At 33.8% G+C, this 71,318-nt stretch overlaps 5 protein-coding genes, 1 long non-coding RNA gene and 1 other non-coding gene across 7 annotated transcripts; 4 read left to right on the forward strand and 3 right to left on the reverse strand.

The window, feature by feature from the left end:
* The first annotated feature begins 9,606 nt into the window (after window positions 1-9,606).
* Window positions 9,607-32,361, forward strand: LOC142610019 (DNA damage-binding protein 1). The gene is made up of 19 exons (XM_075781736.1): window positions 9,607-9,837; window positions 10,243-10,291; window positions 12,010-12,069; window positions 12,164-12,255; window positions 12,772-12,823; window positions 14,551-14,613; window positions 14,753-14,802; window positions 15,911-15,986; window positions 17,193-17,402; window positions 17,534-17,640; window positions 17,791-17,899; window positions 19,848-20,048; window positions 20,145-20,360; window positions 20,660-20,770; window positions 21,451-21,726; window positions 25,178-25,452; window positions 29,612-29,963; window positions 30,079-30,363; window positions 30,944-32,361. Exons 1-19 carry the CDS (start codon window positions 9,734-9,736, stop codon window positions 31,523-31,525), a joined length of 3,270 nt encoding a protein of 1,089 aa, XP_075637851.1. The 5' UTR covers window positions 9,607-9,733; the 3' UTR covers window positions 31,526-32,361.
* On the reverse strand, window positions 26,796-27,707 carry LOC142610020 (cytochrome c oxidase subunit 3). Its single transcript, XM_075781737.1, has one exon. The coding sequence runs from the start codon at window positions 27,635-27,637 to the stop codon at window positions 26,843-26,845; it is 795 nt and encodes a 264-aa protein (XP_075637852.1). The 5' UTR covers window positions 27,638-27,707; the 3' UTR covers window positions 26,796-26,842.
* A 1,691-nt stretch (window positions 32,362-34,052) lies between the features above and the next one.
* LOC142611466 (U1 spliceosomal RNA) lies at window positions 34,053-34,213 on the forward strand. Its single transcript, XR_012840049.1, has one exon. It is a non-coding gene; the product is annotated as a U1 spliceosomal RNA (small nuclear RNA).
* Window positions 34,214-35,093: 880 nt separating this feature from the next.
* Window positions 35,094-35,539, reverse strand: LOC142610213 (uncharacterized). Its single transcript, XR_012839789.1, has 2 exons — window positions 35,319-35,539; window positions 35,094-35,273 (listed from the first exon to the last, which is right to left on the reverse strand). It is a non-coding gene; the product is annotated as an uncharacterized LOC142610213 (long non-coding RNA).
* On the forward strand, window positions 35,313-43,933 carry LOC142610212 (putative catabolite repression protein creC). Its single transcript, XM_075781968.1, has 11 exons — window positions 35,313-35,787; window positions 36,290-36,604; window positions 36,687-36,795; window positions 36,881-36,974; window positions 39,403-39,490; window positions 39,579-39,662; window positions 41,244-41,340; window positions 41,442-41,529; window positions 41,715-41,820; window positions 41,909-42,001; window positions 43,006-43,933. Exons 1-11 carry the CDS (start codon window positions 35,602-35,604, stop codon window positions 43,399-43,401), a joined length of 1,656 nt encoding a protein of 551 aa, XP_075638083.1. The 5' UTR covers window positions 35,313-35,601; the 3' UTR covers window positions 43,402-43,933.
* Window positions 43,934-45,205: 1,272 nt separating this feature from the next.
* On the reverse strand, window positions 45,206-50,796 carry LOC142609436 (uncharacterized). The gene is made up of 8 exons (XM_075781019.1): window positions 50,464-50,796; window positions 49,007-49,504; window positions 47,608-47,776; window positions 46,686-46,980; window positions 46,211-46,283; window positions 46,052-46,142; window positions 45,889-45,968; window positions 45,206-45,711 (listed from the first exon to the last, which is right to left on the reverse strand). Exons 1-8 carry the CDS (start codon window positions 50,545-50,547, stop codon window positions 45,448-45,450), a joined length of 1,554 nt encoding a protein of 517 aa, XP_075637134.1. The 5' UTR covers window positions 50,548-50,796; the 3' UTR covers window positions 45,206-45,447.
* Window positions 50,797-65,343: 14,547 nt separating this feature from the next.
* Window positions 65,344-67,547, forward strand: LOC142610426 (uncharacterized). The gene is made up of 2 exons (XM_075782240.1): window positions 65,344-65,686; window positions 65,914-67,547. The coding sequence occupies exons 1-2, from the start codon at window positions 65,562-65,564 to the stop codon at window positions 67,271-67,273; spliced, it is 1,485 nt and encodes a 494-aa protein (XP_075638355.1). The 5' UTR covers window positions 65,344-65,561; the 3' UTR covers window positions 67,274-67,547.
* Window positions 67,548-71,318: the final 3,771 nt, after the last annotated feature.

A 71,318-nucleotide genomic window follows, 5' to 3' on the forward strand; every position in this document is an offset into this window, starting at 1 on the left:
CATGCCAGGGTTGGTGTGCGTTCAAAGTAGGCAGAGAACACCATCCATGACCTTCATATGAATTCATGTTGTTCGGGTTAAAAAAAGTGGTATTGAACTTACATAGATCTTAAGGCAAATTATAATTTATTTACCTACGCTTTGGCTGAAATTTAAGTTACCCACTTATAGCTTTTCGGTTAAAAATTAACTTTTAGTATCAAAATATAACATAAAACATATCGGTTTGAAAATTTTGCATTCTGATTACCAAAAAAAGAAAGTAATTTTTTGTATCCTGAATAGAAAGATTGACAAGCTAAATAATGTGTCATCTCGGTCCTGTGTAATCAGATTCTAATATTCTGTTCATCCTCGGAGGGATTCTAAAAGTGATTTTGGGTTGTTGACCATAATAAAAGAGAAACAAAAATGAAAGGAGATGCACTTTTGGACGCAGACACAGACACATTTACCTTGAGATATTTCAATGTTGTTTATATTTAAGTTACCAATGAGGTAATGCCATCTGATAATGGTGCCTCTATAAAGTTGAATTTACCTGGCTTGCAGAGTCTAGAAAAAATTTGTAGTGTTTCTTTGATTGGAATCAAGAGAATGGGAGAGCTTGACTCTAAACCACTCTATAGTGCAGCAAGAGAAGGTATCTTCAAACCTTAGCTTTTTGATCTATTTTATAAAGTGTCAAATTTCAAACCATAAATAAGTAATTTAATTTTTGGTTAAAGTACAAGTGGATAAATTATAATTTGTCCTCTTATAATATAGAATTGATAATACTTCTATGCATTCAACAGGACTTAATGCATTTCGTGGTCTAAAGTGAAAACTGAAATTGAGATCTTTTATATATTTAAATATAACTTTTTAAAAAATAAAATATTACTTAAATTCTATTATCTTGTTTTAAATGCAAAATTACTGCGTATTAATTAATACGAACTGATGATGCCGAAGAAATCACCAGTAAGCTGCGAGCACTCTCCAGATCGAAGCAACACCTGCAAAGAGAAAATAGATGATCGAACAGGGAGCACCGGTGTGGTGCCGGCCAAAAACCCTCCGACGATCAAGTTAGAGTCTTTTAAACAACCTTAGAGTGCCAGAGTTGAGGTAACTGTGCGTACCTTGGCTTATGAGGGTTTTGGGGTATATATAGTGGCATGGATCCGAAATAAGCGCCTTGGTGAAGAAGTACTTTCCTTCTAGGAGAGTAATTTGTGAGTTTCGCATATCATCTAGAGCCCTTTTCCTTATAGGAATCTTTCTGACTAAGGCCGAGCGTTTAGCGCAAGAACTTTCCTTATATGCACGTATGTAGAGGGCGAAACAAGTCAAGAAAGAAGATTGGGTCATTCCTTCAGCTTTTATCTACTAAGGCCGTCAGCCCACGTATGTCTCTAGCAAGGTCGTCAGCCCACGTATGTCTACAGCCAGGTCGTCAGCCCACGTATGTCTACAGCCAGGTCGTCCGCCCACATATGTCTCCAGCTAGGTCGTCAGCTTAGGACCTTCAGCCTTGACTCCGTCAGCTGATACTTCAGTCCTAACACTGTCACGTATGGTGTGTGACTTCGAACGTCAAAAGGAGATGTCCTAATGACTATAGCTGATGGGTTCTATATTCCTGTCGCTAAGGTCGTATTAACAATCTGTGAAAAACATCACTATCACGAACCAAGTAATTTTTTTAAAGAAAGTTTATAGACAAAAAATTTGACAAAACCTTTTACACTTGTTGATACGGCAAGTTGATAATAGTATAAAAAAGTGATGTTAATAGTAGACTTAGATTAAAATTAGTAAAAGTTTGTCAATTCAACTTTTGAAAAATGTTTTGAATTTTTTTGTGTATTGTTCTTTTTTTTTATTAAGAAGTGTTACATTCACAATATTTTCACAACAAATCCTAGGGGTTAAGTTGTTTCTAGTTCTAATTTGAAATCACCACTGAAATTAATTTTTGGCCATCAATAATTGTCTGTAACAACCTGTTACTTAGGATTTATCGTGAGAGTGTTATGAAAATGTTTTGGACTAGCATATCTCTCTCTCTCTCTCTCTCTCTCTCTCTCTCTCTCTCTCTCTCTCTCTCTCTCTCTCTCTCTCTCTCTCTCTCTCTCTCTCTCTCTCTCTCTCTTCTTCTTCTTCTTCTTCTTCTTCTTGTTTTTCACTTGATAAAAAATATTATTTTATTTATTGGCAAATATTTAGGCTTAATTAATACTATTACATTAAAAGAAATAACTCTATTGGTTAAAATTTTATGGCCTTTTTCTACTTGGGACCTTACGCAACCACCTCATTTGTTTCTACTATAGAGTCGGCACTGGCATTCAATTAAGTGAAAGTGGTAATTAGAATGTAATGTACAAATTTTATTTTTAGAACAACTAAGACATCGAGCGACCACCTCATTTGCTTCTACTATAGAGTCAGCACTGACATTCAATTAAGTGAAAGTGGTCATTAGAATGTAATGTACAAATTTTATTTTCACAACAATTAAAACATTGATCTTTGAGGGTGACCACCTCATTTGCTTCTACTGTAGAGTCGGCACTGGCATTCAATTAAGTGAAAGTGATAATTAGAATGTAATTTACAAATTTTATTTTCACAACAATTAAAACATTGATCTTTGTGAGTTTAATTGCATGTTTAGAGAGAGAGATAGAGAGAGAGAGTTGCTAAAACTACAAGTAAAATCGCTAAGGAGAGTAAATTGTTGCAACTGCAAAACTAAAAATAGCATAACTGTTGTTATTGTCAAGGATAACACACAACCATAGTATTTTTCTTGGTACCCTTTTTAAAAGGAAAATGAAATTAGAGATTATATTTATTGAATGGTTCGAACAAGTTACAAATTTTCAATTATTTAAGAATTTTAATCTTTTTTAAATAAGTTTTTTGTTGAATAATTTGTTCACTTGTTGTTGCTTGGTCTTCTCTTGTTTTTGTTCAATTTATTTTGTTGTTATTTGGGCTAATATTTATTGTTGTTATTTAAGCCATTTTTTTAAGGGATTAAATATTATGTTTGGGGGCTCAAAATTAATTTTGGAGTAATACTACGTCAACAACATTTTTACAATAAATCTTATGTAAAAAAACTGTTATCGGTGGGTAGAAAAATAATGTCAATATTGGGCCCAAATTAAAATCAATAACAACTTACCACTTAAGATTTGTTGTTAAATATTGTGAATGTAGCATTACTCTTTTTGTTATTGAACCCAAATTTTTGGAATTTTCAAATCAGGGTGTTCAACTTTTTATTAGGGTGGTCATTGGTTACAATAGGTTAGTTTAGTATATAATTTTTTTTTTTTTTTTTGCAAGTGTATATGTACATTTTTTTGCATGTCAGGGTGGTCCTGTGACCACCCTAACCTGCATGTGGAGCAGTCAATGCTTTGTTTCCTTATCCCCTATTTTCCTCCATTCAAACATGTTCTAAATGTAACTATTATTAACTTACAAAAAATATCTCATTACTATTCATTGTCACGTGCATGGTTATGATGAGTGAATACACTATAATATAGTGCACCATTACATACATTATTATCCTCACTTGTAGATAATATTGCTTCACTAATGTATTAGTAAAGACTTAATTTATATTTTAATAATTAAGTTCATACCGAATAGTAATGAGATAAGAAAAGAGTGTTTACATTATATCGGAAAGTTTGTACGTTACATGGGAACGTGTGTTATTTTGTGGGAAAGTGTATACATTTTGTAAAAAAAAGTTGTGCATATGGATATGCTTATACATTTTTATTGAAAAATCTAAATGTTATGCAAAAAAAAATGTGTATGTTCTTTTTTGTAAAGCTTGTACATTTTTTTTTTTGAAAATTTTCTACATTACGTGATAAGTATGTACAAGCAAGTTGTATATATTATATGAGAAAGTATATACATTATTGTGAGAAAGTATGTGCATTTTGCTGAAAAGTTTGTTATATGGTAAAATTTTTACATCATGTGGGAAGATTTGTACATCATGTGGGAAAGTTTGTACATTATGTGTGAAAGTGTGTACATTTTGTTGGATATTCTGTACATACGTGAGAAAGTTTGTACATTAAGTGAGAAAATGTGTACATTTGGTGGAAAATTTAGTGCTACATGGTAAGTTCTATATATTTTTTTATTTATAAAATTTGTACATTTTTTTGGAAAAGTGTATACATTATGTGGGAAAATGTGTTCATTTTTTTCTAGAGAGTGTAAATTTTGTGAAAAAGTGTGTACATTTGGTTGAACGTCTATAATTTTGGTGGTGAGCAGGAAAGTTTGTACATTTTGTGGAGATCGGAAAACTCGGTATATATTGTAAGAAAATTTGTATATTTTTTGAAGTATCTTTACAATTTTGTAGGAAATTGTGTATTAGCAGTAAAGTCAATCTTTTTTTTGGGAGAATGATAATGAATGTGCATTATATGGAAATATTTATAAATTTGTTGCAAAGTCAGAAAATTACGTGAGAAAGTCCATACATTATGTGGGGAAATTTTTACGTTACATGGAAAAATCATTCCAATTTGTTGGAAAGTCTACGTTATGAGAAAGTTTGATAATTCTGACAGTTATTACAATCCTCATCGTTTACTATTTAGATTGTTGATTTTGACAACCTGGTTTTTGTCAAACTCTCGGTATCTTGTTTCATGCTCAATTAATTAGGTGCCTAGTGTTAGTGAGGTCTATAGGGCCGCCTATAAATTGGGTAAATGGGGTGCCTAGGGAGGCCCAATAAAATCTCCCATGAATTGGGCTAATTGGCCCAAAAAAGTAGAATTTCTCTGGCCCATCCATTATGGACTTTTGGCCTATAATTCTTTCAATGAAAAAAAAAAAAACAAAATTCATAAAGCTAAAGGGTATATAGTAATTAGTATTTAGAGTGTGGACTATATAGTGATTTATCTTTTTTTTTTTTCTTCTTCTATTTGCATAGTACTTTATTTTTAAGAAATCAAGTACTGAGTAATTTTTTTACTTTTTTTTTTGTAAATTTTATATTATTAAGTAGATTATAAATATTTAAGATAATAATTAGTATTTAGAATGTGAACGGGGAAGTGGTTTATCTTTTTTTTTTAATCTTTTTTTTGTTTGTATGGTACTTTATTTTCAAGAAATCAAATACTAGGATTTTTTTTTTTTTTACTTTTATTTCTTTTGTAAATTTTATATTATTAAATAGATTATAAATATTTAAGAAAGTAATTAGTATTTAAAGTGTGGACTGCGGAGTGATTTATCTTTCTTTCTTTTTTCTTTTTGTATGGTACTTTATTTTCAATAAATCAAATACTAGGTAATTTTTTTTCACTTTTTTCTTTTGTAAATTTAATATTATTAAGTGGATTATAAATATTTAAGATAGTAATTAGTATTTAGATTGTGGATTGTAAAGTGATTTATCTTTATCTTTATTTTTTTTATTTTTTTTGTATGGTACTTTACTTTTAAGAAATCAAATACTCAGTAAAAAAAATTTCACTTTATTTTTTGTAAATTTTATATTATTAAGTGGATTATAAATATTTAAGATAATAATTAGTACTTAGAATCTGGAATGTGAAGTGATTTATCTTTATCATTTTTTTTTTTTTTCTTTTTGTATGATACTTTACTTTCCAGAAATCAAGTACTGGGTAAATTTTTGTTTTTCACTTTTTTTGTAAATTTTATATTATTAAGTGGATTATAAATATTTAAGACGGTAATAAGTATTTAGATTACGGACTGTGGAGTGATTTATCTTTATTTTTTTTTGTATGGTACTTTATTTTCAAGAAATCAAGTACTAGATAATTTTTTTTTCACTTTTTTTTTCTTTTGTAAATTTTATATTATTAAGTGGATTATAAATATTGAAGATAATAATTAGTATTTAGATTGTGGACTGTGGAGTGATTTATCTTTTTTTTTTGTATGGTACTTTACTAGCAAGAAATCAAGTACTGGATAAAAAAAATTTTCATTTTTTTTTTCTTTTGTAAATTTTATAGTATCAAGTGGATTATAAATATTTAAGTCATTTTGTAGGTCCTAAGGGTATTTCAGTCACTTTATAGGTTATGAGGTTATTTTAGTCATTTTTTTTGGTTTCAAGGTCATTTTGGTCAATTTCTTAGTTTCAAGGTCACGTGGTCATTTTTTTGTCTTAGGGATATTTTGGTCATTTTTTAGATTTTATTGTTATTTTGGTCATTTTTTTAGTTTCATCATTATTTCGATCATTTTTTAGGTTTTATGGTAATTTTGGTCTTTTTTTAATTTTTTAAAGTTTTAGGGTCATTTGGCCTTCTTTTTTTTTAGGGTATTTTGGTTATTTTTTAAGTTTCATGGTTATTTTGATCATTTTTTTTTGGGTTCTATAGTAATTTTGGTTTTTTTTTTTTTTTTGAGTTTTAGGGCGATTCTATCATTTTTTAGATTCTAAAGGTATTTTAGTCATTTTTTAAGTTTCGGGGGTATTATGGTAATTGTTGAGAAAAAAAAGAGAACCATCGAATGTGATAAAAGTACCATCGAGTGTAAGAAATGTATGGTCTAATGTGATGTTGGTATTGTTTAATGTGACAATGTAACCATCAAATGTGATAAAGAAATAAGGGAAACAAAAATGTGACAAAAGTACAGTCACATGTGATGTTGGTATTGCATGAAGTGAGGACGGCATTGTCAAATGTGAGAACAAAATTAAAGTACAACCAAATGTGAGTATGGTCAAATGCGATGCTAGTACTGCCTAATGTGACAATAGAACCATTATTTGCGAGAAAAAAAAATTGAACCACCAAACGTGACAAAAGTACAGTTACATTTGATTTTGGTACTGCACAATTTGAATATGGTACCATCAAATGTTAGAAAAAATACGAGTACAACCAAACGTGGCAAAAGTATTGTCATATGTGATGTTGGTACTGCTTAATGTGATAATAAAACCATCAAATGTGAGAAAAAGAAGAAGGGAACTATCAAATGTGACAAAATACGGTTATACGTGATGTTGGTACTGCCCAAATCTCAATGTGACGATGGAATTATCAAATGTGAGTAAAAATTAAAGTACCACTGAATGTGAGAAAAATACGGTCAAATAAGATGTTAGTACTGCTCAATGCGACAATGGAACATCAAATGTAAGAAGAAAAAAAAAAGAACCACCAAATGCTGTAAAAGTACAATCACATGTGATGATGGTACTGCCCAATTTGAGAATGGTACTACTAAATGTGAGAATAAAATACGAGTACAACCAAATGTGGCAAAAGTACAATCAAATGTGATATTAGTACTGCCCAATGCGACAATAAAACCATTAAATGTGAGAAAAAATAAGGGAACTATTGAATGTGACAAAAGTATAATCACATGTGATGTTGGTATTGCCCAATGTGATAATGAAACTGTCAAATGTGAAGAAAAAATTAAAGTACCACCGAATGTGAGATAAGTATGATCAAATGTAATGTTGGTACTGCCTAATGTGACAATAGAACCATCAAATATGAGAAAAAAAAACCATAGAATGTGACAAAAGTATAGTCACATGTAATGTTGATATTGCACAATGTGAGGATGGTATAATCAAATGTGAGAAAAAAAAAAGATTTATCGAATGTGACAAAAATATAGTCACATGTGATGTTGGTATTGCACAATATGAGGATAATATCATCAAATGTGAGAAAAAAAAAAGAGAACCGCCGAATATGACAAAAATACAATCACGTGTGATGTTAGTATTACACAGTGTGACGATGGTACCATCAAGTGTGATGTTTTGGTAACCTGATATAGAAGATTACCTACTAGTGGCTACCGTATCCCCAAAAAAAAGGGGGTTACGGCAGAATTATCCCTAATGTATCAGTAAAGGCTTAATTATATAATAATAATTAAGTTCATACCGAATAGTAATGAGATAAGTAAAGAGTGTTTGCATTTTTTTTGGAAAGTTTGTGCATTACATGCAAATGTGTGTTATTTAGTGGGAAAGTGTAAACATTTTGTAAAAAAATGTGTACATTCTTTTTTGTAAAGTTTGTACATTTTTTTGTTGAAAAATTTGTACATTACGTGAGAAAGTGTATACATTTTATGATAAAGTATGTATGAGCAAATGTGTATATTATATGAAAAAGTATATACATTATTGTGAGAAAGTATGTGCATTTTGTTGGAAAGTTTGTTATATGGGAAAATTTTTACATCATGTAGGAAGATTTGTACATTATGTGGGAAAGTTTGTACATTATGTGTGAAAGTGTTTACATTTTGTTAGATATTCTGTACATACGTAAGAAAGTTTATACATTAAGTGAGAAAATGTGTACATTTGGTGGGAAATCTAATACATTGCGTGGGAAAGTGTGTACTTTTTTTGGGAAGGTTTGTATATTATGTGGTTAACTCTATACTTTAAATTTTATTTTATTTATAAAGTTTGTACATTTTGTTGGAAAAGTGTGTATATTATGTTGGAAAATGAGTACATTTTTTTTTTGGAGAGTATAAATTATGCGAGAAAGTGTTTACATTTGGTTGAACTTCTTTACTTTTGGTGGTGAGCGGGAAAGTTGGTACATTTTATGAGAGATTGGGAAACTCAATACATATTGTAAGAAATTTTGTAAATTTTATTAGAAAATTTGTATATTTTTTCTAAATATCTTTACATTTTGTAGGAAATTATGTATAGTATGTAGGAAAGTCTGTACTTTTTTTTGGGAGAATGGTAACATATGTGCCTTATGTAAAAATTTCTATAAATTTTGTTGGAAAGTCAGAAAATTACGGTAAAAAGCCTGTACATTACATGAGAAATTGTGTATATTTTGTGGGAAATTTTTTACGTTGCATGGAAAAGTCATTACAATTTGTTGGAAAGTCTCCATTATGAGAAAGTTTAATAATTATGGCAGTTATTACAATCGTTGTCGTTTACTATTTATGGTCTATTTGGATATTGTTTATTTACTGAAAATATTGTAACAAAATATTTTTTAAAAGACAAAATATTGTTCATGCATTTTTGTGCTTTGGCTGGTCCATGAACAGTGCCATGGGAGCAGCCAAAAAAACGTAAACGCAGCTTTCAACGCAGACACAATGCTAAACAAACACACACTTAGGATGAGTTTGGATAGTGGCAGACCCAGCGTTTTGCGTGTGTATGTTTTTTTGGCTGGTTCTCACGTTCACGAGACCCGTCAGTACTTTTTTCAGCAAAAACAATTTTTAAACTAGATTTCATGATACTATTCACATATTTAAAAATGATTTTATTACAGTATTTTCAGTTTTCAGTGACAAACATATCCAAACATAGATTGTTGATTTTGACAACCTGCTTTTTGTCAAACTCTAGATATTTTGGTTTTTGAGGTCAATAACAGGGCCGCCTATAAATTAGGTAAATGGGGTGCCGAGGGAGCCCCAATAGAACAGCCCATGAATTGGGCTAATGGGCCCAAAAAAGTAGAATTTTTCTGGCCCATCCATTATGGACCATCGCTTTTATACAGTATACACGTGTGCCCGCGTTGCCTGAGATTTATCTATCTCTGGAAGCCGACACCACCACTTGCAAGAGAGTGGAGCTTGAAAAAACACCACTGACTGAGAGAGCGAGCGAGCTAGGGCTCGACACAGAGAGAGAAAGAAGAAGAAGAAGAAGAAGAAGAAGAAGAAGATGAGCATCTGGAACTATGTGGTTACCGCTCACAAGCCCACCAACGTGAACCACTCCTGCGTCGGCAATTTCACTAGCCCTCAAGAGCTCAACCTAATCATAGCGTAACTTTTCTTCATTTCTCTCATTCTCTCTCTCTCTCTCAATTCTAACTGCTTCTCTCTGATTTTTTTTTTTTGTTTTTGATTTCTATATATGAATTTGGGTTTTCTCTTTCTGCTTTAGGGTTTTATTTTTATTTTTTTGTGACCACGATTGAATTTATTTATGGTTTCGAGTTTCTATTTTGCTTTGCTATTAGTTAATCCATGCGTGTTTCCTTGAATGCCGATTACGTTCGCTAATTGTATTCAAATACTTGCTTGTTTTGAATGCCCATTTTGTAAATTATATATATAAACCTTTTGGCTTATTAGTAAACCATGAAATGAGAGGGTATTGCCAATCTATTGGGATTGTAAAAATGTTTGTTTTTCTTGATAAGTAATAAGATTCAAAATATTTTTCAGGAAATGCACCCGAATCGAAATTCATTTACTTACTCCTCAGGGCTTGCAGGTACATTAATTCCCTCTTTATATTATTTTGTTTTGTTTATTTATATATTTAATTTTACATTTCTTTCTAGCTGCTGTTAAGTACAATTAGTTGTATGTAATGGGAATTTTTACTCTGCCCACCCAGAATCTGTTTTAGTAGTTGTTAGAAACAAGCCTTTTTTTTTAATCGGGTAAAAGTGGGGTAAAAGTTTATAATATAAGGGTGACTAATTCTGTAGAAATTCCATGTAATAAGACCTGGTAAAGACAATGTTATATTATATTGGATTTGAAGCGTTTCCTTTTGCATTATGGCGAGTTATAGTTTGCTGATACTTGTCAAAAAAAGAAAAAAAGAAGTTATAGTTTGCTGATATATCTTTCTTCTGTTTTGTGTTGATGTATGTTGATTTTTGGTGGTAACTGGTCTATAAAAATTGTATCCCCGTAAGTAGTTGTAGTTAAGAGAGACATGAAATGGAAAACTCTGGTCTTCAAATGGCAAAGCTCTGCCGGTGGACAGATGAGATAAGTTCCTTAATGAAACAAAAATAATAATCTTTTTATGTTTTCAAGTTTTTGGGTTTTCTAGGTCGTTTTTTTTTTTTAGTCGTTCATAAAGTGGAGAGGGCTTGTTCTGTGGCTATGGCTGAATAAATTTTGGTTATTATTATTATTTTTTACTTGATTTATATTGCTTTCTTTTTAGGAAAAGTATACATAATAATAACTTTTAAGGTTTTCTAATAGAAAAAGAAAAATTCATTTTTTCATGGATAGAGATTGAAGAGGATGATGGTCTATATCATGTTGTAAAATTGATTAGTGATATCATGGGTTTAAACATCATGTGCATTAGTTTAAGCACCGTGTACATTTTATGTTATTGGTTTAGACCTCATGTGCACCTTACATATGTGGGAGCTTCACACTTTAATTTTGACTTTTAGGGAATGTTAATGTTACAAATTGAACTACAATGTGTACTTATATAAAAAAAAGGATCTACTATGTAGGTCTGTGTTTATGGCCTAACCATGGGGTAAAGTTTAATTTTCCCAAAAAATGCATTAAAAAAAAGGGTGTGGGGGGAGGACGAAGAATTAGCCATGGGCAAATAAACAGAGAGAGGGAAAAAATTTTATTGATTGGCAGTCAAGGAAAATTATGAGGATAATTAGATGTGTACACCTATTTAAGTTGTACCATTTGAGTCTTGCATCCTTATACTTATTACGGGAAAGATTATGCACTAAAGTTGTCACTCTTTTTTATTGGCAATTTACACATGCACACAATACATCTTGAACCCGTAATATCAACCTCATACCGTGACTTTGAAGCCTTAAGCTTGCCCTAGGCAGCTTGTGACTTTATCATTGCACCAGACAATGACCCCTTAGTTATTTGTGGTATACCTCTTCATAAAAGGTAGAATCTTAAGGTTTCTAAATCGATCTTGAACACCTAATCAAAGATTCTTGGTTTTGATGACTTTGAGTTTGAGGGATCAAACATCTTCCAAAAACCTTTATAAACTAAAGTGAAAAGCGTCTTAAGATATTCTAATTATATTCTATAAGATACACAAGGAAGGAAAATTTTCATGTCCAACTTCTTTGTGATTTGATCTTCTTTCAGTTTTCAGTCTTTGTGTCTACTATCTTTTTTTCCCCATGGGTCAGCTAGAACTTAGATCTAATACCAGGAACTTCATCTAAATTTTTTCCTGTGCAGCCTATGTTGGACGTGCCAATATATGGGAGAATTGCAACACTTGAACTTTTTCGTCCTCATGTGAGCGTTACTATAAGCTTTTTCTTCAAAACCCACAAAGATATGTTATGGTTTACTTATTTTTTCCATCATTCATATCACTTTTTTTGAACAGGGTGAGGCACAAGATTTTCTATTTATTGCAACAGAAAGATACAAATTCTGTGTGCTTCAGTGGGATGCTGAGACATCTGAGCTTATCACAAGGTTTAATCTTGAATATATAAATTATAATTTCTAAGTTATCCTGTTAATTGATGTTTGACATTGTTGGAGTTCTGATGCAGCCATGTAAGATTGATTTGCTCTTATTTTGCAAATTCGTTTATTCAAGAATTATTTTTGTATGACTCACCCTACCCCTCTTAAAAAAAACAAAAGAAATAGGAAAATTATGTTTTAAAAAACTATTTTTAGTGCTTCCCCCCCCCCCCCCTCCCACCCCCTTTGTGTGTGTGTGTGTGTGTGTGTGTAAGAGAAGGATTTTTTTCCTTTAACATCTTTTTAATTGTAATTGATAATTGCTTCCATCTGTTTTCTGGAACTTACTTCCATTACTTAATAAATTTTTGGTGCCAGATAATAACTTTTGGTCAGGAATATATGCATCATCTTGTTTTCTTTTCTTTGATATGTGAGAAACCTTCATTACTCTATGAAACCATTGTAATTTATGGATGGATTTGAATAAATTTATGCACTGACAAATTTATATCTGTTTAGAGCAATGGGGGATGTTTCGGATCGTATTGGTCGTCCTACAGACAACGGTCAGGTATTTATCTGATTCTAGGTTCACTAATCACTTCATTCATTTTTCGCTGGGTTATAAGTATTTATTGAAGCAGTTGTCCCCCCCCCCCCTCCCCTCTTCTATAAGTAAATATTCATTTAAAAGTGCAAATGGTTAGCAACTCAAGTACATAGGAAGTACACAATAGGTACACCAACAATTCAGCCACAAAAATTGCATTTATCAAGCACCAAGTAAATTCAAAGAGTAATACTGTCCTGAAGCCTCCTATGCATCATAGTTTTGATCCTTTTTAGTACACTACCTGTGTATCCTCTTGGGTTTTTGACTTTTTGTACATCATTTTGTTTTAACAAAGCACTATTTCAAAAAAAAAAAAAAAAAAAAAATTTTCCTGAAGCTTCCTTCAAAACTTGACACGAGTTCCCTCACCCTCCTCAAAGCTAATAAGATGAGAAAAATTATCCCAAGCTCTTTATATTTTTCCATAGACCAACGCCACAAGGCTCATTGACTGTATTGGCACACCATACTCCCCACCTGCTATTGTACTTCTTCTCCACAGGCCTCCTCCAGAAAGCTTCTTTGGTTGGAGCATGTTGCCATGACCATTTCCCCAAAGTGCCTGATTAAACAAGATCAAGTTCCTGATGGCAAAACCTCCCATTGGAGTGGTTCAGATATTTTGTTCCATTAACTAAATGAAACTTAATCTCACCTATCTCTTCCTGTAAAAATTCTTGCTGCAATTTTTCAATACAGTGAGCTTTACTTACTGGAAGAGGAAATAGAGATAGGAGGTGAGTAGGTAAGATTGATAAGGTGCTTTTGATCAAGGTAATTCTACCTTCCTTGGAAAGGAAATTTTTTTTTTCCCCAGCCTGCCAGATCTCTTTCCATCTTTTCCAAGATGGTATTTTAAATTGTTTTCAATTTGAAAGTAGAGCCCAATGGAAGGCTCAGATACATCATTGGTAAGTTTGACACTTTGCAACCAAGAATATCCGCCAACTCTTCTTACACACTCTGCACATTTCAACTGGAACCAATTCTAACTTCCCCAAACTAATGTTTGACTCTCAAGGGCCAAATTTGATTTGAATCATTTCCATAAAATATGAAAGAATAATCTTTTTATTTTTTTGATAAGTAAAATTACAGCAGTTAAGAATATCCCATTATGCACCAGCTGGGAAAATCCCGGGAAATATGAAAGAATAATCAACAAAAAGCAAATGAGAAATCATTAACAAGTTATTGTCTGAACTGCCAGCTGTAAAGTCTGAGTTAGTAACCCCCTCGCATTGCCTTTTCCATCATTCTACTCAAAGCTGCTATTGCAATAACAAATAATAAAAAGGGTAAAGGGTCTCTTTGTCGTAGCACTTGAGAACTATTTTAAAAAATCACTAGGGCTACCATTAATTAAGATAGAAAAGCAAACCTTGGAGATACAAAAATAAATCCACTTTCTCTAATTTTTGCTGAAACCACACCTATTCAACATATTAATGAGAAAATTCCAATTAACATGGTCCTAAGCTTTCTCCAAATCTAGTTTGCATAAGACCCCCATAACTCCTGATTTTAGTAAACTGTCTAAGCATTCCTTAAAACCTGATCTAAAATATGCCTCTTTAACAAGTTGCTTTTCCTTAAGGTGGACATCTATAACAATATAGTTTTTACTACAAATTCATCAAAGTTCATAGCAAGTATTTTTCTCTTATTTCATTTCTTTTTTGCAGATTGGCATAATTGATCCAGATTGCAGACTAATTGGACTCCATTTATATGATGGATTGTTCAAGGTATATAGTTTGATACAATTAATTGTGATGTATACACTTAATTTTTGGTATTTTGCATGCTATTATGAGCAGAAATTCCAATCTTCACTATTGAAATTAATATTTTTGGTGTAATCATCATAGTTTGTTGTTTTGTCAGGTCATTCCTTTTGATAATAAAGGGCAGCTTAAAGAAGCATTTAACATTAGGTATGCTTTTATTATTCTTTTGGCCTTCTAATGCTTAAAGGATATTATAGATGGTTATGCTAGTGAAAAATTTAGTTTTGACATGGATGCAGAATTTTGGTCATTTTCAATACCTTAGGTGAATATATCTGTCTAATGCTGCTTTGGGGTTCGATTTTAGTTTTACTAGCAGAGTTATATTTTCAGTAGGCCAAAAACATGTTTTGCATTGTTTATTAATTTTATGTTGATGAATCTGGCATACGTGTACCTTTATGTAGTATATTTAATAATATACTACATAAAGAAAAAAAAAGTGTGTAGGTGGTGAGAAAGCAGGAGGAGGTGTGAAAGAAAGTTCTAGAATAATTGGGAGTGACTAAGAAGTAGAGTGAAAATAAGTGAGAAAGTGGTGAGATAGATGGATCAGAGGGGGAGGGACAGCAAGCATGTGAAACTTAACAATAAAAAAATAGATCTTCTCCCACTTTACACAAAGGATGCAGCCAAGTTTCACTCTTTCTCAAACACAAATTACAGCCAGAAAAGATAACTTGACTCTTAGTATAAATCAAAGAACGAAATCATGGGCTCCCCATACGAAATAAAGTGGAAAGTTTACCTAACCAAACTATCATGGAAGTATGAATATCTATTGACTTGTATGTTGTTGATAAATACATTTAAAATACAATCTCTTAACTGTTAACATAGGATAGGTATTTTTGGGTTTGGTTGCCATGCATTCTGGCCCTGGGCAACCCATAGCTTTCAATGCCCACCAAAATCTGTGCAAAATCCAGTTTCATCTGCTGTTTGATCTCATTCTACCATTCTGAGTGCAACCTCATTTGACATTTGTCCAAGTAATGTCTTGACAAGTAATGGAAGAGCGCTTGGTGTCCTCTTTGTAATGTCCTATCTGGATTTTGATAGCAAGCGTGTGAAAGAGTATTGAAGATAGCCACTGACAGTAGACACAAATTTGAAATGCTGATGAACATTTAATTTGTCCTTATAACATTGATTTCTATAGATGATATAATAGTTCCTGCTTTCTATGTTTCTAGCGTTCATTTAGTTTATCAGAATAATCACACTGATTGCATCTTTTGACTGAATATTTCAGGCTTGAGGAACTTCAAGTTTTGGATATCAAGTTCCTGTATGGTTGTTCAAAACCAACAATTGTGGTTCTTTACCAGGTCTCTCTCCCCCCCCCCCCCCCCCCAATGTTTCTTTTTTGCATCCATATGTTTATCAACAGCTATGTGTTTTAACTATGTTGCACAAATTCAACATATAAGGATGTTTGCACTGGCTGTTTGGTTCCTTCTTTGCCACCTTTCTTTTGGGGGAGGGTGGGTGTTGTGTTTGGAGGGTAGGTTTCCATGGGGCCACTAAGGTCTATTGGATTCACAGTGGGAGGTAGACCTCATTAATTCTTTTAAACTCCCACTAAAAGAATTCCATGCTCTTTGGTCTGCTGAAAGCCACCTGGGTGTATGGCCTACACGAGGGGAGTTGACCCCTCAATTTTTATCATCACTGCTCTGCAAGAAAAATATACCAAATAGTCTAGGTAGCACCATTGGCATGGCAAAATTCTTGTTAAAAAACATTTCCAAGTAAGTGCTTTTGTTCATGCATGTAGGGCCACTAAGGTCTACTGGATAGACAGCAGGAGGTTGACCTCATTAATCCTGTTCACCTCACTTGCCCCACTCTCTTTGGTATGCTGAAAGCCATGTGAGCTTATTGGCCACAAAAGGGGAGTTGACCTCTCTATTTCTATCATCATCCCTTCCGATGAAAATTTACCAACTAGTCTAGGTAGCACCTTTGACATGGAAATATTCTTCTTACAACATCATTTCCAAGTATGTGCTTTTTTCCATGCATGTATGCACATGTATGCGCTTATAAATGTGTCATATTATAACAAAAAGTTTGGATCCAAAGTGTACTTGATAGTTCTTGTGCCTGTGACTCTGTAACCAAGTGTTACCGGAGTGCCTGCATTACAAAAAAATGACGATAAAATTGTAGGTGTCTTTGGCTAATGAGCTCTTGCTCAAATGATACCTTCTCCCCTTGTAAGAGCAAGGTGGCGGGTAAGGTCATGGGTTTATGTCTTTTGAGTGTGTTTAGCCCATATTGAGGGAGTTTTGGAAGCCTTGACATCAACATGTAAATGACTTTTTTTTTTTTTTTTTTATAGAAATCTAGACATAGGGACATATGTGCTGCTCTGTAATTTTTTTATTTTTATTTTTAAGTTCCTTATTGTTTATCTGTGGATTACAAATGGATATTTAATAGCCTTGATGTAGTTTATTTAGATGTGGCTGTGCCAGTGCATTTAGAATAATAAATAAGATGGCCTCGTTTTTATGTTCTCATTGTTGCAGGATAACAAAGATGCTCGCCATGTTAAAACGTATGAAGTTGCTCTTAAGGATAAAGATTTTGTTGAGGGTCCCTGGTCCCAGAACAATCTTGACAATGGGGCTAATTTGCTAATACCGGTACCTCCACCTCTTTGTGGCGTCATTATTATTGGAGAAGAAACAATTGTCTACTGCAGTGCCAATGCATTTAAAGCAATCCCAATCAGACCGGTAGGATACATAGTGCTGCTGCTAATTTTATGTTTTTTAGTACTTAGTTTTCCAAAGAATGGTAGTTAAAATTGCTCATTGATGTACCGTGTTTTCTTGTTCTTTTTCATTATATTGGTGTGCAATTCAAGTCCATCACAAGAGCCTATGGAAGAGTTGATGCTGATGGTTCTAGGTATTTACTTGGTGATCATACTGGGCTGCTTCACCTACTTGTTATAACCCATGAGAAAGAAAGGTGAGTTCTTCTGACTTCTGTTTATGATTAAACAACATACTTTGGGAAAAAAATCTGCTTAATTACAAACTGAAGGAAAACATTGTTTCTAATTGTAAATTTAGTGCCTTGCGGGAATTTTCTAAATCTGTCATCTACATTCCCTTGTAGGGTTACTGGACTCAAAATTGAGCTCTTGGGTGAAACTTCCATTGCATCTACCATTTCATATCTCGATAATGCATTTGTGTATATTGGCTCAAGCTATGGAGATTCACAGGTTTGTTGGTGCATTTATTCTTCATATGTTTTTGAGATTTTTTTTTTTGATAAGTAACAATACTTTATTAAATAAAAAAGAGAACCCGACCGTACAAGATGTATGCTAAGGGCATACAATCAAAGCTCTTAGAATGCGTTTGGATAGGAGGGCTGCGTCCACGTCTGGCCAATTTTTTTTTTTTCCACGCGCATGTGTCACTGTTCATTGGCCATGAACAGTGATTTTAGGCCAATGAACAGTACTTTTTGGGATGAACAGTAATTTTTACACGTTAAAAAATTATTTTTGTACAGTATTTTCAGTTTTCAGTTTTCAGTTTTCAGCAATAAGTTCTATCCAAACAGACTCTTAGTGTACAATGATCCATCATATCTAAAAAAGAGAAAAGAAACCCGAAGCTAGCAACCATTCTAACAAGATTCAAAAAAAAAAATCTTATGATCAAGAATAGTCTGTTCATATCCCTCGAAGCTTCTAGCTTTCATTCCTGCCAAATGCTTAACATTAGACAATGTGGCACAACTTTCTAAACAGCAATGCTCCGATGACAACCAAACCAACTTTGCCATGAAGCTAATGTATCCAAAACTGTCTAGCTCTCTGTGGCATAACCCACTGAACTCCAAACAGACCAAACACCATATTCCACAGTTCAAAAGCTACAGGGCAATAAAGTAGTAAATGGTCAACACTCAACAGACTCCCCATTATACTTGCACATATAACATCAACCTAGCACAATAATAGGTCTTCTCTGCAGATTGCCAACAGTCAGAATTTTCCATAACACAGCAGTTCACTAAAATAAAGCAACTCCAAGAGGTACCTTTGATCACCAAATAATTCTCCATGTAAAAGACATGGCAGAATTGGACATTAAAGAGCAGTAGTATCCTCTAACTTCAAAGCTTGGCCCTTAGCTGGCTTCCAACATAGTTTGTCTTCTTCAATACCTTGCACTGAATTGGAATAAATAAGATCCATGAAGGCCAACAATGGTTCCAATTCCTAGTCCCACACAGCTAGTGAGAAATTCAAATCCCAGTGAATAACCCCAATGTTGTCCAGCTCATTAAGGTCATGCCACAATTAATTTCTCTTAAGCTCCGCATTCCCAAATTCTTCCTCATTCCATTTACAAAGCTTTCAGTTTATTTGCCAATCTGAAACTTGGAGAACCTTGAAACTGGTAGGACTCCCACCACCTTCTGAGAAATTGGATCTGATATTACATTTTTTTTTCCTAGTCTTAAGTGATCTGGACTCTCCCAAATGTTATTTCAACCTTAAATCTGAGCCTATAGCCTTTGTTAGAGATTGACATAATGAAAATATGGTAATGTGTACTATCCATAGAAGATATCTGGAACCCCTAGGTTGACACTTACGGAACATATTCTACAATTGTAGAGAGTGCTCCCCTGTTCCTAGTTGCAAGCTCAAGTAGTTTAACATGGTATTAGAGCAGGAGACTTTGAGTTCTATCCTTGTCTCCTCCATTTTACCTCCCAATTTAAGATCCCACGTGTTGGGCCTTACCTATTAAAAGGAAGTTTGAGCCCACATTTGTTGGGGAGTGTTAGAAGTATGTGGTTAAATGATTAAATTTACTATTTCCCAATAGCTTAAACTTTTGGGACAATTAGTAATTTAATGTGGCAAAAGAATTTGACTTACTCCTCTTTTTCCCCCTAAAGAAGTTTGCAATGACTAGCAGGTTTTTATGTGAGGATATGGTTGCAACCTCTTGCTACATTTTTGTGTATCTGCTTTGCTTTATTGCAATGTTAAGCAAAAGGCATTTCTAATTCCTTCAGTATATGGTTTAGTTAGGGATTTTGAATATGTTGTATAATCTCAATATGACTCATGGATTTTATTTGTTTTTTGTTTTAAGGTTACTTGCAATATCAGATATTAACACTTCATAATGGTGTGTACTCAGCTTGTAAAGTTAAATCTTCAGCCTGATGCAAAAGGCTCATATGTGGAAGTACTGGAACGATATGTCAATTTGGGGCCAATTGTTGACTTCTGTGTTGTGGACCTTGAGAGGCAAGGCCAAGGTCAGGTTGTAACTTGTTCTGGAGCTTATAAAGATGGTTCTCTTCGCATAGTTCGAAATGGAATAGGAATTAATGAACAGGTATGTTTTAATTAGCAGTTTACTTTTCCCTCAAACCCTGTGAGCACTTATATAATAGTAATATGTTGATGTATGTATGTAAATAAAATGGTGTAGGCTTCAGTGGAACTTCAAGGTATTAAGGGAATGTGGTCACTAAGATCTTCCACTGATGATCCATTTGACACGTTCCTGGTTGTAAGTTTTATCAGTGAGACACGAATTTTGGCTATGAATATTGAGGATGAGTTGGAAGAAACTGAGATAGAGGGCTTCTGCTCTCAAGTGCAGACTCTATTTTGCCATGATGCTGTTTTCAACCAACTTGTACAAGTAGGTTTTCTAACTGTTTTGCTTATCAATCTACTGATAAAAATATTTTTGGATGATTTGAATCCAAAACTAGATGAATGTTTTCTATTAATTTCATTTTCTTGAGACATTGTTTAGACCTATTTAATTTGATTGTGTCATGGAAGAAATGGAGATAAACAATTCCTTTAGCTACAATTTTATTTACTTGCATTATATGGGTGCAATATTATTATTTGTGCATGAGGATTAGAGTTTCAGCTTAAAAAGTAAATGGAATGAATTGAATGCTCCATTTGGCTAATCAAATGCCTTTACAGGTAACTTCAAGCTCTGTGAGATTGGTCAGTTCTACATCTAGAGAGCTACGGAATGAATGGAATGCTCGACCTGGCTATTCAATTAATGTTGCCACTGCTAATGCCACCCAGGTTAGTTTACCCAATTCTGTACTGTAATGATCTGATCTTTCCATTATCTTTTAATTTTTGTTATTCTCCCAAAACAAAAAAGTCAATAATGCAAAAAAAGTCAATAATGCATTTCAATAACATTTTTTTATTTATAAATTTTATTAGTTAATTATTCTTGTAAGTCCAACAATTATTTTTTCAACACTTCCCCCATAAATTACTTTGTTCTTTGTTTATAAAATCTGGTTCATCATAAATTTGTTTTTTTTACCCCTGCCCATGATGCCTCAGCGGTAAAGGTGAGAGCCTGAGCTGTAAACCCAGACAGGTTCAATCCCTATCTGTTGCATCTGAGTTCCAATATGTGCCAGCTTAAGGGGGGACTCACATCCTGAGTTTGCTCTGGCCACCACGAGACCGAAGGGTGTGTGTTGGTCAGGTCCTGGTTATCACAAAAAATTTTGTTTTTTGTTCTCTTTTCTTCCATGCTCCACCCCCACCCCCCATGAGTTGGTGCACTTCTTTGGGGGGGCATGGATTGAGATTTGAGAATGTACCTCCTACAACATTGCAAATAAGCGGAGAACATAATTGCTGTTTATTGGCACTCTCTTACCTTTTTCAGATTGTATTTGTAAAACTTTTGTGTTGTCTTTGTAAAATAAATAAACAATTGATGCATTGCACTTCTATGACAGGTTTTATTGGCAACTGGTGGTGGCCATTTGGTTTATTTAGAAATTGGAGATGGGGTCTTGACGGAAGTAAAACATGCACAGTTGGAGTATGAGATCTCATGCCTTGACATAAACCCCATTGGGGAGAATCCCAACTATAGTCAGCTAGCTGCTGTTGGTATGTGGACAGATATTAGTGTGCGGATATTTTCGCTTCCTGACCTGAATCTTATCACTAAGGAGCCTTTGGGGGGAGAAATTATACCTCGCTCTGTTCTTCTTTGCATATTTGAAGGGGTATGCTTGTTCTTGAGCTTTATTTTATTTTACTCTTGCCTCAATTCATTTAAGGCATTTTCTTTTTAATGAGTAACATTCTTATTGATTTAAAAAAAGAGCCAAAGTACACCAGGGGTATGCAGGGGAACAAGGAAATCAAGTAAATTAAGCTCTAAAAGTACAAAGATCAAGCATATCCAGGAAAGATCAAATAGAGAAAGAGCCTAAAGCTAACATTAAATCAAAAAAACTTTGAAAAGAAAAGGCTTAAGCTCAGGAAAGTCCATTCACAGTCCTCAAAACTTTGAGCATTACGCTCCTTCCAAATGCACCACATCTAGCAATGTGGAATGACTTTCCAAATAGGTATATTCTGATGATACCCAAACCGGCCTTGCCAAGAAGCTAGTAACTCCACAACAATTTTTGGCATAACCTGGTAAACTCCAAACAGCCAGAGCACCATAGACCATAACTCTGTGGCAGTGGGACAGTGAAGGAGTAAATGGTCCATAGTCTCTCCAGCACATTTACACATATAACACCAATCTATCACAATCAATCCTCTCCTTCTCAGGTTATCTATCATCAATATTTTGCCCAAAGCCACAGTCCACATGAACAAAGCAACTTTGGGTGGCACCTTTGACCTCCAAATGCTTCTCCAGGGAGAAGATATATCAATAATACAAATCAAAGACTGATAATACCTGTCGATCTCAAACCCCCATCTTTTAGCTGGCCTCCATCAAAACTTATCCTGCCCATTCCTTTTTTTTTGATAGGTAATAAAGATATATATTCAAGAACACTACCTTATGTAGAAAAACATAAGGTAGAGAGAAAAATATAAAGGGAAGAGCGAGAGTAAAAAGAACAAGAAAGAAAAAGAAACTAAGTACACAGGAGAGAATCACTAGAGGTGAGTCCCCAAGCCCTAGACCAGTCAAACAAAGTGCCACTGAAAGAGGCAAAAGCTGGTCATCCGAACTTTCCATGTCCTTGAACATCCTCCTATTTCGCTCCCTCCTGCCCATTCCTTCTCACATGAATAAAGTAGATTGAATCCATAAAACCCCCAACTGCTCCAACTCCTGATCCTGCATAGCTCTCACAAAATTTAAATCCTACTGTAGGGCACCATTGCAGAACTTTGTAAGATCTGTCACTAAAGCCTCTCTATCCTGACTAGGCCAAATAACACTTGAAAATCTTCTTTAGGTTTCGTTTAGGATTTCATAAGAGAACGGAATGGAATGAAATGTAATGATCATAAGGAAATGCAAAAGAATAGAATGTATTTAAGTAAGGGAAAGGAATAGAATGGAATGAAATTAAGTAACTTTGATTGGATGTTTTGAAATAAAGGAATGAAAAAGAATGAAAAGTAAGTAGTCTTGTTTGGGAGTAACATAGAGGGAATGGATTGTAATCATTTTATGACAATATTACTGTTAGACCCCTATTTTAAAATAAAGGGTTGAATATATGGGGGTATTTTGGGAGTTAGTAAAAAATTCATTAAATCTAATTCTATTCTCTCCCATTCCTCTCAATTTCGGGGGATGAAAATTTGAGGTTTTAAAGGAATAGAGAGGAATAAGTATTCCGTCTTACCTATTCCATTCCCTCCCACTTAAACTCCTAAATAAGGGAATGAACTTTCCATTCTCTCCATTAAAACTCCCAAACAAGAGAAGGGAAGAGTATTCTAAAATTTTTTTTTAATTTTTTTTATTCCATTCCATTCCCTCCTCCTAAACGAGGCCTTAAGGAAGGTTTTTTATTTTTAAAAAAAATCATAATTATAATTTTTTATCTAAAACACAGACAGTCTGTGTTCATGTTAAACAGAATTCCATTTTCTTATATCTTTTCAACTTTAAGCTTACTGTGTCTCAAATGTATCCAGAAGATTTCCTAAATTTAATACACACACAAATGCAGTTGGGTCCCATGCAAGACGGGACCTGGTTTAATTCTAAGAGGAGGGAGTTAATGAGGTTGTAGTGACCATGGTGGCAGAGATCATGGGAGCGTTCTCAATGCGCTCAAGGCATAGGTCAAGGCAGTAGAGTTCAGAGGAGTGGACTTTGTACATGATGTCGGGATGAGGCCATCAATCCTGGAGCTTTGGTGGTGGAGGAGGCTGAGCTACCTCTGCTTCTCTCTCTTGTTTTCTTTGTGTTGTGAGATTATTGTGGAAGGGGTGTTTTTCTTTTTCTTTTTTGTTCTTAAGCTAGTAAAGTGAGTAGAAATCATAACCTTGTAGAGGATTAAGAGTTTTCTGAGAAAAAAAGGTTAGCGCCATAGGATACTGGGCCTCTTTTATTTTTGAATAGGGATGGCAATTTTTCTCTGCCTCGCTTAACCCGCCTCTCCCCGCTTCGCCCCGTGCGGGTTTTCCTGGCCCCGCAAAAGTGGTGGGGCGGGGATGGGGCAAGATTTTATTCTCGTACCACGGGGCGGGGCGGGGCGGGGATGGGTTTAGACTTTTTAGACCCACCCCGCCCCGCCCCTCCCTGTCCCCACTCCGCCCCGCGTTGCTAAGTGTTATAATTGTAAATTTTTTATACTCTAAAACCCTACTATATTAAACAAACATATCAATATTAGCTTATTTTATTCTACCCAATGTGGTTCTCTGCCTTAATTTTGTTATGTGTTATACTATGAGATTTTTTATTTATTTATTTATGATTGTCTTGTTATACAATTGGATATATTATTCAATTTTTTCTAAAAATTGATTTGATTTGATGGGATAAATTTAGTTGTAATTTCAACTATATTTTTATTAATGAAATAAGTTTTATTAAAAATAATTATATTAGTTGTAGGGAAAATTAACAAAAATTAGAGTTTTACGGGGTGGGGCGGGGCTTCGCGGGGATGGGGCAAGACAAAACCTTGCGGGGCGAGGACGAAGACCCCATCCTTCGGCCCCGCCCCGCCCCATTGCCATCCCTATTTTTGAACAATGTGGCATTCCTTATAAAATAAAATGGCGATTCAATCCTAACATTAAAGAGAAATTATATTTGCTAAAAGAATTTATGAATTCATAAATAAATATTAACACAAAATTTATTGCATTTAAACCTAAAATTGCGTGTGCACACACACACACACGCACGTGTATATATTGTTTTGTTGTCGTGTTAGTGTCAACGGCAGTGCTTCTTAGGTTCTTATTGCACCTCAATGGGAGACCATGCCTTGTGAGGCAGATGTCACTAGTTTAAATCTCCCCTCCCCCTCCTGCTCAAATAAAATAAATTCTTATTGTAGACTTCTAGAGGAATTTCAATGGTAATCTTGACATCTATTTGAACATTAAAAAAAAAGGAGGGGGGGGGGGTGACATCCAATTAAGTTAATGAACATTCTTCTTCATTTCATTAATTTATATGTTTCCCTGTTTTTTGCACCTCTCAAGTTTTAATGGTTTTTTTTTGGTTTCTTGCAGATATCTTACTTGTTATGTGCCCTTGGAGATGGGCATTTATTAAATTTTCTATTGAACACAAGTACTGGTGAACTAGCAGATAGGAAAAAGGTCTCTCTAGGGACCCAGCCTATTACTCTTCGTACTTTCTCTTCCAAGAATACTACACATGTATTTGCCGCATCAGATAGGCCAACTGTTATCTATAGTAGCAACAAGAAGCTACTTTACAGCAATGTTAATTTGAAAGAAGTTAGCCATATGTGCCCTTTTAACTCTGCAGCTTTTCCAGACAGGTACTTTCTCTTCACCCCTCCCTTCTAAGTTGGCCAGTACCCAGTCAATATAGGATAGAGTTGGTTAATATTTCTAAATATATCCTCTTATCTCCAATTTACTTTTGATCTGGTATATCTTGATTTTATCCTGGAATGCAACGCATTTCTGTTCATAAAAAATTAGTAGGTATGAGCTAAATCGACTGTGTTGTCTGGACTCCTTATGAGGTTCAAATAACCCTCCCCACTTGTAACAATTGAACTATAAAAAAAAAAAAAAAAATCTTTTGTTTGGTTGAGAATAATAATAGAGGTAGTTTATATGAATGCACCTATATCCCCCCTAATATTTTGGTGGTAGTTTTTCCATTAGAATTTGATTACAAATTCTTGGTTTTTTGGTTCAAGACGAGAGAAAGAAAAGGAAAAAAAGAGAGAAAGAATACAGAATAATAGGGTTTTACCAAGAATCGGCAGAGTATTTGGTGGTGGTTGGAATCTTCTCTGGCTGCTTAGAAGCAGTGAAAACTCACACAACGACGATCTTTATGTGGTTTTTATTTTTTATTTTCTCAGAATGTTCTTCACTTCACTTAAAAAAAAGGTTAGTATTGTTGTTTTAAACACTCATGTTTTGGTGGGTCCAGGTAGAAACAACCAGCCACACCCTTATCTATCCACTTTATGTTTTGCCCAACCAAATGGTGGAAGAGTGTTTTCACTCCATTTCAGTGTTGTTAAAAGCGCGCTTAAGCGCAAAGCGCAGAGCCTTGGGGCTTTTTCCCTCTAAAGTGAAGTGCCCTCACAAAAGTGCGCTTTAAGTGCTCTTTTTTGAGCTTTTTTATTAAGCGCAGAACGCGCTTTTTTGAGCTTTTTGTAATTTTTTTTAAAAAAATTCCTGATTTGATTTTTAGCCATTAGATATAAATATGTTTGATATAAGCCATTGATTTAATATATAAAAACTAATAGTGTGGTGTGCTACCATACACCTAAACCTATCTCTTTAAATAATTTTGAACTTTTAACCACAACCACACAAAAAAACGCTAAATCAGACACTCACAAAGATAACATTATTTAACATTCTAGTACTTTTTAGCCTTTGCCTTCTTAGTTCTATACTTTTATTTTGATTCAACCATGTTTTGTAATCATAGCCATCAAATATCATGGTTGCATATATTTTGTAAGCACAAAAGAATTATATAAATTTTTATATAAATTATATAAAATGTTTTATTATAATTTATATGATTAATTGATCACTTGATTGTTGTATTGATCATTAATATATTTTTTTAATTTATTATTATTATTTTTAAATGTGCGCTTCACATCGATCAGGCGTGCGCTTGTGCTTTGCGCCTAGGCTCCAGGAGGCCTTTGCTTAGCGCTTTTAACAACACTACATTTTCTCTTTATAATTTTGAGACAATAGGAATAACCGAACCACGTCTACAAAATGCCAGTACCATGCAGCTGCTTCAAAGCCAACGTGATGCTCCTTGGTCAGATGACCAAGATATTGGCGAATACCACATATGATCAAGAAAAGAGTACCTATAATCACATGAAAACCATGAAAGCCAGTTGCTAAGAAAAAGGTAGAACCATAAATACTATCCGAAATAGTGAAGGGTGCTTGATAATATTCCATTCCTTGAAAGCCAGTGAATACTAGAGCCAGTGAAACGGTAGCTACTAAAGCATAAACTGCCCGTTTTTCCTTCCCCGCGAGTATAGCATGATGAGCCCAAGTTACGGCAGCTCCGGATGAAAGGAGAATAGGGGTATTAAGAAAAGGGATTTCCCAAGGATCTAAAACCCAAATCCCTTTTGGGGGCCAAATACCTCCGATCTCTACCGCAGGTGCCAAAGAAGAATGAGAAGAAGCCCAAAAAAAAGCAAAAAGGAACATAACCTCCGATACGATAAACAGAATAAAACCATATCGAAGTCCTAATTGTACGACTTTGGTATGATGTCCTTCCAACGTGGATTCACGTAGAACATCGCGCCACCATACGAACATGGTATATAGGATAAATATGAGGCCCAAACTGAGAAGTGTTGCACCCCCTTGAAATGGGTGCATGTACATCACACCTCCTACGGTGGTTGCCAAAGCTCCGAGTGAACCCGAAATAGGCCATGGACTTGGATCTACCAAATGATAAGAATGCCTCTGAGATTCAATCATAAACCACTTTGCCTCGGTTGTATGTAAACCCCCCTTCACCCCCACCCCCTAAAGTGGTAAAGAAGGGCTCTTTGGGCTTATTACTTTTCACCCCAACAAATGGAGCCTTGAGGCTAGCTCAGTGTGGAATAGTACAATCAAGAGGATTGAGAGTTTTGCAGGGTTGAAGAAGTTGTACCTATCAAAAGGGGGTAGGGCGAATCTCATAAAGAGCACTCTCTCAAGCTTGCTTGCTTATTATCTCTCTTTTCTATTCCGGTTAGTGTTGCTAATAGATTGGAGAAGGTGCAACTTGATTTGAGATGGAATGGAGGAAAAGAAGTTTAATCAGTTTACTAGAAGATTATTTGTTCATTTGCTAACGTTGAAGGATTGGGATTAGAAAACTGATTAATTTCAACCAAGGACTACTGGGGAAATGGTTGTGGAGGTTCGTACAAGAGGATGGCGATTTGTGGAGAAGGGTGGTGGTAGCTAAATATGTGGTGGAAGAGAGGGGGTGGGGTGTTAGGAAAGCGATTAGATCGGGGTTACAGATATATATTAAATTCTTGGTTTGTGATGGTAGAAGATTGTCTTTTTGGTTTGATGTATGGAACCATGGACTTTTGTTTTTGTGGTATTTGAAGTGAGATGGATAATGCAAATCAGTGCCTAGGTTGTTTACATGTTGGAGGAGTTGAAGAGGAGACCTAACTCGTTATGGGGTAGTAGTTGGAATGTGTTTCCATTATGCCATACGTGGATTATTTTGAAGGAAAGGAATAGGGAAAATTTTAGAGATAGTAACTTTCAGTTGAGAGAATAAAGTCTCGGTTTGTCAGTTCTTTATTTTCCTAAATGTTTGTAGATGATAGTAGACCTTCTTTTGCTGGTGATTTTTTGGATTCTTTGCACTGGTGATTTTGTTTGTAGGAGTAGTTGATATAGCTTGTGTTCTTAAAATTGATTACCTGACCTGTTGTAAAATTCCTTTAAAATAAATGCAAATATGAAATATCGTTACTTATCAAGAAATGAACATTGGATCAATTTAGTTAATTTAATTGTCAAAACCTTAAGTGCTGCATGTCATTTTATATCTTTAACTGGAGAAATATCTGTTTACTTTTTTTTCCTATAGTTGAGGAATAATTTTATTCATTGTTTTTAATTATTTTTTGTAATTGCTCATCCCTAACATGACTTAGTGCACTTCTTAATGAGTTGCTGTGATAAAGCGGTAACATCTGAAGTCTGGACAATGATGGATCACTGTTTTCTTATGTTGGCCAATATGGGGGAATAGGCATTAACAGAAAAAATATACCTACCTAAGCAAGTTTTGATAGGTCAAAATTGTTTGACCATCTTTTTGATCTATTGTTGCACCATATGAATTATATTGGAAGATAAACAGAGTGTACCAAAGTTTAGGGGTTTTGAGCTATAGGCGATAATTTGCTTCTGAATGGATCAAGTATGCTAGTCTGAATGAACCAGTCAAGTCTGTCCACAATAAAGCCGCTATTTAAAAAAAAAAAAAAAAAATTTGTTTGCAAGTATAAAGCTGACTACTTCATGTAACAGTGATTTTTCCTTTGTAAGGTTTGTCGTCCTTGGCAAGTACACAATCCCTTCCCCCCCCCAACAAAAAAAAAATCACCTCTTAAAGTTAGAAGAGTTGTGTAGGGAAGGTGGTATGCAAGATTAAGACAAAATGATAAATGCTTTCACCTAATTGTGGACACATAATGGGACAAGATAAAATGAAACCAATATACTCATTATGGGATAGGTGGAGTATTTATTATGGTATAATGATTTACGATAACTAGATAGCATTCGGAAAACCATCATGCTTCAAAAAGAGAAACGCTAGAGAAAGAAGAGGTTCACACACATTTGCATAAGTGTTGGCCTGACTAAACACAACACTAAGGCCTTTTTCTCTCTCAATGAATTGATTTTTCTTTTTTGTTCTTTTGTCAACAGCCTTGCAATCGCAAAAGAAGGTGAACTTACTATTGGCACCATTGATGATATCCAGAAACTTCATATCCGCTCTATACCGCTTGGGGAGCATGCACGCCGTATCTGTCATCAGGAGCAGTCCAGGACCTTTGCTATTTGCAGTCTAAAGTTAAACCAGTCCAGTACAGAAGATTCTGAAACACACTATATCCGTCTGCTGGATGACCAGACCTTTGAGTTCATATCCACTTACCAACTTGACACCTTTGAATATGCTTGCTCCATCCTTAGTTGTTCTTTCTCTGATGATAGTAATGTGTACTACTGTGCTGGCACTGCGTATGTATTGCCAGAAGAGAATGAGCCAACCAAGGTAATTGTGACACTTCTGATCCTTTTTCTTATTTAATTTTTAATTCCCCAAAACCTAAAATTAGATATGATGCTGTCATTCCAACTTTTGTTTTTCCTTCATGAACAATTTTTAGGGCCGAATATTAGTTTTCATTGTTGAAGACGGGAAGCTACAGCTTATTGCTGAGAAGGAAACCAAAGGAGCTGTTTACTCTCTGAATGCTTTCAATGGCAAGCTGTTGGCTGGTATCAATCAAAAAATCCAATTGTACAAGTGGATGCTCCGGGATGATGGTACTCGTGAGTTACAATCTGAATGTGGACATCACGGACACATACTTGCCCTCTATGTGCAAACTCGTGGAGATTTCATTGTTGTTGGTGACCTGATGAAATCAATCTCCTTGTTAATCTACAAGGTAAGTGATAAGCTGTCAATATTTTATTACCCTATCATTTACTGTCAAGACATTTAAAGTAATGCTTATTGTCTAATGTCTACTACTCCAACAGCCAATGTGCTCTAGCTAAGTTGCACCTCCTCTTCCTGTACTTACAGTTACAGGGAGGAGAGGGGGTTGTGGGTTCAAAAAAGTTACCAATCGAAAATATTACAAGTCGAACATTATACATTTCCTGTTTGCTTTCCACTCAACAATAAAACACTCCCCTATATGGGTCTTCAAACATAAATTTTTAATGTCTTCTTGGCCAGCGGATAGGTTTTACCATGATTCTTATAGCTAGCCTGTTTTCTTGCTGTTACAGGGCAGGTAGGGGGTTGTGGGTTCAAAAAAGTTACCAATCAAAAGATAATATTACAAGTCCAACATTATACATGTCCTGTTTGCTTTCCAGTCAACAACAAAAGACTCCCCTATTGGGTCTTCAAACATTAACGTTTTCATGTCTTCTTGGCCAGCGGTTTAGATTTTATGATGATTCTTATAGCTAGCCTGTTTTCTTGCTGATTAATACACAACTGCTCGTTGTTTTCAGCATGAAGAAGGTGCCATTGAGGAGCGAGCTCGTGACTATAATGCAAATTGGATGTCAGCTGTTGAGATTCTTGACGATGACATTTACCTTGGTGCTGAAAATAACTTCAATCTTTTGACTGTTCGGAAGAACAGTGAAGGTGCCACTGATGAGGAGAGGGGCCGTCTTGAGGTAGCTGGCGAGTATCACCTTGGAGAATTTGTCAATCGATTCCGGCATGGTTCCCTTGTTATGCGCTTGCCAGATTCTGATGTGGGACAGATTCCAACTGTCATTTTTGGTACTGTTAATGGTGTAATTGGAGTCATTGCTTCACTTCCTCATGAGCAGTATCTCTTTTTAGAGAAGCTTCAGTCGAACCTGAGGAAGGTGATAAAGGGTGTTGGAGGGTTGAGCCATGAGCAGTGGAGGTCATTTAACAATGAGAAGAAAGTAGTCGATGCCAGAAATTTCTTGGATGGAGATCTCATCGAGTCATTCCTTGATCTCAACCGTATTAAGATGGATGAGGTTTCAAAAGCAATGAATGTTACAGTTGAGGAGCTTGGCAAGAGAGTTGAAGAATTGACTAGATTGCATTGATATTGTAACCTAGTTGAAGGGTTTTGTTTTTTTCCCCCTCACTTGTAACATTTTGCAGATTATATCTTCTTTTGTTTTGGAATATTTGAGTACATAATGGTTTGTAAAAAATAATGTGTCCTGTATGTGTATTATATCCATGATCATTTTAAGCTATCCTCTGTCATTAGTAACCATTGGTTTGGGTGCATACAAAGAATGGCCGTTACTCCTGTGCTTCAGCCTGGTAAGAAGTCAGATATAAGGCTGCTGTGGTAATCTGGTGGAAGCTGATTTGGTTTCCACAAATGTCCCCTAGGTATGCCTTTATATGTTGGTTAGTGATGAAACACAGGTTGCTTACAAGAGATGGATTGGTGAAATGGGGGAGTACGCAGCGATGTATTGTGCCTATACTTCAGGGCAAAATTCAGAGAGCTGAGACATTTATTCTTTGAATGCCACGTTGCAAGAAGAGTCTGGAAAATGATTATGGAATTCAGCCTACAATGTAATCCTGAGATTTGGTGGGAGAAGATAGTTAATTGGGCTGTAAACAATTGGAGAGGGCAGAGATTGAAGGCTGTTATTTGTTAACTTGGCTTGGGGGCCACTGTTTATCAACTCTGGAAATGCAGGAATGCTGTGTTGCATTAAAGTGTCCTAGTTTTGAAGAGCAGATTATTACTAACATTAAGAAATAGGAGAAATGAGACTTGAGTTCAGAGGGTCCTTCCATTGTGTTGATGAGAACAAGGAAGTTTGCTGTAAATGGGAACTATCTACTGCCTTTCTCAGGTATTGTAGGTCCTCTGTTTAGACTAATGAGAAGGTGATTTGTTTTGTGTTTGCTGTCATATCAGCTTGTATTCTGTGTTGCTTTTCTCTGCTTGCTGTACTTTGTGTTGCTGTTTTGGCAGCTTATTTCCTATAAAGATCTCTCTTGATTTTATCAAAGAAAAAAAATATAATTCGGGCCCATGGTACACAAGTAAATTGCTGTTTTCAAGAAGAGATTACGAAATCATTTGAGTAGAAGATGATGTTTGAATTAATGGAAATTGATTACAAAGATGAAAGATGTCAACTCAAGAGGTCCAGACTACTGAGAAAGTAATAAAAGGTTTTAATAGAAATCAAATCTTGTGAGCCTACCTCTCAGAACTAGTAGGATTTTTTTGACTTTCTAGCAAATACTAATGGAGTAGAAAATTTTAATTTCAAACTATTCAAAGTTGCGGGGTACTTGTATTGGAAAACCTGATTGAAGAATTAATGGATTGATATTTTGCATCTTTCAGTTGACAAAATAGTTAAAGAAGGCCTTTCCAACATGATTAAGGACATAGGGGATCCAGCAGGATTCAAATGTGATTAAGGATGAGGTTGGCTTTTTAAGGTGTGGAATGATAAGATTTCATAATTATGATCAATTTATCACCATTATCTTATTTAATTTCTTGGTGTTATTTTTGTTTAATATTATTCATGACTTCTTATTTGGAGGCTAAATGATCATTTGGAAGCCCAACTCTATAAAAAAACATCATTTTTTCTATTTTCTTTTTAGCTATTCGATATGAATTGTTGGTATCAATTGTTTGTTGAACATGTTTATAAACTTAGCCACAGCAAGTAATTATTAGGTTATCTTGAAATAGAGTTGACGTTATAGATGATTTGTTTTGAACAATCACATTTTGCTGTTGTAATAGACCTCAATTTCTTTTTTACTTTGTTTAATCGATCATTTATAAAATTTCGATAAATGATTATTCTAATAAATAACTTAACTAAGTTTTTATAGATTTTATGAACAATAAAAAAAAAATCGTATTTTTAACAAAGATGACATCTTATGTTAGTGGGTAAAAGGACAGTAATTCCCAAAAAAATTGTAAACTTTGTTTAAGAGTTCATACCTTACAACCTAAAAGAATTATTTCTGAGTTCTGTGAATTGGGGGTTGATTAGGATCCACTCTCCAAAACCAGGAGGGAAATCAAATTCTTATCAAGCTAAGGCCATCTAATGGTTGCGGTAACAAGCTAGCCTTAAATTAAATAGCCTTGAATATAAAGAACAAAGTTTGGTTTCTTAACCCTACCTCCCGGCCAGAAGACTTGGAATTTGAAAATGGATTGAAACTCAAAGAGCTGCATCACACCCTCAATTTAATTTCTTCAATCTGAATATTTAAGCCCCATCTTATGTCCATGGCTTCTGCAATGGTTGCAAGGGAAAAAGTTAAAAACTCAGTAAATTCATTTGGTGGGTGCGTAGGTATTCATGATTTGCTCCATTACAAGCTTTTGCTTTTTCAATGAATACTATTATCATTCTTCCTAGTGGCACAGCACGATTTTGACAGTGTTAATTGGAGTGGAAGTAAAGTGGGTGAGTGAGTGGGTGTCGTGTGGTCTTGTTAAGCTGTGAGACAAAGCGTGTGGGTTTTGTACTTGTAAAGCAGAAATCCCACATCGAAAACGCGTAAGAAGGAAAAGCGAGTAGATGTACTATAAAAGGAGGACTCATGGGAACGGGCAACATACTTACCTGGACGGGGTCAATGGGTGATCAAAAAGGCCCATGGCCTAGGCTAGTGACCTCCATTGCACTTAGGAGGGGTGCTCGCCTAAGGTCTGCCCAAGTGGCAGAGCCTACGTCATAATTTGTGGTAGTGGGGGCCTGCGTTCGCGCGGCCCCTATCTAATTCTAAGCTAAGTTTTCTTGGGTTCTTTCTGGTCTTCACGTGTTGCTTGAGTTGCCAAAAGTAAACAAACTATTTTTCCTGAGGTCACTCCCTGGAAAATGGTAGCTTTCAAAACGTCCTAATTTATTTTCCAAACTCAGGTGAAAAAAAAAGACCCCGGACAGTGATTTCTGGAATATCAGGACGTTTTTATTAGGACTCCAGACGGTGGTTAAAGTGTCACGGGAAGACGAAGTGTTAAAAAAGTTGGACAAAAATTTACTCAAAATGTGTGTTAACAGGCACCTTACCGTTAACACAACCCTTTCTTTATTTTATTGACCAAAACTGATACTTAGTTGTTAAGCTAAACATTGTTTATCATTTTTACTTCCAAGTCAACAATCCGCTGCCATAATATAAGAACTCAACTATTGTGATTTGTGATAAAATATTGTGAAAATTGTTGTATTACTCTTTCTGGTCCAAATACTAATTTGCCCTCAAGATCGCTACCAATACCTTCTTAACGAAGTTTTCATGTGCCATCTGTAAAACTTTGTGAGAGACTTGAACCTTCACCCCAATCACACCAACCAGGCTAATCTAAACACCAATGGGCTTCAGCATTTTAAGCCGTATGGATAGATACAAAGCCATCGCGGCTTCAGGTTCTATGCGAAACGAAAAGCAAGTACAGACTCATTTTTGTTCTCCAAAGTTAATTCACACTAAACCCATCAAAGAAACCATTTTTCTTTTTTCTTTTTGGGTCAGAGACTTAGAGCCCGTCATACAAACAAGTGGGCCTGTAGGCCCATCACAGAACAGAATATACCCTCCTGGATGACCTATGTTTAGACTTTAAAGCATAATTATCTCAAACTAGATAAGTCCCAGAAAGCAAAAACATAATATACAAACACAACCCTCAACTTCTCAACGGAGCTCCTATCAAAAATAAAAATAAAAAACCTCTCAACGGAGCCAATTGTCTTTGGCTGATTCATATGAATGAATCACGCTTTCACAATTTTCACTCTCTATCAAAAATCCATTGACAGACAAAGACAGTAACTAACAACCTCATCATCACCACCGTCCATTCCATTGACCCAAAACCCCCCCAAAAAAAGTCAAATCCCAACCCATTAATTAAACTAATTATCGTACCCAAAGTACCACTCTATTCACCAAACCACAAGATCCAACCCTCCGATCCTGCAAACCATTGAAAAAAAAAAACACACAAAACCCAGAAAAGAAAAACCAAAAGCAGAGCACAGCACGAGCTCTTCTTTTTTGAAAAATAAATTGAAAAAGAAAAAAAGAAAAGAAAAAAAGAGGTTTGTGTGCTAAAACTACTAGTAGTTTTGTGTGTTATATGATCACATGGTAGACAACGATGCACAGCAACGCAAACGGCATGCTATCAACGGCGGCGGCGGCGGCTTCATCGGCCAACACGGCGGTTCAGTCACCAGGGCTCAAAACCTATTTCAAAACCCCAGAAGGACGTTATAAGCTACACTACGAGAAGACTCACCCTTCGGGTCTCCTTCATTACGCTCATGGCAAAACCGTCACTCAGGTTCGTTCTTCCACACATTTCTGGAATTTTCTATTTCTTACTTTTTCGAACCAATTTTTCATTTTTGGGAGTTTTGTTGAATACCCATTTCGTGAAAATGGATGTTCTGTGAGTTTAAGGTTTTTTTTTTTTCTTTCTCGTTGATAATGATTTCTAGGGTTTTACTGATGATCAATACCTGTTTGTTAGAATTTCCGTTTGAATTTGGGTTTTGATTTATTTTGCTTAATAGTTTTCCATGACAATCTTTGGTTAATGTTGATATATTTGGTTATAATTTGATACCCATTTTCAAAATTAAGGTTTTTAGGACTATTCTGTTTCAATTTTATTAACATGAATTTCTGGAAGGTGTTTGGTTGATTCTCATGTTCAGGGATTTTCTCAAAAGTCCATGTTTTAGAATCCATTGATGGTCACACGTATTAGTTGATTTAGTTAGCTATGTATTTGTCAAAATTGAACTTTTGAAGGCATTTTTGGTTGATTTTTTAATGATCAGGTAAGCCTAGCACATCTTAAAGACAAGCCAGCCCCATCAACCCCAACAGCCCCATCTTCAAGCTTCAGCTCTAGCAGTGGGGTCCGATCAGCTGCAGCGAGGTTATTGGGTGGAAGTAATGGAAGTCGGGCTCTTAGCTTTGTTGGAGGGAATGGTGGGAGTAAGATTAATGGTGGGAATAGTAGGATTGGGTCATTGGGGTCTTCGAGTTCTAGTAATTCAATGGGTAGTTCAAATTTCGATGGTAAAGGTTCTTATTTGGTCTTCAATGTTGGAGATGCTATCTTTATAAGCGATTTGAATTCTCAAGACAAGGTAATTTGTTATTTTATTATTTGACTTTTTAAAGTTTTGGAAAATTTGGGTTGTCTTATGAAAATTAAATCATTAAATGTAGGATCCGATAAAGTCTATCCATTTCAGTAATTCGAACCCTGTGTGCCACGCATTTGATCAGGATGCTAAGGATGGGCATGATTTGATTATCGGGTTGATTTCTGGGGATGGTAAAATAAAATTGTTAACTCAAATTTGAATTGTAAGTTTGTTTTGAAAGTTATAAATTTATTGTTCCTGTGTGCATTATTGTAGTGTACTCTGTGTCACTGAGACAGCAATTACAGGATGTAGGAAAGAAGCTTGTTGGGGCTCAACATTATAACAAAGATGGTTCTGTTAACAACAGGCAAGGATTAACTCTGTTTTAGTACCCTTCTAATATATGTGATGTTAATTCTTTCTTTCTGCTTTTTTATTATCAGGTCCATCAGATATTACACCTGGCATCCAGTTTGAGTAGATGTTTTGAAATTCATTTTCTTTGTCCAAGCCATGGAATATGGATAAATTGCGAAAGGCTTGTAGAGTCTAAGATAACTATTCTTTCTTGCCCAATAAGCATTGGAATAGGTCTTTATTTATTGTGATTTTGTACATTTTATTACTTATAAAAAAAGAAGTAATTTTGTACATTTAATATCATTATTTTTGTTACAGTTTAGAGATAAAATAAAAAATTAATGGGAAACAGGCAGTGCCTCTATTATCCAATGGCTTCTACGTTCTCATGAACTACTAGACTTAAGTGGATTCTAAATGGTTTTCAACCTTGCCAATATGACCACACGAGGTTAAAAAGAAAAGAAAAGAAAAAGAGTACTCTTGATGCTCTAACTTTAACTACCAAATTGTGCTTTGATTTGATAGTTCTTAAGCGATTGGTTTTCTTGGAGTTTCCAAGTTGATAGTTATTAATACCTTGACTTTACTTATTTATTGACAAATAACACCTAGACTATATTGTATAACAGACAATTGTTGGGAGACCATTAAATGCAATAGTTTTCAGCAACCATATCTAATAAGAATTTTTAAAGTTTTCCTGACAAGTTTGGGTTGCTTGGATTGGCACCTTCTTTCTAGCTAGTTAGGGTTCATCTCTTGCAATTGCTAGTATCCCCCCCGCGTGTGCCCAATTTCAAATGTTCAATGTTGTTTGGCAGATCTTAGAATTATTTCCTTCTACATGGCTTTGAAGGCCCTTTTGCCACCATCAATTGATTTTCCATAAAAGATTATCAATTGGAATTGCTATTTTGTGTTGCACCCAATGGTAGGAGTAGTTCTTTGGAAATAATATGATTAATGGATGTGGGACATGTCTAATAAACTATGTGTGACTTACCAATCAAAAAGAATAATATAATATGTGACTTCTTACAAACAAGTGTGTTGAAAAAAGGAAGGGAGCGCATTGTTTGTTCTTTTGACTTTGTGATGATAGTTGGCATTTATTCTTTGTTCATTTATATGATGAATTCACATCCCCTGTTGGATACTTGCATAGACACTCCACATTACGTCGGATTTAAAATAATAATAATAATAATAAAAATAAATAAAAATGACACTGCAACTGTCTCCCTGTGTTATATAGTTGGAGATTAAATTCTGAACGCACAAGCACATTGAACAGCATAACTAAGTCCCTGTAATTTGGGCCATTTGGTGACTTTTTTTTTTTATAAAATTTGATTCCTAATATGTCTACTTTTCATTCCTCTGTGGACAGTATGAAACCTGGGGAAAACTAATTGATATATCCTTCATAAAATTTCTTTTGCTGGTTAACCTGTGCTTTGTGATATTGCTTCTTGTACACATGCATGCATGCAAGGACAAATAATACATCCTTTCATCATGTTTCTTACTGGACATGGAGAAGGAATGTGACTTTGATGGTAGTGCATTCTATTTCTCAATAGAAAAGTCATCTGCATGAAGTTTCAAGTTGGAAGTTTTGAAGGAAAGTGTGTTATGGATATGTATTCTGTCTCTTGGTAAAAACATTATCTGCATCATTAAAAAATAAATAGAAAGCTGCAGCATATATATCAATGAATTTTATTTTATACACTCATTCTATTCTGTTTGAGGTTGAGTTCTAGTTCAAATGGCACCTTCTCTCCTTGAAAGAGCAAGGTGAAGGTCGTGGGTTTTGAACCCACGACCTTCACCTTAGGATTGATCCCAACATAATGATGATATACTTCCAGAGGCAGTAGTGGTCTAGTTCTTGGTTAAATGTTTTTCTTATCCCTACATTCACTATTTCCTGGTCTGGTTGACAAAGTAGGTAGTTGTAAATTTTCACCCTGCTTTGGTATTCTCCTAAGGATGCACCTTCAACGTACAGATGTTATACTTACAGAAACACTATTCTTACTAGAAATATAATAAACTACTCAATTTTGCATGGGTTGGAGGAATAGCCTTTGATTTCTGCAAAATTTATTCTTGTGAAAAAACCACAAAATCTGGAACAACTCTCACCCAATGCATATTCTATGCTATATATAATAGGCAAAGCATATTTTTGATATCTCGCAACATACACATACTCCTGTCTCAGCTCTTAATTCGAGGGTTTGAAAATATAAAATGAAATTAATAACTGACCCACTTCTTAGTTATTGTTTTTATTTATTCTGTATGAAAATTTTCAGATATGTAGTTGAAGTGCATGACTAACTTCACAATTGAATTATCAAACAGTTTTACTGATTAAAAAAAAAGTACATGACTAGTTTGATTAACCTTGTTCTTTCCAACAGTCGTTGTACTAGTATTGCATGGGTGCCTGGAGGTGATGGTACTTTTGTTGTTGCTCATGCTGATGGGAACCTGTACGTGTATGAAAAGGCAAGCCTTGAACTCTTATATTTCTCCATGTTGTATGTTTTGATTTGAGCATGTTTTTACCCTTTTTTTTTTCTTTTTTTTTTCCTAGGGCAAAGATGGCGCAAATGATTCTTCATTCCCTTTTGTCAAAGATCCAATGCAGTTTTCTATTGCGCATGCACGTTACAGTAAGGTGCTGGAATTGATTGCTATTTTGTTATAAAATTGTTTTGGTTGTTTCTTTATATATGGATCTTTCCTTCCTATTATTTGTTTCTTTGTTTAAATTGGTTTTTTTCAAGACAATGAGCTCTAGCTCAAATAACACCTCATAGTAAGGTGTACTTTTCCACCAGATGCATGTGTAATTTACCAATAAAAAAAAATGGTGTCTGTAGAGGTGAATTGTGAGATTCCACAAGTAATTAATTGTTAGGAAATATGTGGCATGTAGTTTTTTTCTTTTTAGAATGTAGCTTTGCAAATTTGTGTTAAATTTTTTTTTTTGATAAATAACGTAAGAATATTATTAATAATAATAAAGAAATTGCCTAGCCGAGTACATTGGGGATGTACTATGGGGGAAATTTGTGTTAAATTTTGGATAAGGCATGACAATGCAACATTTTTCTTGCCCTGGTTATTAAGATTTCAATTTGCTAATAGTGGACAGACACCTGCATTATAATTAAATAGTTGTAGGAGTGCTGATGTTACTTTAGTTCCATCATTCAGATTTCAATATATCTAAGACATTGTGCTTGGATCATTTCCAATGGTAGACCCCTAGTCTTATTGGCATTGATTGGGGGACTTCACATGTTAATTCGATCTTCACTCTCTGACTGTTTTAGTCATATCTTTTGTTTATTCAAATTTTCCATATGTATGTTGATATTTAAGCTGATAGCTGCAAATAATGTTTCATCATAGGAGACCATTTTGTGCCTTGACAAATGGTTTCCATCTAATGTAATATTCCCATTGTCGAATTGGTATAATCATCCCATGCATGTACCCATCTGCTATGATATAAGTTCCAACTGGGGCTTAGACTTTGGGCAAAAAATTGGTGATTTACTTGCTCTAGAAGAGGATCTGTGAAGTTGCCTTTGTTTCCAAATTAGCACAAGGAGTGGGAGCCTGTCACCTGCTTCCAATTAATTTTCAACTCTCTTTCTAGATTGCAAAAGCTTATATCTTGGTAGTGTTTGACTTTGCAATAGGTGATTGTTTATGGCCAGTATCATAAGAATAACAACATTGTATGACTAAAACACATTTGAATGAGTGGCGTGTTTGTGTGTCTACCTTCCATTGAATGTTATGAGAATAATATTATTCGCTTGAGAGATTTTCTGTATTTTGTGTTGGTGCCTTTGCATTCATGTTTTAGGTGGGCAGCAGTAGGTACTAGGTTCAACCTAGACCACAGTATTATGGCTCAATAACCAGGAAATGCAAAGTGCTTAATATTACATCATGCATGTTGAAATATGCCTGGTTCTTGAACATACTTCTAAGGTTTGAGTCTTTCTTAAGTTGTTGTAGTGTTAGTTGAGCTAGGTCAGTTTTTTCAGGTTTGTGAAGGTTTTTGTGCAAGTATATTGGTAACATCCTTTCAGTGACTTAGCTGAGTACTCACTTCACTTTTTACTGGTCACTAGGCTAACTATTATGTAACATACATAAGGGATACATCTGACGTGTTAAATCAATTTTCTTCTTTCTTCACTTGACATTTCTTTGTTGATCTCTTTCAATATTTATGCAGAGTAACCCACTTGCCAGATGGCATATATGCCAAGGTTCAATTAATAGCATTGCTTTCTCAACTGACGGGGCCTACCTTGCAACTGTGGGAAGAGATGGTATAATTTGTTCCCATACCAACTGCACTGTATTGTTGTTCAGTTTATTTATTTTGTACTAGCAGTGACATAATTGAGCTTTATTTAAATGCTGAATACAGGTTATCTACGAGTTTTTGACTACTATAAGGAACAACTTGTATGTGGTGGCAAAAGTTATTATGGGGCTCTATTATGTTGTGCTTGGAGGTTGGTAACTTTACTGGTTTCCCAGTCATTGCCTATTGTTGTTAGTTTAAATGTTTCTTTTATTGTCCTTGATTTTTCCTTCTTTATCTAAATTGGTACATTATGTAGTTCTTGCTGGTTTAAATTTTATTGTTCTCTTTGAGAAAATAGATAGTATCATTGACAACAAAATGCCACTCAAACAGCATGGATGGAAAATACATTCTGACGGGAGGTGAAGATGATTTAGTACAAGTTTGGAGCATGGAAGATCGGAAGGTTGTAGCATGGGGTGAGGGGCATAATTCATGGGTAAGTTAATTAAAATAATGTTGGGCTACATATAATTCTCACATAATGATAGCCACCTTGCTTAGTGTTTTCTGAATCATGCTGGCAGGTCAGTGGAGTGTTTTTTGATTCATATTGGTCATCACCAAATTCAGAGGGCACAGGGGAAACTGTTATGTATCGGTTTGGTTCTGTTGGTCAGGTATTGAGAAATATGGCTGGTCTCATTGCAAATGATGATTCCCCTCTTACAAGTGTTGACTGTTTGTTGATTGTTTTAATGTAACTTCTATTATTTTAACCACTGAAAACCTGCCTTTTTCTTGGATATATAATACTTTCACATTATAATGGTCTTACCTAGCGCAAAAGGCTCTCACTTCTGTGGGTCTTGCCGTCTTCAAGTGTTTGGAACTTTTTTGGAACAATTAGAAACTAGTTTGAGTCCCACTAGTCCTGGACTAAGTCGGGCACACCAAGTCAGAGCTGTGATATGGTTTCTGAAATTTGGGCTATGCAGAGATTTCGGTGAAGGTAAACTCTGTCAGCACTTTGGAGGAACCTTTGGAACCAATAGGGCTTTAGGACAACTTTAATAGGAGTCAAATTTGGGTTTACTTACCTGACAAGGCTTTTTTTTTGGGGGCGACAGGAGGCAGGAGTAAAGTTATTAGATAAATAAAGTGGAACCATGCTTTTTGTTATGTTAATCTGATGAAATCGTCAAAATGAATGTTTAATTATGTGAAGTGCCATATCTTATGAAGCAACATGTTATGTGGTCAAGCAACAAAATATATTGAACTAATGATACTACAAGCAGGGTCTTAAGATTAATAATTGGCTACAGGAGAGAATAGAATTTTTTAATGTTTGTATTTTAGACAAGTTATGGCCTGTTTGTTCAGATTATTATAAAAGAATTTCTTTAGGTGAGATGAGGGAATAAAAGAAAATAAAGAGTTGGCTAATATTTTCATGAAAATTAAACCAATTACTGCAGTTGCAGCCTTGTAGGGAGAAAATATGGTTTGAGTTGGAAGTAATGCTGTAAGAATTATTCTTGATGTGATAGCCTTTGATCTGTGTAATATTTTATTTGTTTCGTTTAGATGCTCTTATGCTTTTTTGTCAGTCACTGATTCTTTGCATCACTTGCATACTTTATAGTTTTCATATTTCACCACTTGATGTGTTTGTGGGCAGGACACACAATTGCTTCTGTGGGATCTGGAAATGGACGAGATTGTAGTGCCCTTGCGGCGCCCTCCTGGTGGGTCCCCCACATACAGTACTGGAAGCCAGTCAGCTCACTGGGATAGCGCTTGCCCAGTTGGTAACCTGCAACCTGCTCCAAGCACACGAGACGTCCCAAAGATCTCCCCAGTTGTTGCTCATCGTGTTCACACTGAACCCCTCTCTGGCTTGATATTTACCCAGGAATCCGTTCTTACCGTGTGCCGGGAGGGGCACATAAAGATCTGGATGAGACCTGGGGTAGGAGAAAGCCAGTCAAACAACTCTGAAACTTTGTCCAGTGCCAGCTTTAAGGAGAAACCTTTATTCTCAAGCAAGGTTGGCAGTTCCAGTTACAAGCTATGAGCCTACGGCCAAACCATCATGAGGAAAAACCAAGCTATTTTTCATATGCCATTGTCTTTTCATCTGGTTGGTTTCGTGTTATGTATACGAAACGTGATTGGAGTGAGAATAACCAACTGGATCTATTGTATATTCAACGTATAAAAATGCCGGTGATGGCACTCAAGAGGTTGGGAGGGAGACAACCCCCCTTGTAAGTACAAAACGGCTGTTAGTATAATGATTGACAGGAATAACATGAAGTTGCCCCTTTGAGATATGTTCTTCTCAGCAGTGCTTTCAAGATTTATTCTGTTGGTAGTTCATTGTCAACAATTACGTCAAAACTTTGTTGGATTACCCTATGATTGAAGTGGTAAAATCCTTCAGAGGCATTCATTTTGGACTTGGCTTGGAATAAAAATTTGAGTTGACTCTCACTATTGGGTTTTGAAACAAAATACTCTCGAGGGGGAGGATGAACTTATGCAGAGATGTAAATTGTAACATGCAGAGAGCCATAAATATAGCCTTGATATTTAAGTTTTATAGATTGGATAGACATCAAGAATCTGGGTTATCCCAGATTCAGTTCGTTTGTTTTGGCAGCTGCTATGGGTGGGACTCAGCAGCACAAAAGACAACACTTTCTTATCATTTGTCGTTCATATCTATGGCGTTGCTGGCCTTGTGCTGTTTCTTAATATTTATATATATTACTACTTAATCCTGCAATAGCCTTTTGTTTTTACCAGCCTTAAAATTTTCATTTAATCCTTGGTGTAAAATTTTGGTTGTTGAGAAATATATGGGAATAGGAGCATATATGTAACTGATCCACATTTAACTGGAATTTCATTTTTTTTCTTCTGCAAATATGAATTTTCTTATTTCTTCTCAGTGAGATTGTTTAACTGGAACCAGTATTGATCAAATGATATGACCAACTTACTATTTCGAAGCTTCAAAAAATGAAAATTTCAATTACTATTATTTTATTACAATTTACATATTACAATGTTCAGAACTTAATGGCCTGTTTGGATGTTTAAAAAAGGAGGGAGAGTAGAGTAGAGGGAAGGAGAGTAATTCAATTACCTTGTTTGGGAGTTTTTTAAGGAAGGAGGGGGAGGGGTTTGAAGGGATTTCAACTACCTCCAACCCCCTCATTTTTAACTCTCCCAAATTGGAGAGATTTGGAGGGAGAGTAGAGCACATAAAATTATCGATAAAGTAAATTACCTAATTTACCCTTATTATATTTATAAAATTACAATGTTAAAAACAAGGAGAAGGGCTAATTACTCCCTTCCCCCTTACTAATTATAAAAACATCCAAACAAGGTGGAGGATAATCATTCTCCTCTACTCTCCTCCCCACTACTCCCCTCCCCTCTACTCTCCTCCCTCTCTAAACTCCCAAACTGGCCATAACAGAATTTGACATTGACGAATGACGATGGAAACCAGCATTCTAATGTGGGAGCAAGTAATATTGCTCGTGTGTTTGCTGGTAATCCTTATAGAGAATTGAAACTCCCAACTTACCACTAGTATATGTTTATTTCAAAAAACAAAAGCACCAAGGTGGAAGAATACAACAGCCCTCCAAACTGTCTTAAAGGAGGGGGAAAATGTTGGCAGTTTTAGTTACATGTATCAAACAACGCAAAATCAAAGCTAGTTTATACATCTGGTTATTCTCCTTTCTTGTGTGTGCTTGATTGCCTGAGATTGACCAACTTGTCCTATTGTATATGCAGGTCCTGTATATGCAATACAACAAAAATCCTACTTGTCCTGAAGAAAAACATGCAGTCTGAACTAGTATAGTAGAACTCTCACGCATCTTTATTAATTTATCACAATGTTACACCTTACCCCTCCCCTACCCCCTTCCTTCAATGCAGAGATATAGTGAAGATTTATCCCCGTGTACTTACATTAAGAAGGCGCATTGGCCCAAATGGGGGCTACAGACTACAGAACCAAACATTCATAATTGATTTACTATTAATAGAGCCAAAACGTTCCCTTATTATGCCACTGTTTGTGGCATTAATTAATCTAAAAATACCTCGTTGTGACATGGATAACTTCTCTATCTCCCCTTTCACTTTCACGGTGGTGAGGATCCGTCTCAAATTGAAGTGCAGTTTCAGATGATTGGCCTGGCTGTGTCTCCTCCTGAGAACCACGTTGTTGATTTGACTGAGAAAGACGCCTCTGCCTCCAGTTCTGGGCCTCGACAATAGCAGAATGTGCACACATGGTGAATCCAAACCCAGCAAGTGCAGCAATAAGAATAGATAAAACAGCCTGGATGTGAACCTGCAGATCCCAAACAGATATATGAAACTCTTTAAGTCTTAATATTAAAAGGATCACATTCCTTTAGCTTATATTAGGATGGGATCCACGGCGTTCAAACCTAGAACTTATCATTGGGTATGAGAGAGAGGAAATAGCGAGCCATGAAATAGTGTTGGAGATCAAAGAATTTCTTACCAATGAGTAAAAGATGTGTCCAAAGAGAACCACCAGACCAAATTGAATTGCTGCATAAATCCAGACATATTTTCTGCTTACTACACACAAATTTCAGAGGAGTTAGTATAACTCTGAGATGACAAAATCCAAGCACACAAGGCATTGGCTAAACACAGCATACCCATTGTTGTGGCTGTCATGGATGCTAGTAGACCCAATATGCAGGAAAATGGAAGAGATAATGCAATTGCACCTGATCCCATTTTTGAAATCTGTCCAGATGATAATATTAGGAACTCCCTTAGGCTTGGCAGATAGTTTTGGAGGTCACTAAACTTACCAGAAGCTGCTCCAGAAAAGAAAAGTAAGCAAGCATGCTGACAATGACAAGAACTGGAACATCCTGCCATATCCTGATGAATATTTGCATTTAGTTTCAGTTATATTACCTTGGAAGATGATATTAAACAGAGCTCAGACATAGATTACATACTAAATTGGCTACAAGTTACAGATGACTAGCTAAAAAGCACTTTCAAGTCTTGTCTAATTGTTTACTAGTCAACTAGATTTAAACCTGATTTGGGTCAAGTGGCTTTAGAAGTAATTTTTCAATTAAGGTTTTCAACTTATAGTCTTTAGACTTCTAATCTATGCAACAGAAAAGGTAAAATTAAAATCCGGATTATATTTAGTCTAATGATAGGCAACAGGAATATTGAAATAGAAATAAAATTAAATTTTTTTTAAAAAAAAGGAGAAAAATCAAGGATATCCTTTCCCTATCCCATGTAGAGTGGAAAACTTTTACTTGCCTATATCTGGCAACCTCAGGTTGCTGACCACTTCCTTGCAAGTTATGGACTGGAACATTTTGAATTCGTAGAAGAGTGACAGGTAGGTTCTGAACCTCTTGCTTGCACACATCACATATTTTATTACCTTTAATGCTAAACCATTTTATTAAGCATTCTTTGTGGGCCAAGGCAAGTTCACCTTTGCAGCTACATTCCATCTTGAGGGTGTCAGCACCTTCCCCCAGTTCAACAAGGCAGATTCTACAAACAGCTTCTTCTTCAGGTATATCTTCAACATCGTCGTCATTTCCATCTGAACCGCAAGACTAAGATAAGGCATAGGTTGGTTATCACACATTACAAAACAGGGTCAAAACTAAAAAATGAAATCTGAAACTGCATGCAATTAGTATTATCCTAACTCAGGATCTACGGGTGATTTCCATTAGGATTATCCCCGTCATATGGACAGGGTATACCCTACCAAAAAAATAAATACACAAAGTATCTTTCAGGTCCTTAAGGCTACAAATATACTTATAGTCGGAGTTCTTATCAGGACAGCTCTGTCACAATCTGCCATGAATCTAAGATGAGGCAGCAAAGAATTGATATTTGTCATGTTTTACATGAATACTCTGCCTTTGGCGAATCATATTGGCACTAAAGTTCTGCTTCCACTTCTGGGATTTGAAGCTCTTGATGACTGAGCCAATCAAACTTAATCACATACCAACTGAGTTGACATGGCCAATTCAACCCGCAAAGGCCTTCTATTGATTTTGAAAGAATATATTTTTAATATAATAACGATGAAGATGAGGAGAGGAGGAGGGTTTTTGTTTGATAATGTTTGTGGACATACAATCATGAATAATTATGAGAATAAATTTATAATGCTTTTCCTATCCAGAGCAAGAGAGAGAAAGAGGAAATTTACCAATATCATCTTCCAGGGATGTGTTTGTTGTTGTTGTCGTGACAGTCCCCTCAGCCCTTTGTGGAGTAGTAGAAATCACACGAAAGCCACTACGTACAGATAGGCTTCCTTCTTTCCTAAGTTCAGGGACTGAGCGTGAACGATGAATAGGTTGACGGATCCCTCCTTTCTGCAAAATGAGGAATTATGCATGAATCAAATAGAGAACGGGATAACATATTCAAGGGATATATTGAAATACCAAATTATGATGTATATTTATTTAGTTAATTAAAAGAAAATAAGAAAAGAAACTTTTCACAAATGTGATAAGAATTGAAATTTTGATGACAAAGTGTTATGAGCTCATATGCTACTCAGGATGGAGGACTATTTGACCCAGGCACCTGATCAAGAGAGAGATTTAACAAAGTGGTGAACTATATCACAAATGTAGGAGTAAAATTCATGAAAAGAACCAAAACTGATTCAGAAAATTCCAGGTATGCAGATGCTAAGTTCTGGAAAAATATGTGACACACCATTGGACTGATGAACAACTAGAATTTACTGCTGTTCAGACTCCACCCAAAAATACCGTAATCATAATTGTGATAGCCACCTTTCCTATGTTTTTTTCTGTGGGAAGAAAATGTTCTTTTGGTCTGAGGGGTGAAATATATAGTACACAAAAAGTCAGGGAACGGCTTCACACACTACCTTCATTACCAACCATACATATGCTTTACAAATTTATATATTAGAAGTTACTTGGCTTTCTGAATAACAAAGAATTTGGTATCAACCATAAATACCATGAAATTTCAGCAAGTAGCGGTGATAGGTAAAGAAAAATTAATCTGGTTTACAATAACATAAACAAAGAATGTCCTAAAATCAGAACATTTGCAAATACTTCAAGGGTTGATGCAGAAGGGGGAAGTGAGGGATGGCTCTGCATGCTATGTGCACTGCCACTCATACATGCGCTCCACAAATTTTAGTACTTAAAATTAATTGGCTTTCTGAGTAACAAAGAAGTTGGTATCGACCTGGAATACCATGAAATGTTAACAAGCAAGTAAATTTGACAAAGTACAGAAATTTAAAGCATGTCTACAGTAAGATTAAAGCAGCATCAATGTCCCTAAATCAGAAAATTTAAATAGTTTAAATTAAATGTGACTTTGCAATATTTTTGTGGACACCTAGAATTTTACATCAACAGAATAAATTTGAGTTATACACATCTAGTTAAAATGTACATGATGCATAGATTGAAAACTTCAACAGAAATTAGCTTTTCTGTCACCAATGCTCACCATCTGTGATGTTAAAAACATTGCAGAATACAACAGGGCCATTTAAAATACTTAACACACAGTAATAGTTCTCAAGCTAACACGTGGTGGATACTCACAACAGAACTTAACGGACTGTGCATGTTTCCTCCATGCACAGACTCTGGATTTGAGTGAGCATGTGGTGTTACAGGTCCGGATGAAGCTTCATTCATTTTCAGGGAGAATAGCTTTGAAAGAGACAATGTCCTTGGAAGCCGACGTTTCTCCCATATCCCTGTAGGTGAACCTCCTAGTGCTATAATAGCTGCCTTCTCAATGTCAGAAGTTGTACTTTGACGTTTAAAACTTAGTTTTGGAAGAAGACTTTTTATTGTAAATTTATTTTTCGAAGACGAGGGACCAGGAGATGAATTAACTTTCCCGAAAATAGGGCTCGGTAATGGGGAAAAATTTACTCTTTTAGGGGTGAGACTTGGTGTTTGGGGCAAGTTTATTCTCACATAATCCTCCGTGGCATCCTCTATAATTATTGATGGTTTTTCAAGAACATGGTATTTTGGACTCTGCTGAGGACCAGGTGGCCTTTCTTCAATTATTTCAGTTGAATCTCCAACCTATGAAAGCAGCAAAAAAGAAAAAAAAAAACACAGTTAAGCTTTTGTCATCAACCTAATATGATAAAAGAACGTCACAAGCACAAAATTTCTCATACATGGAGAAATTAGAAATGACCGTTGAGAATAAGTATCAGTTAATTTAATTTGTCCCACATAAATAATGTAAAATACGAGGGAATTTGAAATATGAGATTACATATTTACATAATTTCTCTTGTAAAATATGGCCCTGTAGTAAGCAACATAGCGATTCAGGGTTTGCATAGGTGGCCCCAAATAGTCAATGACAACAGCTTTCTCAAATTGAATTTAGTTGAAATCTTAGAGAATGTTTAAGCCCTGTAACGCTTAGTAAAACCAATGATGTAATCTTGCAAATGTGCAATTCTGTGCCTTAATTTGGACTCTACTAACGTTACTAAGTACCTCTCTGGATTGGCTGAGTGTGTCACAATCACAGATAAAAAGAAAGATTAACTGTACAAGTCAGTGGATTGCTGAGTTAAGACCATAAACTTTTATCAGTGTTTTTCTAGGTGGATGACATATCCAACACTTGACCAAGTTGAAGTAAAAAAAATCTGAAACAGCTAGAAATTTTATTTTCCCTTAGATAATCTTAGAAATCTAATTCTCTAAAAATTCAAAGAGCACACACTCTAATATGTTGTGAAACTACTTTCAACTGGAGAATCGGTAGAAACTACTCATTAAAAAAATAAAAAAGAAGGGACAAATTAAAAAAAAAAAAATACAAAACCCATGATTAAGAGAGAGAGACAGAAAATTATAATTCATGACCAACAAAAAGAGAAGGAGGGTTTCTAGGAAAACCTCTCACAAGTCACATATTTCCTAGTAAAAACCAAACCCGATTTCCAATTTGGTGAAAAAAAGCTAAGAACTTTAGCAGAAGCAAAAGGCAGACAGAACAGAAGAGGTTAAAACTAAAGTACCTGTTGAGAAACACTCATGCTGGTCGAGGAAGCGCTTTTTTCATTTTTCTTAGCAAGGTGGTCATGGTCTTCTTCATTTTCCATGTCAGGTAAAAGAATTTCTGAAACAGAGAGAAATTGCAGGAGGCCAAGACTTTAGAAGTTTAGAACTATAGCTAGAGCTAAAAGAAAGAAGAAAAAAAAACACTAAAGTCTAAACCCCTTTTGGGACCATTTGAGTACAACACAAGATTCTGAGAAGAACCATAGATTCTGAGAAGAAAAAAAACAGCAGAGGAAGAAAAAGTTGAGAGTTGAGAGATTCATGTGTCTTATATATATGAACGAGTGGCACTTGCAGAAGGGGCAAGTGAAACTGAAATTGTTTTCTTTGGTCTTTTGCCCTTCGTAGGTCCCTCCAGTTTCACAGAAAAGACAATTTTAGTGACACTCGAAATGAAACCAGTTGGGTGAAGCAGGTTATTACTCGGACAAGTTAGGTTGTTGTGTCAAACAACTCCAAATCTTATTGGACACTAGAGATACATTCCTATCAGGGAAAAAACTCTGTAAAATTCTATAAGTCTAGTCCAACTAAAATTTTAGTATAATAATTTAGGTAAAAATATATATTACTCTAATTAGAAATATATATAATTTAGGTAAAAATAATAATAAAAATAAATTTCAAGAAATTTGAAATTCTACTCTAATTAGAATTTTATTACCAAAATTTTTTAGAAATTTAAAATAAAGTTCAATAATTATTTTAATGATTTTAATCATCTATCAAAATTTTTAAAAATATTACAATAAATAATTTAGATTTTCAAGCTACTCACTATGAACTCAATAAAATTCTAGTTAAATTTTTTTTAAATGTTTATATATATATATATATATATATATATATATATATATAGACACACACACAATTATACATACAAACTTTCCAACAAAACTCTCTATTTCTTTCTTTATTCCATTTAGATATTATATTTTTTTAATTCTTTCTTTCTTTTTCTTTTTTCCCCTTTTTTTCCCAATGGTGGTATGCTGATAAAAGATCCCATACAACAACAAATTGGTAAAGCATAAAAAACAATCAAAGCCCCGATACAACCAAGAAATGTACACAATTAATACTTCTACGCATAAATTGAGAATAAATACAAAATTAAAATAAATAAATAAAATATATGGCTTGTGTCGAGTAACTTTTTGCATTGAACACAATTTAAAAAGGCACTGGACAAAACTGAAATAAATAAAAATAGATATGGCCTGTGTCTAGTACTCTTTTGTGCTGGACACAATACAATGCAAACACATGTTTGAATCGTGTAGTGTCTAGTGCAAAAAGGCACTGGACACAAGCTTGAGAGAGAGAGAGAGAGAGAGAGAGAGAGTTACAATACTCACCAACTATATTGAGTTATAGTAGTAGCTTTGCCATCAAGGGGCTAGCAAGTTTGTTGGAGACCAATTCCTGTGATTAATTGGGAGGCTGTTATGCAAATGGGGCTGAAGAATGCTGTTGGGAGTGAGACATGGTTTTGCCACTAGAATTGGCAAGATAGCTATTGTTGATACTATCTACCATAACTAGAGGCTTTGAAATCAATTAAGACATGATGGCTCTGAAGTCTCAGAGGAAGGGTTGGTGAAAAAAAAAATCCTGATGAGGTGAGATGGAGAACTAGTAAACTTTATTCCTGGGAAAAGCTTGGCAAAAATTAAGGAGTTAGGAGAATTTAACTGGTAATTCTGTTAGTTTCTGTTGGATTTGTTTTGTAGCTGATTGGGTAAGTTCTAATCTCTCAATACTCTATCTTGATAAGTGAGAGATTTTGGTTGGTGGAAACTATTTTTCATGTTTTGCTTCCCTGGCGCAGATTTGTTTTTTGTTTTGAGTTTTGAGCTGTATTGACTATTTTTTGGTAATAATATCATCTAATTCATAAAATTTAAATTAAAAAAAATTGTTAGAGATCAAAAAATTTTGGTTTGGCTGACTTTTTTTAGGGGGGTTATTAAGGGATTAGCAACTTTGTTGGTAGCCAAAAAAATTATGTTGACTAACCAAAATTTAGGGGGGGAAAGTTTTGTTGTGATAATTGGGAATGAACTTAATTTCCTTTATTAGTATAATATTCTTACTAAAATATGTCATCTATCATTTTACTTAAAATGCTTATCTTTAAGATTTCAACTCAAAAATGATATTTTACACCACTTTGTATTCTTTTTTGTATTAGGTTACATTATTAGATTTAACAGCAATCAAAGCTTGTGCTTAACAACCTTTAAGTAGGCTTCACCATTAGACTGCTCAGTGCTCACTCTTATTCTTTTTTGTATTAGGTTACATTATTAGATTTAAGAGCAATCAAAGCTTGTGCTTAACAACCTTTAAGTAGGCTTCACCATTAGATTGCTCAATGCTCACTCTTATATAATATAAGTTTACATATATACATTATACACACAATTTTTTTTTTTTAAGAGTTTCAACTTATGATATCTGCTTCTAATAAATGTATTGTAATTGAATTTAAAAAAATGTTCACCATTGTACCTTAGTTAAGATAAATATAATTTTTTAGAGATAGTCTTTCCAATTTATAACAAGATGTATTACATCTTTCACATAAAAAAAAATAAAAATAAAAAGAAAGAAAGAAAGAATATATCTTGGTATTTGCTAACGGAAAACTTAATGTTGGGGTGCAAAGTGTAATAAGGGTCATAATTTAGGGAGCAAAATGTGCACTAAAAAAATTTATGGTGCAAAGTGTAATCTAGAATATAGTTTAGGGTGGTAAAGTGTAATTAAAAAAAAATATATATCTTGGTAATACATTATCAATGTGATAGAATTTTGGTGAAGAGTTTTGTAACTCAACAGAATTATTTGATCTCATTTATAAGAAAAGTTTGTGTTGGATCTCTCCTCCCAACTTATTACATTAATTGGGTTATTAATAATTTTTATAAAAAAAAGATATGATGAGATTTTAAATTAAATGATACGATTAAGGAATAGAAGTAAGGTGAAGAATGAAGATAAGAAGGATGTCACGTTAGTCTTATACTCTTATATGAAATTAGGAATGGTTCTCATAAGAAAAATGAAAAGGAAAACACAAGAATGATTTGAATGGAGAAAATTAGTTTAAGTTTAAGATCATATGGTTTTCAAAAAAAAAAAAAAAGAGTTTAAGATCATATGGGGGAGGTCTGGTAATTACATTAAATTCCGCTAATATGGTCAATCTCGTTTTATTCTTCTGTCAATGAAATATTAGGACACACTAAACCAAAACGTATGGAATCGGATGAAAGGGGCATTTTGAATTTCTGATAATAAATTAATTAATGAAAAAGTTTAGGAATCTTTGATGAGCGTTTATAAATTAGAATAAAAACTTTTGATAAGAACAATTAGTTTCTATTATTTTATTGAATCTATTAATTTAATCTTGTTGACTTTTGAACAAAAAAGTTCTCTCCAAAAGGTTAAAAAAAAAAAAAAAGCACACCTGCTTTGAATAATATATATATATAAAAGAGAGAATTTTAACTTATGATTAATCAAACCAAGATACCAATTAAATTTTTTTTTAAAAGTAAGATTGAACTTTAAATTTTTTATTTAAATATAAGAGATTTGTGACGTGAGGACAATTGAACTGATTGGGTTCAATAATTTGGGTGTGAGATTGCACAATTTTTTAAACATTTTATGATGAGAAGCTTGTGCAGGTCACTTTTTCCTTTTAAAATTTTAATTTTTGGTTCATCTTATGGGTTGTGTTAACAACGTATTTTGTTACAGTTTTTTAGGTTTTTGGGCAGCTTTTGATAGTTTTTGACAATTTTCTTTTGATAATTTTTTTAACAACTTTATTCTTTTCTTTTTTAGTGAGAGCCAAAAGGTTAAATGTTAACGAGCACCAGCTGATACTGGTTAACATTTTCCTTATTTTTGTGGGTGCATATCCAAATTTTATCTCTTTGTTTATTCTTATTTTTTATATAACTACCAAAATTCCGATAGCCGAACATCCCCTACAGTCAAGTTTCGACAAGCGAAGCAAACTTCTGGTCGGCACAAAACAGAAAACTGTGTGCCAAAGTAATTACGTAGACGTAGTGTAGTGCATGAGACCATGAACAGAATTCTGAAACTCTCTTCTGGCTCTCTATGAACCCCTTTTTCGGCTCTATCTGTTTACAATGTCACTTTCAAGTTGAAGAATAGTATTTGAAATGAAAAATGCTAAAATTATTACAAAATTTTCTATGTTAATCTTACAAATTGATGTGCCAATGAATTTGACTTGCAGGTTTCAACCACCTGTTAAATAAATAATTGAATAGTTTTTATTTTTATTTTTTATGATTGGTGACAAATCAATTGTAAGTTCAATGTAGCAAAATTTATAGTATTTCTAGCACTACTCGTTTGAAATTATTATGCAGCCAAACCTAACATGGATATGATGTTAGATAGGATCAAATCTTGTCAGAACGAGTAATGACAAGTTAAATAGAAATACTTAATTAAGATCTCATTTTATCTGACCAAATTTTAGATTTACCCTCTAGAACTTATCTAGATTATTGTTAATTTAGCATGTGTGGAATAGAGAATTAACTGTCTTTATTTTATTTTATGGATGATTAATGCACTAAAAAGTTAATCAAGTCTAGGGTTGCAGATTTCTCATTAGCAAAGAGAGAGTCTTATGGGTAAAATTCTAATTTGGATCCTAAATTTTACCAAAAGTTTATTTGTCACCCCTAAACTTTAAGAATTTTACTTTTCGTCCTTAACCACTGAAAATGTTCTATTTATGTCCTTAATTTTTACTTAAAGTTTTTTTGTTTCATCCCTAAAGTATTGGGAAAAAATAGTTCTTTTTTTGTTCATATTTTTGTCTTTAAATCATTGAAAAAACACTTTACAAAGTTTATAGATTAAAAAAAAAATTAAAGTTTAAGGATAAAAACAAACATTTGGTAAAATTTAAGGACAAAAATAGTATTTTACTAAGTCTTATTTAACATTCTCACTTCACATTTACATTTCTGGGTTTTAAAATGCTTTTATGATTGTTTAATGCTAATAGAGTTAATTGACTGTCAGTACTCAAATGAAAAGAAACCAAACAAAACCAAAAACTAATGCTAATGATGTCACTATTCTTCATTTTGCTTCATGAAAAATGGATTATTATAAATTGTTGTGACCCAAAGATAGACACATCATTTTCGTCCCTTCAAACCAAAAGCAATATCGTGGTTTGTAACCTAAAATAAAATGCTTTTTTAGAGCCTTCATAATTTAATGATATTGATTGATCTCTTTAGTAAGGAAAATTAGGCTCCAAATCCCTCCGCACTACAAATTTTGATGTGAAGTTTGAACCACAGACATGATATCACAACAGATGTAACACCATTTAACTCGCTTAAACGCCACTTGTAATAATTGAGAGAGAGAGAGAGAGAGAGAGAGAGGTTTCTAATTAGTTGACCTAAATACAATGAGCATCATCTTTGCTCATTACATGACGTGGAAGGAGGGGAAAAAAACATATCTTTGAGAAAACCATCTAAGTTATTCTAAAATTATTAAGTTGCTGACAAGGACAAAATCATTTTACATTATTTTAGTCTGCAGCATGAAGCACAGCAGCCATGTTGTTATTATTCTATTAGAGGTTTGTTTTTTTATTTATTTTTTAATTCATTCATTCATTTTTGTATAGGTTTTTAATTTTTTAATTTTTTTTATAACTATATTTTTTTTTATGAATTTCACAGCAAATGAGCAAATAAAATTTTAATAAAAAATTAATTCAAACCAGGACGACTAGATATAAAAGAGCAAAGTGGATAATAAATAATTGGGGAGTCATCCCACTTTTCTTTACTACCCAAGGTACAAGGCTTCAATACATTTCAAAATCGAGAAAATGTCTAAATAAGAAACCTAATGATGGTTGAGCTGAAATTTAGCAATGGTATGGCCAATCATTATGATGGTTGATGACACAACAAGTGTGTAAAGTCAAGAGAGAGCTTAATAATTTCACAGTAATGGCATGATTTGTGCTGTTCTAGTGTCCCACTTTTTGGGCATTCTCTTTCAAAAAAAACCGGAAGTGTATTCAACAGTTATACCCAAAATACTTATAAGAAAAAACAGTGATAGCCAAAATAGATGACAGACAAGGAAAAATAATTGTGAACAAAATTTCTTGGATATGAATTTCAATATAAGGTATCATGGTAGAGTAGACCCTTAGTTTATGCTCTCAAACAGGAATTGAAATTATTGTACTGCAAGTACCACATCGTACACTATTTTGCCCCCCATATAAAAGTATGTTGAGCCACTGCATTGGAGGTTACCAAGGTGAGTTTTCAACCTCATGATCATCAGTACAGGAAGCACCACCAAGGTTCTTGTCACAATTCACAATCAACTGATACGAATTTTTCCAAGTTGACTTTTATATATAGTGATCTGAGGCTTGAGAGTTGAGATCCATACAGAAATTTTCCAACAATATATGAGACACTGATTATTTGATTCCACAACTTATGCTTTCTATCGGAAGTTGGGAAGGGCCTCCTCCATCATAAACAACCATCTTAGAAAAGAGATGTGTGGTGATTTCAGGTTTGCCATACCTATACTCTTTTTCTTTTTCTTTATGTCTCTTGCATTTATATCTGCATTAACTTCACGGGCTCGCATGCAAAATTCACATACATGTATATGCATTATTATTTATTTTCAATCCGTCACATGTGAGGAACCGGTTTAAGTAATTAATGTGCTAATAAATAATCTTTCTTTCTTTCTTTTACTTTTTTTTTGGTATAGAAAAGAATGGTTGAAGGGATTAATGTGGTTTTTCTATCTAGGCAAGCCTAACCTCTCTTGGATAAAGACCTCACACCACAGTTGCTGATGAGATAGGTAAATAGCCTGCAAATAGGGTATAAAGAGCTGCAACACGCTATTAATGGGGAACTTAAATTAATGCCCTAAGTCATGTTGGTCCAAGCCCTTACCACTAAGCCAATCAACCCGTCAATAATTAATAATCTTTCTCGAATTTGACAATAGGGAATACATTTTGTGCCGTATGAATAAAGTGATGCAACTAAAAGTTGAAAATAGTGGGGCTTATTGCACGGGTGGTGGTATTCATTATTCAATCCTTTGTGCATCAAAGCAACGATCGATGATAAGCATCAAAGAGACCAGAAGTGATTGAATTGTCCAATCTTAAGTCCTTATATTGAACAGGTTTTAAGTGGGAAATTTGGTGTTAGAAAAGTTGAATAGCTAGTGGATTCCTTTTATCAAAGTATAGGTTGTCAATGACATTATTTGTAAGGCAATGATTCATAGCCTCATAATACATTGAAAACACTTTATACCCAAAATTTGTAGTCGCAAACTCTCTTCGATCGTCATGGTTAAATAAGAATACCACACGCACTTGGCATAAGCTATAGGTCCGTTGGAGTATCCACTGCTTGGTCTTCTTCCAGTGTCTTAGCAATGCATCATGAAGATTAAAGAGCCATGAAAATTGGCATGTAATAACAGAAGCAACCTTCTCAAAATAGCAACTCAAAAATAGTGTTCCCAAGTGGAAATATTTAGTTCGAGAGAAAACAATATTAATGGGAAATTTCATTACTACATCTTTTTGTAAGTCCCAGATGATTAATTGAAGGGTTGGCTATGTGATTGTCGTTAAACTAGTTATCACACAGCAAGAATATTGTTAGAAGGATTTGAATTTTAAAATAATAAGTTGATAACAATAATAATAACTTCGTTTGGATTGTGTTTGAATTGAATCAAGTTCTTGCAGGTCTTCCAACGCACTAGGTTTGGACGAGTAGCTCACTGAAGAATTGGAAAGTCTATCGGAGGACACCAATGTAGAAGCGTTTTTTATGCTTAAGTTAGTAAACTCTTTAAACCTAGAAATTGTGTAACTTCATAGAACTTAGATATTCGGGTATGAATGCAGAGTAAATGGTATTTTTCTAACACCTTTGTAAATGGGATGATACTACCTTTATATAGGCACCTTAAGTGACTGTTGTTTTCATAAATTTATCTCATTTTATAATTGGAATGTTGTTATTATACTAAGGGTTTGTTTGGATAGAACTTATTTTGCTGAAACTGAAAACTGAAAACACTGTAGCAAAATAATTTTTAAATGTGTGAATAGTATTGTGGGACCTATTTTTAATGAAAAAGTTGATGAAAAGTGAAATTTGTGGGACCCATGAACAGTAATTTTGTGTACTGTTCATAGCTAAAAGTCAATATGTGCGGCTGCTTAAAAAAAAAAAAAAAAAAGTCTCCAAAACGTGGACGTGGGCTGGACGTGAATCCAAACGCCCTCTAATTGTAACAATCATCGTTGAGATTCATGACCATTCGGAATAGTCATGAATTGATGACATATCAAATGTATTCAGTTGGTTATGCTTTCCTTCCATAATTATAATTCTTTTTATTACACTATTTGTAATGGTTACAGGGTTTTAGGATTCATAATCGTCCATAATGATCATGAATTAGTGACATATTAAATGTATTCTGTCAGTTATGCTTTCCTTTTATATATGGAATGTCATTATTATTTTGATCTCACATGTCGTCGGGATTCATTAATGGCATATTATATGTATTTCATTGATTATAGTTAGAACAAGAATGTTAGCTAGGTTATTGTACTTTTTATATATTCCCTCTTTTTTCTTTGGCAAAACTTAGTTATAGTACTTAGGTATTGTTCTTTAAATTTTTCTCTTTAAGTTTAGTTATATGGCCACTTAACTAAAAATAAACTTCCATCTCACGAGAAAAAAGTCTCATAACAAAATTTTAAAAGGAGAACTTAACGAATAGTATCTAAAATACTGTACCTAAGTTTTTTCGTTTCTCTTAAATCTCCGTAGGCAAGATTTTCGCAATATCTTTTTTGATAATATAAAACTTGGTCACTTTAAACCAACCGGAATCCACTTTGTTCACTTTCAATTCTTCCAATTTGATGATGACCCAATCTCACTTTCAACGACAACTTTAGACAAGTTCAATGGGCTGAAATTCTTCCTTTCTCTGGCCCTAGGTTTTTCCTTCTTTCTTTGAAGGAAGGGATTAAAAATTAAAAAACTCATTAGCTAAATTCCAAGAATCCCTAAGCTTAGTAATGATTAGCTTGAATGAGATTAGCATTAGACATAATAAAATAGCTTATCTAGAAGAGAAGCATTAGCTCCAGGATCATTTAGTGCAGAGGTACTTTAAGACATTTCTTCCCCAATAATTTTTTTTTTTCAAATCCTCTCCAATAAGCAATAACTCAATAAGTCCAGGACATAAAAATTTTCATAACTTTTAAAAATAAATATTGAGGTGATTTGTTGTATTTGGTACATAATAAAAGTGGTGTTGAGTTTTTTTTTTTTTTTTTAATAAAAAAGAAAAAAAAGTGGTGTTAATGATAGAATACATATAAAAATTAGTGAGATCTTAATAGAGACACCTCTTCTTAGGTCTGGGTTTGTCTTTGAGAATTCATACAGGCCTACATCTCGTAATTGAATTTGAGTCCAAGGCCATTTCCAAACCCTTTTTTTTTTTTTTTATATATACACTATTATTGCTTAATTCACATTGAGATTCTATTTGACGGAGCCCAGAAATGTTTTGGGCCTTAAAACCTGTGAGCAGAAATAGACTTTTTTTTTTTTAATGAGAGTAGAAACAGACTTTAGATCTTATAAAATAAAAAATAGACTTTAAAGATTTGGTCTTAATCGAGCCGATCAATTTTGTTGGGCCTCTTGAGCTTATAAAGCAACCCTAGGCGAATGTTTATGTAATCCTACAACTTTTAGATTCAAAGTCAATGTCAAATTCAGTCCAGGAGATTGAGAAATTGGTGATGGTAGGAATGATATTGACTTAATTTGAAATACTTAAGTACTAAATTTACACAATTAATAATTGAAAGACTTTATAAAAAAATTAATTGAAAGACAAAAATAAAATTTATCAAATAATAATTTCGTAAGAAAATTTATCTTTTAATACGTGTTGTTTGTTTCGGAAATAATATTTTTTTTTAAATGAGTCATTTTTTAGTAAGTATTTTTTATAAAACTAATTCATTTTCTTATGTTTAGTAACAACATTAAATGAGTTAAAAAAATAATTTTCTAATTTCATTTATTTAACTTGCTACGAGATAAAATTACTTTTCATAAAAATTTAGTGGAAAAAATCTTTAAAAATAAGCCTTAGCTTAGTTTTAAAGATAGTTTTTCTATAAATTATTTTTTCTTATGATACTAAATACTTAAAAAATGAAAAATAATTTTTACACAATTTTTTATCAAAACAAACGTAACGTAGTTATAGAGATGGGAGAGCCCCTAGAGAATAGAGATCATGCCCCCAAAATATAAAATGAGTCTTGTATAATAAGACTGTCTCAAGATAATAATTTCTCATTTTATAGATCAAATAAATAATTAAATATATATTTTTCATCTCCAGCTATTCATGTACTTCTTCTGGTGCCGTCAACCGTGGTCGCCATCCTAATTTTGATGAAAACAGTGGTCGCCATCTGATTTAACCCGAAAAGATATAAAGTTAATAAAATAAAATAAAAATGTGTATGATTTTCAAGGTCAAAATTAGAAGAACCTCAACCTATAAATAAAAAATAAATAAATCAGAAGAACAATGCGACAATTCAGATGTCACTATCGCGGACCCTAACTTTTTTGTCACAAAAAATAATTCAGCCTCCTCCCTCCCAACTCTGACGTGTGGATTGCTAAATTCTCACAAGCTTGGACACACTCATAATTATTGGATGCTATTATATAGTGGAATTTTTGGAGAGAAATGATTTCAACTGTTTTAATACTATTATTTTATTAAATGTAAGTTTTAAAAATTTAACTATTTTATTATATTTTTTATTATATTTTTTTACAATATTTGAAAAAAATTAATAATTAATAATTATGTCATTAAGTAAATATTTAAATTTTAAATTTTTGTGATTTAAAATTATATAAAAAAATAAGTTTATTGATCAAATATAAAATAATATTTGATTTGAATGAAATTTGATATATATATATATATATTAAAAACATAAAAAGACATATAATATAATAGTTAGATTTTAAAAAAATTCACATCTAACAATAAAATTTTTAAAAAATTTAAAAAATTCCGCTCTAAATTAGTTTCAAATAAAACTTTATCATGTCTCGTTCTTTTTTTATAGGCGAATATTCGTTTCAGAAAAAAGAAAAAACCAAAAAGAAAAATGTGTGGTGTGAACAAGAATAAGATCGCCCCTTGATAATTGTGTAAGAGTTAAAATAATCGTAGGTTCCTAAAAAGTTCTTCGTCATTATTCAGTGGTGTGAACACAAAGATCATGTCAATTGGTTCCTAAAAAAACAAAAACAAAAAAGATCATGTCAATTGTTGAGTTTATTAATCATTAAAAAAATATAGAAAAAGAGTAAAAAGACAATCCTGGCAATCTCATTGGATTCCAGCTTAAGCATTTGAGTGGTACCAATAAAAAAAAAATCATGGCATATGAGAAGCTAAAGCTGATTCTTTTCTTCTTCTCAAAAAATTTAGAAAAATAAAAAAAGCTGATTCTTTTCTTATTCCTTGTACTCTCCTGCTGGTCACAATTTTATTTTTCTTTTTTGAATTCGTCACAAAAAAAAAAAAAATCAATTTATATTGGTTCGTGGTTTTTATGCATATAAAAAATAATACATATCACAAGTACAAGTTAAAAAAAATATCCTCTTAAAAAAAATTATAGATAAGACTAATTATCAATTGCTTATTTTGGTACGTAGTAGTAAATTTTAGAATTATTACATTGAAAGCTCCCCTTGTTTTTTGTTTTCGTATCATTAAAAAGTGGGCCCCATTGGGCGAAAATGTGTTTAGGTGAGTTTTTTGTCCAGAGATTTATAAAAAAAAATCCATATTTTGAGTTTGAAAATAAATTAAAATACAAAATTTAGTTATTAAATTAGTTGTAACCTTGTTTATTCAATATTTTTTTTATTGAAGATGAATTTTGAAAAATTTACCATTAAATTATATTTTATTCTTATATTCTTTATATTTACAAAAATTTTAAAAAATTTAAAACTAATGACTATGTCATCAATAAATTGTTTAAATTATAATTTTATGCATAAAATATAAATTTATATATCATATAGTTAATAGTATCCGAATGACACAAAAAACATACAATTTAACGATTAAATTTATAAAATATATAGTAATTTTTATTTTATTAAATAAAATTTTAATCTTAAATTATAATCAATTTTATATCTAAATTTTTTCCTAAATAAAAAACACATTAAGAGGTATTTTCGAATTAAAAAAGTTGAGTTAATAGCATTTTTGTAATTAAAAAAAAACACCATTGGTCCCATGCACGTGTTGTCAACTCAAAAGAGTCCCAATACACCAACGACTCTTTCTCTCACCAGTACAACGCAATTATTTGAGTTGAGAAAATGGCTAAAAAACAAAGTTAAAAAAAAAAAAAACAAACTGAAAATCAGAACAACAGGCTAACTCTTTGAGTTTTTAATTTTTTTGAGAAGAGAGTTTTTTTTTTTTTTTTTTGAAAACGAGAAGAGAGTTTTTAAATCTTATATAATTCACAATAAATATAAATTGATTGAATTTTGCTATCTCTTAGTTCTTAAATAAATATATTATTAGTTAACGCCATTTTTTTTAATGTCATCATTTTAAATTTTGTTTAAAGTTTTAAACTATGATGAGGTACAAAATTCACTTCGGGATTGCAATAGGGACGAATGATAGGAAATTTTAAAAATTTTGACTGTAGAAGTAGCAGTACAAAGTAAAAGAAAATTAATAATTCTAGAAAAACCCAACGGTACGTTTTTCGAGACCAAAGCCAGAAGAATCATGAATGAACCCTAACACTTGTCATTATTAAGTGGGTCCACACGGTTTCATTGTCAGAAAGATAATGGAGGGTTTTGTCTGTTAATTAACAATCTAAACACGTTGACATCTTAGAGCATTACGTCTCTCTATCCAATTTTTTATATAATTTTTAAAATAGAGAAATGTTTACATATTGGATTAGGGACTATTTTTAAAAAGACTTGGTTGAGGTTCTTATATTTAGTGCACTGTATCTGGTAAGGTAGTGATATATGTATAAAAATAAATATGTCATTTTTTCTTTTAGAAATATTTTTATGAAAAAATGATAAAACAATTAATATTATTGACGATTTTTTTTATACCCTAATTCACTTTCAATCTCTCTCTAGTCCTACCACTTATGAGTCTCTCTCAAGTATAGCTTTGAATGGATAAACTTTTTGTTGTTGTTCATATTTAATTAAAAATAATTTATTGTTAGGTTTGTAATTTAATACTTGTATTGGGTGTGTAATTTATTCCATGCTTGCTTTAGACTTGTTTCCATTATGGTTGTGATAATTGAAACTTGAAAAAGCAAAACTAAAAGTGTTGTTTGAAAACATTTGTGAAAATACATGTGGGTGAAAAAATGTGTGAAAATACGTGAAATATTGTTTAAAAACTGAAAATAGTTGTTTGAAAACAACCACCAAACACCCCCTAAAAGTGTATATGTTACACTGTTATGGATTTTATGGTTATTGTTTGTTATGCGTTTTTATATTACAAGTTAAATTTGTTTGACAAGTATAATTGTGTATGGTTTACTGTCATAGATTTATTTTTTTTTTTTTTGTATATACTCATGTTACTATTTTTGTGTTAAATAAGTTATATTTTTTAAAAACTTATTATCAAGTTGTAATGGGACAAGTATTCTAAGAAATGCATTGAAATGTACAGTTGGAGGGCTGGGATGTAAATGAAAGGACTATAAAATGAAGGAGACTCTCCAAAAATGAGGGATGGACATTTTTCTAAGTAAAAGAGACCATAGATAATACATGATTACCTTGTAGAGAAAAAGAACCTTACTTATGAATGAGAGACTGATCGTCAGACATTCCCGAGGAGGAAATTTATCTTAATTGTTGTCCTAGTTACACTTATTTGCTACTTTGAACTCTTTAGGCAGAGACTTAGCCATAACTTTATCTTGCACTTGATTAATTTACTCATTCTCTTACAAATTTTGTTGTTTGGGCTGGATTTGAGGGGCTAAGGTACCACTATTTTAAGTGGGCTTAAGCCCTTATTTTATGAGGCCTTACATTAATAGTAAACTAGTTATTAGTTATGACATCTAGAAAGAAGTATTCTAGCCTAAAACTGACCAAACTGCACATTCTACACTACACCGCATTCCACCTATAATCGCAAAATTAAGATGCAGTATGAAGCTAAAAATGACCCAAATCTGTACCAAACTGTACTTTGTAGGGTCAAGAGTGAATTGTGGACTTTGTTCACTAAGTCCTAATACTTTTTTCTAGAATAATGTTATGAATACATAAAAATCTAAAATTTTATGTCACAACTCGCCACGTAACGAGTTATGAATGACAAATGTGCGATACTGGGCCATGTAAAAACATACTTCCACTACTCACAACTCGCCATACAACAAGTCGTAATATAAAATTGTACATTTTCCTGTGTTCCTATCCTTATTCCTTTAACTATTATAAAATCGGTTCTCTTTAGGAAGCTTTCTCCGAAAGCGACGTGAGCATGGACGTCATCTCTAATCACACCGACAATGTCAGTAACACTAAACTACTAAAAATAACTCTATAAACTAATCAGATCTGTCTCTCTTTCACTCATTCACTCACTCTCATCGCATTCCACCACCACACCTTCAAATCCACTCCCCCATCTCCATCCATTGTTTCATTCATTCTAACCCTAACCCCCCAATTTAGACCTCATAGTTTTAGTTTCAAATACAAAAAACCCATACTTTTTTTTTTCTCTCACAATCATGTAAATGTAATATATATCATGTAGATTTGTGCAATTCATGGTCGGATTAAAGATGGGTCAGGTTTGGTTCGAGCCAATGGCACAAAGGATTCCAAGAAACGTCTGGTTAGGGTGTCAAAGATCAATTGTACTCCTCGTGGGTGGGAATCACACCTCCTCCAGGTTTTGCACTCGCTAAATATTACTTCAATCTACGCTTGGCTTAATTCCTCTCAAATTTTTTACTTTTTTTTTGAACTCAAAAAAATCGCATTTGCTTAGTCTTCGTTTCGGGTAAAAAGAAAACAAGCTCTTTGATTTAATCAATCAAGTGTTCGAGAAAAAGCCACAGTGAAAATCATGGATTTGAATGCTGTGAAATTCCAGATCCTTCATGGGTCTATCGCAAGGCGCATGCTTTACCGCTCATTCGTGATCGCCTCGTGTATTTCAATCATTCCCTTGTTTCAGATTTTATCTGGTTCGGATTTTGGAACTATTGGGTCTATCGCCACCACTGATTGTACCGCCAATTTGGGCTTTGCCACGGCGAGTATGGCTCCGGGAACCTATCTGTTTCACACCCAGTTCATGAATCCGATTTGGGGCTCATTTGAATCGGCGAATTGCAGGGAGAATGTGAATCTGACCATTCATGTGGTTAGAGAGCTAGTGGGTATGAAGTTGTTGAGATACAATGCGAAAGCTCTCTGTATTGGAGAAGGGTCGGCCGCGACCGTGTTGACATTGCAAGATTTGGGATTCTCCAATGCTGGTGGTGTTTATAGGCACAGCTTTTTCTCGCTTAAGCGGAAGCAGTTTGTTCACGAGCTCGATTTCGTGGACAATTCATTCGATTTCGTGTTGTCCAGGGATGTCGATAAGGTTTCCGTCCCTGCATTGCTCGTGCTTGAGATCGAGCGCGTTCTTAGCCCCGGTGGCATTGGTGCTATGCTTGTAGAAGGCGTTAGCGGTTCACTCCCTAACAGCTTGATTAGGTCTGCCACCCCGGTTTCGTCATTGCTGAAAAGCTCCAATGTTGTGCACGTTGGTTATGTGCAGAACTTTACTCTGGTTGTCTTCAAGAAGAGATTCCTAAACGCCAGTTACTTGGAGCAGTTTCGCCTTCCGGCTGATTGCCAGTCTATTACAACTAACAAACCTTTCATGGAACAACTTGAGCCTCTTGTGGAGGAAAAACCAATGGAGTTTGAGAAAAGGTTTTCTTATTTGCCCATGCTTGTGGATGTTGATACAAGGAAGCGGCTAGTCTATATTGATATTGGGCCAGCGATGCATCTAAACTCTAATTCTTTGAACTGGTTCCTGCCATCATATCCCGTGGATCGCAAAGATTTCAATGTTTATTTTGTTGATCATAACACTTCAGTTCTGTTATCCCTTGTCAAAAAGCCTGGTATGACCTTCGTTTATCATCCGGGCTTGGCTGGAGATAAGGATTCGGACGCCCCTAGTTTTGATGAAGACATTGATCCCCCAATGGAAATTGAAGGGTTTGATTTCCTTTCTTGGTTTAAAGAAACAGTGCAATATGCAGATTTTGTGGTTCTGAAGATGAATGCAGGTAAGGTGGAATTAAAGTTCCTCTTCGAGTTGTTTGAGAGCGGAGCGATATGCTATGTTGATGAGATGTTCCTGAACTGCTCAGACAATGTAGATGTTGCTGGTGCAATCAAGGGAGAATGTATGGATCTCTTCAAGGGCCTTAGAAGCAGTGGTGTCTATGTCCATCAGTGGTGGGGAGACTAAAAATTGCATTGTTGTGTGTTGAAAATTTGGTTTCATGTATGTCGTTTTAAGTGTATTCAGACTAGTTCTGCTGTCTGCTATGTTGTTTGAGTCCTGTCGTTTAGGGTGTATGAACATCCAAGTCGCTTTGTGGTTGGGCATTTTAAGCTAAATAAGCAACCACATGTTGTTGTTGTTGTTTGAGTTTGTTGTTTAGGATGCATGAACATCCAAATCGCTTAGTGGTTGGGCGCTAATTAATATATAAAAAAGCAACCATTTGTGTTCTAGTTAATAGTGTGTGCTTATTATCTCGCTTTTATTACTTTTAACGTTGTTACTTATTTCTAAGTTGTGGGCTTGACCTTAGTAGAAACTGTATGAACTTTATGCCCACCCTTTACACATCATACATAGTGTTTTGGACCTTTGGTTGGACCTTTTTGCCTTTTTTTCAATTTTTCTGTTTTGCTTTTGGTAAGTCGGTAGAACCTGACACTCGAGGTGTACAAGGCTTCTTACGCAGTCTTACCCTAATTATAAAGGAAAATGTGAATGTAATTGATGTTGTTATTGTTTTTTATATTTCAAAGGGGAAACATTAGTTTATTGGTTTATAAGAATTTTGTAGTGAAATTTGTAATAATTGTAGCATGTTTTATTTCCAAACCCAAGCTTAGTTTGGATGACTTTATTTATTGACCTTACCTTATGTTAAGGGTTCTTTTTAAGTTTTAAGGTACGTCTAACATATGGTATTGACTACAAAATCCATCGTCAGCTCAAGATATGATGGGCCTATGTTGGGCCGTCTCTTGTAATTGAAATGAACCGATTAATATCGCTTCTCGCTTATTGGGTTTTCCATCATGAAGTTAGAGATGGGAATGTGCAATTTTCGCCTTTTTCTTTACTATTAGAAGAATAGTCTCGTGCATTGTAAGGTTTTGGTTTTGAATTCATAAATATAATTTTTTAAACATGATTTTGGAATCTCATCCAATATACTCAAATAATTTTCAGCATTCCACTGCCCATGAATAAAAATATGTATAGAAAAATTTGAGCAACAACACATCTTTGAAACAAACATTTAATGCTTAGGACCAACATACAACCCGTGTAGCAAACTCTATTTGAGCTTTCAAATCTTGTTCTTCGATTTCTCTTTCATTCATAAAACATATAATTTTTTTTTTCTTAATGAGAAAATTTAAGATGATGTGAAGTGACAGAAATTGTAAAATTATCTTTGAAGTTGTGCTTACTTTACAATAAATTTTTTAAACGTACAAATCTTCTAAACATAAGTAGACCTCAATTTGCATAACAAATCATTAAAATAATAACAAAAAATGAAGATGATACTAAATCAAATACAGTAAACATATCAATAAATTAAATATTAATGAATGAAAGGTAAAAGTAGTAACAGTATAGCATTCATGATCAAGGATTACTTCTCAGCATTTAATACTCTTCTCAAATTCTCCTTTCTTTTCAACATCAACATTAAATAATGTAATTTAAATGTTCTTAATGTTATACAAAGTTATATATTTTCTTATCTGTTTATAAGAACAGTTTAATTTTAAAAAAAAAGGCTTGATAAGAAAATGCAAATAATTATATAAAAATAAAAGAAGAGGAAGAAGAGAATTTTCCATGAAAAAGTACAATTTATACTTGATAATAGATTTTTTTTTTCAATATAAATTATATCCCCAACAAACTATATTGTTCGCGCTCTAATTTGGTGAAGAGTGTCCATCTTTGTCCAATCAGAACCATCACCTCAAACAAATGATAAACTGAAAGGAGTTGCATTATATTCCTTCCAAGTTCCAACTACTGCTTCCTAGTTACATGTCTTCCTAGTAACATGCATCAATGAGAACCAGAGAAGTGAAGTCTTTGTGATTTTGAGGAGCTTAGCGGAAGTGGAGTCTTCGTCTAGTGTAATAAAATGAAAGAATATCAATGTGAAAATTGTTATGGGGTTACCAATGATTAGGAAGCTCACTCACACATTAGCATAGGTGGCATTGTCTCATTGATTGAGAATACCACTTCAGCAATCCTCTCGGTGGACCTAATAATTTCTCGTTACGAACAAATAGGTAAAGCACAAAACCAACATGTTTTGAATGAATCATTAATGTCCACTTCTCTCCTATTTGCGTCCCCAACAATATAGCTCAAAAATATGTAGATTAACGATAAGTTGATTTGTACCCTTTGCAATCACTCCCCACAAATCTCTTTACTAAGATTTTCTTGTGCATCTTCGGCTAGAATAACATTTATAAATAAAATAACGGCTAGAGTTTCACTACAATGTCTAGTGTCTACTATAAATGGAGGCCCCAAAACAATCTATTTTATGAAATTTGTTAAAAATACAAACTTCTTTAATGATACACTATATATATAGTAGCATATTTAGTTGTTCAAGAGGAGTGAAAAAGTAGATGAATACATCAGTTTCGTTGGTTCAACTTTTATGTGGTATTTGGTATGAGGTAATGTTTTAAGAATTCTAAGAATGTTGAAAGATTCTCATGTTTGATTGCAAATCACACAAGGGAATAAGATATCAGAGTATTTAAATTCTCACTCAACCCCCTTCTTATACAAATGTAGATTCCCTTTGAAAGAAGTAGGTATCAAGATTCCCAAGCTTAGATTACATTTATTATGGATTGAAAATTTTACCATTTTTCTCTTAGTATTTAACCAATGAAGATAAAACATAAAACAAATTATCAATATCTATTCCCTCAATCTTTATCTCTTCCCGCCAGAACAACATAAATGCTAAAATAAAATAAAATATTTATATCTCCTATTTGGGATGGGTTAGGTGCTAAAATAAAATAAAATATTTATTTTTATTGACAAAACATGATGCTGTGATTGCCATAACGAATAATAATTGAAATAGTTATTTTTGTATTAAACATATCATTTTAAAATGTTAAACTATAATTTTAATGAATTTGTCATAATTTATAATTTATATTTTTTTTGTCATTATTTATTTAGAGGAAGATTTTAAAAAATTGATATTGGGTTTATAAATCTAAGGATAGTATGAGAAAAATAAATAATTCTTAAGATTTCTAGAAATAAACCAAACATAAAAATAGTTATATTCCAAGGCATTGAGATTGCTCAAGTCATGAACAAAGCAAATAGCAAGCATCTAGTCTCGGTAACCTGCGAACCTAAGATTATGTTGGTAACAATTTTTGTTTTCTATTTTCAAAAACTTGTTTTGGGGAGTATAAAGAAAAAACAATGTATTTTTTAAATCAAAAACATGTTTGGTTAGTTGAAATTAAAAAAAAAATAGTTTTTTGAAGAAAAAAACAGAAAATACTGAAATATGTTATTACAAGGATTTGAACTTTAATACTAACTCATTAAATGGGGCAGATTCATTAAATTAAATGCATATTTTCATTAACTTTTGAAAATTAAAAATTGAAAACATGCAAAAGATTGTTTTCAGTTTCCTTCACAAATTGAGTTTTAAGAACAGTTTGTTTTTCTATTCATTTTAGGTTGCCAAACAAGTTTTTTAGTTTCAAAAATAGAAAATTATTTTTGAAAACAAAAAATAAGGAAAAAAAACAGTTACTAAACATATCCTAAGTATTTTCATCCATTTGTGAGTTCTTTGGCATTTCAATCTCTTTCAACCATACATAAATGTCATTTTCCTCGGTTGTCAATGCTGTCTAAAATTATTGAAATATAAGTTAAAATGATATTTTTAAATTACGTTTTAGTCTACTTCATAAGGAAGGACTAAGTGTTGGATTATTTTGATGAAAATATTAAAAATTATTTTTTGAATGCTTATTTAAGCGAATTTATGAAATATGCATTTTATCTTTTGATGGAAAAAATCGGCTTCTTTGCTAAAATTGGAATTCAAATACAAAATCATAATATCATAGTATCTCTTTTCCGCTGGCAAGTTTTGAACATTGGTGGCTGATGATATATTAAACCAATTGTTGATTGCCAAGCTTTGATAAGTATTCAACTTTGTTCTTAC

Source organism: Castanea sativa, chromosome 9 (assembly GCF_040712315.1).
Source record: "Castanea sativa cultivar Marrone di Chiusa Pesio chromosome 9, ASM4071231v1".
Lineage (NCBI taxonomy): Eukaryota > Viridiplantae > Streptophyta > Magnoliopsida > Fagales > Fagaceae > Castanea > Castanea sativa.

What these genes read in the sequence shown, in the direction of transcription:
- LOC142610019 (XM_075781736.1), top strand. Translation starts at nt 9,734, where the DNA reads ATGAGCATCTGGAACTATGTGGTTACCGCTCACAAGCCCACCAACGTG. An exon ending in GAGCTCAACCTAATCATAGC is followed by an intron (nt 9,838 to 10,242) that starts GTAACTTTTCTT and finishes AATATTTTTCAG; the next exon opens with GAAATGCACCCGAATCGAAA. An exon ending in TTTTCAACCAACTTGTACAA is followed by an intron (nt 20,361 to 20,659) that starts GTAGGTTTTCTA and finishes ATGCCTTTACAG; the next exon opens with GTAACTTCAAGCTCTGTGAG.
- LOC142610020 (XM_075781737.1), bottom strand. Translation starts at nt 27,637, where the DNA reads ATGATTGAATCTCAGAGGCATTCTTATCATTTGGTAGATCCAAGTCCA.
- LOC142610212 (XM_075781968.1), top strand. Translation starts at nt 35,602, where the DNA reads ATGCACAGCAACGCAAACGGCATGCTATCAACGGCGGCGGCGGCGGCT. An exon ending in TGCAACTGTGGGAAGAGATG is followed by an intron (nt 41,341 to 41,441) that starts GTATAATTTGTT and finishes TGCTGAATACAG; the next exon opens with GTTATCTACGAGTTTTTGAC. An exon ending in CTATTATGTTGTGCTTGGAG is followed by an intron (nt 41,530 to 41,714) that starts GTTGGTAACTTT and finishes CCACTCAAACAG; the next exon opens with CATGGATGGAAAATACATTC.
- LOC142609436 (XM_075781019.1), bottom strand. Translation starts at nt 50,547, where the DNA reads ATGGAAAATGAAGAAGACCATGACCACCTTGCTAAGAAAAATGAAAAA. An exon ending in ACAGTCCGTTAAGTTCTGTT is followed by an intron (nt 47,777 to 49,006) that starts GTGAGTATCCAC and finishes CTCATTTTGCAG; the next exon opens with AAAGGAGGGATCCGTCAACC. An exon ending in ATCCCTGGAAGATGATATTG is followed by an intron (nt 46,981 to 47,607) that starts GTAAATTTCCTC and finishes CTTGCGGTTCAG; the next exon opens with ATGGAAATGACGACGATGTT.
- LOC142610426 (XM_075782240.1), top strand. Translation starts at nt 65,562, where the DNA reads ATGGTCGGATTAAAGATGGGTCAGGTTTGGTTCGAGCCAATGGCACAA. An exon ending in GGGAATCACACCTCCTCCAG is followed by an intron (nt 65,687 to 65,913) that starts GTTTTGCACTCG and finishes GTCTATCGCAAG; the next exon opens with GCGCATGCTTTACCGCTCAT.